Raw genomic sequence first — 68,660 nt, forward strand, 5'->3', positions numbered from 1 at the left:
TTTAAACCTTTTAAAATTTTTAAAATTAATAAAGATAAAATTATACATTGACTTCCAAAATTAATAAATTTTTTATTTAATCATTTAAAAATAAAAAAATATTATTCAAATGGTAAAATTACATTTTTACTATCATAAAATAACAATTTGATTTCGGCCCCCTAAAGAATTTTTTTTTAACTTTGCCTGTAGTTGTACGAGCAAAGAACTACAATGGCTTTTAATTGACCCTTTCAATTTTTCTGAATTTTCTTAATTTTTTAAAATTAGGACTAAATTAATTATTTTTTGTAATTAAGGGTTAATTTTTTTTTGAACTTTTAGATTTGAGACTAAATTGGTAGGACGTGTAACTGGTGATTTAATTAATTATAAAATCTTTTGCAAAATCTAAATAATAATTTTACTTATATCATTAATATCACCTATTAATTTATAAAAAATTAAATTATTATCTTTAAAATTATCATCCTAATATATATTAAATTACCTCTAATATACATATTAACAACAAAATATAAAAAAAATCTCATAAGTATCAAAATTAAGTTAAAAACTCTAATAATCCTAAAAATGTCTAATTTAATCAAAAAATTATTAATTATATTTTAAAAAGCAATTAAAACTTCCTCCCGTCACTTCTCTTGGATTTTCTTCTTTGCAATTTTCCCTTTATTTTGCCATTAATTCTATGATAAATCTTTTTACCAAATAAATCTAATTAGCCAAATATTTTTTTTAATTTTTTTATAATTGTATTAAATCTTTATCAATAATAAAAAATATATTTAAAATTAAAAAAAACTAATAAGATAATAAATAGTAAGGAGAAATTATTTTATGGACCCTTCTCATCATATTATCTATGATTATTTTTTATTTATTTAATGATATTTTAGTAATTATTTTCATGTCATTAACATATAATTTTGACAATTTTTTAACTCTCCACCTCAAACTCCAATTCTAAGAGATTCGGGTTCGAGATAAAAAAATTATCAAAATTATGTGTCAATAATATGGATAAAATTGTTAAAATGTCATTAAATAATTTAAAATAGATCATAAACAATATGATGAAAAGAGTACATAAAATAATTTCGGATAATAATAATGATATATTAATTCATTCAAAAGTTTATTTAAACTCTACTTATATATATATAGATTATAAATAGAATTATTTGGTAATAGAACTCTTAAATTTTTATTACTCGGAATCCAGACCATTCACCTGGGATGCGAAGAATCTGGTGAGAAACTTTCCTTCTTATCGATTTCAATTCATTGCGCGAGAAGGGAATAGGGCACCGCATGTAATGGCCGTTAAAGGTTTGCGAACTAATGAAGATTCGTTATGGGTTGAAGATGTGCCATTGAAAGTCTTGGAAGTGGCTGATTCTGATCGATGGTTCAGTCGACCATCATAATTACTCCTCTGTGATGTCAATTGGGTTGAGAAACTTAGAAATATGGTTGTCTGTCTCAACTTGCTTCTTTTTCTGAGTAAATCACTTACAGAATTTGGAAGATTTAGCCGTTTATTTTGGGGTTTTCAGATATGCTAAGAGCTTGGAAGACGATGCCTTTTTTTGATTTTTTTTCTATTTTTTGTTTTTCTTTTTTTTTCTCCTTTCGATCTATCTTTTGGGGATTGTTGTGAACTTCTCTAATTTGGTCTTTCAGGCCCAAGTAATAAACGGAATTAATTTAAAAATTAAAGGCTTATTGTTTTCTTATTTAAATGAAAGATTTACTACTTCTACTCAAATTATACGAGGTGTGTTTAGCTAATACTATCCTGCCCCGCCCGTATATAAATTACAAAGCGGCGCCACGATTTCCCCCACTCTGTGAATTGACACTCTCAAAAGAGAATCAAACAAAAGAACCCCAAAGTTTCTCCCTCTTCTCGAACAAGATGAGTACCATGAAATTTTGCCGTGAATGGTCAGCTCTCACCCCTCTTCAATTTTCATGCATCCATGCATTCATTTTTTTCTGTTTCTTTTAATCCCTTTTAGTATTCTTTCCCTTCAGTTACCTTTTTCATCTCTGTTCTTAAATTTTTGAATTTTTGTTTGTTTGATTGATGAAGCAACAACATTCTCTACCCAAAAGAAGACAGGGAACAGAAGATTCTCCTCTATGCCTGCCGTAACTGCGATCATCAGGTTCTTTTTCGGTTTTTTTTCTGTGATTTAGAATTAAGATTAAGATTAGGGTGTTCTTTTTTTCCCTCTTTTTCATTTAGGGCATGATTTGCTTTTAAGTTGTTTTTTGATTCAATGTTAAACCCACTTAAAACCCTAGCCCCCTTTTTTTGCTGTTTCTCTCCTATTTTTCCAATAGAAAATGGGTTTCTTTTGTTTTTTTGAATTGTTGACTCAATACCAAAATTTTGAAAGTTTAAATCGGTATCCATATTTGTTAAGGTTTAGGCAGTGAAACAATGAGGATTTATTTAATTTCACATAAAAGAGTTTCTGGGCATTTGAGTTTAAACACTTGCTTGCATCTATTGTTATTATTTAACTGTAATTCATTGGAAACAAAGATTATCGTCTTCTTATCAATTTATCTATTTGTTCTCGCGACATTACAGTCTTTATTGCTGTTGTTTATGTAGGAGGTGGCTGAAAACAACTGTGTGTATAGAAACGAAGTGCATCACTCTGCTGGTGAACGCACTCAAATATTGCAGGATGTGGCTGCCGATCCAACTCTTCCTCGGACTAAAGCTGTAATTTGCGCAAATTGCAAACATGGAGAAGCTGTCTTCTTCCAGGTGAACTTCCTACATTTTTTGTCTATGTATATACTTTTTGTTGGAGAAATCCCCATTGTATGGAATGGAAGAATTTTGATCCATTGCTTGACAATTCTGCATGTTTTAGAAAATTCGAAGAAAAAATTTCAGTATATATGCTTAATGCAAGAGAAGTTCATTCGGTATTAACCGGACATGACCAATAAAGTCAGGATTGTGTGTGCATTCTAATCACTTATAATGTTGCACCTGTTTTCAAGTTTTTTCAACTTTAGCATTGGACCTTATCCTGGTCAGTTCCAATTTGAGTGTCATTTAAAATTAATGCTTAGCAGGAGCTCTGTAAATTTCCTTAATTCTTCTTTTTTCTGCTTCTCTTATGACCTATTTTTCTATTTGTTCTCGTTCTCATAGCATCAAGGGTTAGCCATATAAATATGATGAATTGTTGATCTATGTTGCCTTAACTCTTCAAATATGTGCACGGTGGTATTAACATCCAAATATATGAAAAAACATGAAAAAAAATCCTGTACCTGTATCTAAAACTCACTCCCTAATCGGGCAAACATAGATGCGGACAACTTATCGGATTTATCCTTCCCTTCGTTCATGAAATTTATTGTTAACTGATTGCTTTTTCCTCCCCCACCCCACCCCCCCCCCCCAAAAAAAAAAAAAGATTTTGCAGCAAGCTAGAGTTTTGTTTGCTGATGTCTTATTGCATGATGAGTAGTGATTATGCCTCTGCTAATGCAACAAAATTTGTTTTGTTTTCTAGGCAACTGCTAGAGGGGAGGAAGGTATGACACTGTTTTTTGTTTGCTGTAATCCTAACTGCGGACATCGGTGGAGAGATTGAGATCCGAGATATCAAAGCTTGCTTGATTTAATGTCTCCTTTTTTCTTTTTTTTGACAAACTAATTTCAGTAAGACGGTTGTGTTGGATCCTTTTTTAAGGATTCCTAGTGTTTATTTACTAAGTTTTCACTTACTATGATTTAGAGCCACTTTCACCATTATATTATCATGAGATTGTTAACATTCGGATCCGTTTTTGACAACCCGAAATCCGAAATCCGAAATCCGAAATTCTAAACTCTAAACTTTAAACCCTAAATTCAAATTTTCAAATTTATTTTTATTGAGGAATTTTCTTTGTTTTTATGTTTTCCTTGCCTAGAAATATTCCAATGGCCAAGATTTTTGTGTTTCTTCCAATAATTATGGATTGTCACGAAAATTTATTAGGAGTGAGTTTAATATAAATTTATTTGTTTTTACTACTAACCAAAAAAAAAAAACAATTTAGATATATTTTAGTTTGCAATTAATTATTTTTAATGTAGTTTAAATACCATGCAATCATAATTCATAATGTGGTTTTCCTTTAACCTTGTTGAAACGTATAAAAAAATAAATAAAAATATGCTCAATTGTACCAAAAGTTCTTAAACTAAGTTTTAAATTTTAATTTAATTGAAAATTTTAAAATAAGTAGTAAAATATTAAAATATTAATATTGTATCAATTAGGTCCTTTTGTCGCTTTAACCGAGTGTTAAATATTAGTTCAAATCTTGAATTTGAAATAAGTATATAAAATTATAAATATGCCTGCAACTATTGCAAGGATAACTTAGTTTTGAAGTATTAAAAATAAGATTAAATGTTTTAAATATGCTTCACCTCAAACTCAAATTAATAATTAATGCCTAAATTGATAAACTAATATATAATACCTAAATCGAGAAATTAACCCATGGAAGAACATGATCGGTATAATACTCATAGTTTGAGGATAGGGACTAATTTAAAATATGAGTGATAGTTTGAGGATATTTTGTGGCATTAACCCTTACTTTTTATATCGTCATTTACTTTAAAAGAGTTAATGTCCCTGAATTATGAACCTTATTTTAAATTGGTCCTAAACTTTAAAACATTTTAATTACACCCCAAGCTATCGATGTTATATCAATCAGGCCATTTTGTTATTAAAATCATTAATTTGACCCTTAAATGACATGTCAAACCTTATGTAACTAAATATAAATGAAAAAATTAAAGAAAAATAGAATATTTTCACAACTTTTAAAAAGAAAAACAATTAAAAATAAAGTAAAATTGCAAATAAAAAAGTTAACCTTAAAACTTTTGTAAAAGCTTTGACAACCTCAAAACTATAATTTTTAAAACATCCATTTTTATAATATTTATTTTTTCCTAAAATTTTCATTTTAAATTATATTACTTAAGATTTGATGTGTCATTTAACAGTTAAATTACCGATTTTTTAGTAATATGAGGACCTAATTAATATACACTCAATAGTTTTGGGATGTAATTAAAATAACTTAAAGTTTAGGGACTAATTTAGATTGAGGCTCATAGTTGAGGGATGTTTGGTGGAAATAACTCGTGTTAAAAAAAATCATAGGTATATTTGCCTAAAGGCCCAAAACTGATCGCAGGACCCAAAAAGCTAGCAAAGAAAAACATCTATATAATAGCCTTACCGCGAAAAAAAAAGTTTATCGATTTAATGGTTGCTCCACCATGGCTATGAGCTTCTACTGCAGTTCTGCAATTCACCCTCAACACCAGGGTCCGTTTTTCTTCTCTTTTCTGCCTTTATTTTTCACAATTCAATCATTTGTTCAATTTTTTTTTGAAAATTTGAATTTGATAATTCTCTTTTGCTGCAGTGAACGTGTCATTTGGAAGCAAAAACCCTCTTCAGAACGTGAAAAACCTAATAAAATCATTTGGGATTCCTTCAAAATCATGTTCTCCTCATGTATCTCTGCAACAGGGAAATTGGGTCAAGCTCATATGTGGTGCTAGCTTCGAGGTATATATCTAAGATTCTAAAACCTTTGATTTAAAACCCTCTCAAATGGATGTTAATTTCACCGCTTCGTTGAAACTCAAGCGTTCATTTTTGTATATTTTCTAGGATGTAGTTGATATCAGGAATCTCTCTCTTGTTTACACTCTAGCTGGAGGTAAAGATGCCAAGTTAATTATAGGTCAAATATCGCTATTAGTCCCTGCACTATGTGTAAGTCGTATATTTAGTCTTTGTAAATCTCTAAATCAAATTCTTTTATTACTCTCGTACTATGCCTAAGTTGTGGATTTAATCTATATTCTGTAACTTGATCATTTTTAGTCTTATATGTTAAATCTATTCACTAAAATGGCATAACTTTTTTGTGAGTATTATGTGGAAATAATAAATTAATATGACATTACATATGTGATAATATATTTGGTATCAAGGACAAAACCCAAATTTTTTAATGGGGGCCGGAATTGAATTATGAAATTTTTGAGAGATAAAAGTGTTTATATTGAATTAACTTGTGATTTCATCATTTCCGACGGAACTAAATAAAAATCTTTTTTATTTTTGGGGGGTCAGTGTGCAATTTTACAATATAATCTTTTAATCTCATCATTTATAAATTGACTAAAAAGGAAATTTATTTTTAGGGTGGCCAAGGCCCCTGCCTGCCTGCCCCCTTGTATTCATCTTTGTTTGCTGCTTAAGATTTTGAAAATAGTATAATTTTACTTAATAAATTTAAGGTTCACCATTTGGGTCAAAATTACAGTTTCAAAATTCGTAATTACAGGGATAAAAAATAATCAAAATAGAGTACAAGAATTAAATCTGTAATTTAAGCATAATATAGAGACTGATGGTGGAATTTGACCTTAATCATTTACCTTTTCACTTAATCTTATATGTTGTGGATGTTCTAAAAGTATATTGTTAATGAATGATTTATTTTATTTATTTATTTTTACAGTTGATTGCATTGATTGTGCTGCTGATCCATCTGTAATCAACGCTGTAAATGAGGGAATTGAAACAGCTAGGGAGATTGTATCTATTAGAAGACCTTGGGTGATGATAAGTATTAATGATGATGAGGATCTTCATTTTCGTAAAGCTGGTATATATATATATCCATTTCTATTTCCCGAATATTTGATCATCATTCCTTTGAATTTTGATGCTGCTTTCAATGGTTCAATATTCAGCATATATGCAGTAATGCGTGTATGGTATAATCTTCAAAATATATGAGATAACTTAAAAAGGAAGTGGGCATACTCGTGTTGAGCATATACAAATACCCAAGTCCGAGCAACATATACTGGATCATGTTTTTGAACTACATGCTGATTTGATCAATTGATTTGTAAGTACTTGTTGAATGCATGGGGCTGATCTTAGTACTCTTTTTATCTTAGAATTTGATCCAGAAGACTGTCCTTCTGATTGCTCGAGGCCTTGTGAGAATGTTTGTCCTGCAAATGCTATATCATTTGAGAGGGAAAATTCAACAATGGAAGTTCCCTTCAGTTCCGATCAAAAGGAAAAACCAAAGGTTTCTTTTTTCCACATGATTCGGTTTTCAGTTTCAATATCATCGTGAATCCGAATTTAACCGTTATGATTTAGGTTCGTTTTGAGATGCAGGGTGGAGTGATAACAGAACGCTGCTATGGCTGCGGCCGTTGTTTTCCAGTTTGCCCTTATGATAAAATCAGTAAGCGTTGCTACTCTCTTGCTTGCATTAGCCTTTATTCCTCTGAAACTCAAACTCTTTACAATCTACAGCCATTCTTGGACCCTGGCACATGTTTTTCTTCATGTTTTTATCAATTTCTTAAGCCTAATCTTTACTTTAAACTGATTCAGGAGAGATTACGTATGTAAGAGATGCTATGGCTACAGCTGAACTCCTTAAAACAAACGATGTTGATGCTGTAGAGATACATACAAGTGGAAGGTACTATATAATTTCATCACAAATAAACACAGTTCGGATTGCAGTTGTGTGACTTTAAATTTGCAGGCAGACTAATCTCTTTAAGGAACTTTGGGACGATTTGGCGAATTCAGTTAAATACCTGAGATTAGTAGCAGTAAGCGGAGAACCATTTCTTACCTGTGATTGATAATATGTCATCGCTTAAATCCTGGATTTTGTTTTAGTTTCCCGATCATCGGTTTCATTACTACCTGCAGGTCAGCTTACCTGATACCGGGGACGCAACTATTTCCACAATGAATCAAATGTACGCCATCATGGAACCTCATCTATCTTGCTTCAATTTATGGCAGGTGCAACCTAGTTCTAAAACCTGATTTAATATATTTCCAAAATTTGAATGACATTATTGGAAATAATATAACTTATGAATTTACAGTTGGATGGTCGTCCAATGAGCGGAGATATCGGACGAGGTGCCACGAGAGAATCGATTGCTTTCGCTGTTCGCGTTGCTGCTTCTAGTGAAAGACCTCCTGGTAAGTATACGTTTATGTATATGTGCGCGTGATTTATGTATATATTAAGGTTCATCTTTACTCATTGCTGAGTTCACCTGTTTATCTAGGCTTTCTTCAGCTGGCTGGTGGAACCAATGTACATACAGTTGATGGTCTGAAGAAAAGGGGACTTTTTCGAACACACATCACATGTAAATTCTATGTTATTCTGATACTTTTTTTTTTGAAGTATCCACGTCTTATGAATATACGAATACGGGTTTCAGGGTTATACCCTTTAAAGATTTCCAAAATACACAGAAAAACTTTTAAAAATTTGAACTTACACGTGTTGGACATATATTTATATGCGATACTCGTATTCAAGCTCGAGGGAACTAATGGGATGAACTCATTCAACAGGTGCAGAACCTAATCATCTACAATCTTTAATCGGTGGAATTGCATACGGTGGCTATGCTCGAAAGGTAGGTTGTCCTTCTACTTCTGTGTTCGGCACATAGATATAGAGATCTTACCATGCACGGATTGAACATGTACCAGTGTCCAACACTTACACTATAGTCAAATAATCAGGCTTTTATTTTTCCTTTTTCACGTTCATTTACTAAAATTTTTAGATACGATCATCAGATTGTTGGAAGAGTGTTGAGCTCCATGGGGTCTGAGAATGGTGTTACAGGTATTGAGTATCATGCTGAGCATCTTTTGAAGGCGCTCAAAGAAGCCCTTCACTTGGTTGGATCTGTCAAGTCATATAATCATCCCGATGGCATGCAACGGTAACTCGCTAAGGACTCAGGTTTTGAATATCGAATACGGGTATGTTCAACTATTCGAAAGTTTTTTTTCTCATATATTCAAAAAATCATATTTTTATATTTGCATCCAAACATATATTAAAGTAGATATTCAATGTAGGTAGCTAATTTTTCATTTTCAAGGTATCCATAAGTTTAAGAGCGTTCAAATTCATGTTTTTTAAATTGTTGTAATAATAACAGTATCAATTAAACTAAAATTTAATTAACAATTTTAGCTTTTTAAATGTTATACACACAAATGATATAAGTTCTACATTTTTATGATTAATGTATCTTTTATGTTCGTTTTACAACTCATGAAAATTAATTTTTTTTAGGTTTGTGGCGCGATTGCTCCTCTCAATAATATCATCTTCAATATTCGAATCTAAATTCTCTCTAAAAATATAATATATTTAATATTGCATCCAACACTTATCGATAATTATACATTGTTCTACTAGTAAAAAGTGATGGCTTTTCTTTTTTTAATCGAGAGTTAAAAGTTTGGAGGAGAAATACAACCACCAAAATATTCTCTGGATTGCCCAATAGATTTATGGGCAAATTACATCCAAGATTATTAAACTATTAATAAACTTATGTTTTGATTACTCAATTTCATAAAATTATAAAATGGTTCACGAACTATTCAAATATTATTTAAGCCACTTGACTGTTAAGTTTTGTTTTTTTAAAGTCCGGTTAGTGAGTTCTAAGTGAAGATTCGATGATCGGTATGATGAATCAGTACCCATTAATAAGTAGAAAAATATACCTTAGATAAGTTGATCTTACAATGAGTGTTAGAGATCAGAGAAGAAAACTATTTTGATATTAGTTCACAGCTTGGTAATGTTCAAAGCTATTTCATAAAATAAAATAAAATAAAAATTGAACTGTAAAAATGTAAAAATGTAAATGAATGAGAAATTTTTACTGGTACAGATGGTGCGAACAAAAATAGTCATAAAATACTAATTTTAAAGATTTACTGACTTAAATAAAATTTTGAAACAGTTTAATAATTATTTTATAATTATTTTAAAGTTAGATAGAATAAAACATAAAATTAATTAATAAAATAATAATACAATTAATTTGAGATCCAATTTTTAATACATTTCCACCTAACATTATAAAATGGCGGCAACGTGCAACTGCCAACACCGAACAACTTTAGCTATATTAGTTCAAAAAAGAAAAATACCAACGTTAGCTATATAAAATTATAAATCAACATTGGATTCAGATGTTTATAAATATTTAATCATTATTTATTTAAATATTATGAATTTAAATAATATTTATATCAGCATATTTGTGAAGAATATTTTATTTGATTGATGAGTATTTTATATATATTTAATATTATAAATTTATATACGTGAGATTTAAACTTATAATACCAATAATTTTAAAATTTTATTTAGATTATTTCAACCAAAATTTTAATTTTATGAGAATTTTATATTTAAGATTTATTTAGTCTTGCTATATGATATTTGTAAATATTTTTATACATATATCAATTTTTTTTAAAATAACGATAAATTTGAAACTATATACTAAAATAAATTGATATCAGTACATATCAATATTAGTAAAAACGATACGTGCATCTGTATTAGCTATCTTAGTTAATACTCATTTTTTTAATAGTATCAAATATTTATTATTTAGATTTGATTATTTTTGTTTAAGATTTTCAAAAGATTTTTAGTATCTTAGAAATGTATCATGTGAATTTTTATTTTATTTCAAAAATTATTGCATACTTCTTATAGGATACTTTACAACCAAAAATTCGACCCTCCTCGTGAGATGAATCTTCCCATTGCTTCTCGCCACCTCGCGATGTGGAGCACAAAGGAGATGTGTGAGCCGCAAGATGGATCGCCCCATCGTGTGTCACATCTCATCAACATGATGACCTCGCTAGGTGGAGCACAAGAGAGATATGTGAGTTGCGAGATGGATCACCTCATTGTGTCTCACACTCCATCAACATGGCAACCTCGTGAAGTGGAGAGTAAAGAACATGCAAGCACTGCTTGCTCCCTATGACGATACTGAAGTGCGAGTTCTATCAAAAAAACACGTCCAATGGTACGTGTTGAGTCTAAGAGGAGAACATATCATATGCATGACACTTAACGATCTCCTAACACATCAGAAAATCATACTTTATAAATATGAAAAAATTACTCCAAAAACGAGAAAAGACAAAAATAACTTCAACTACACTCAATCAATGTCACATTGTCTTCAATGATACTCCTTTTTTTCTTTGTCTATTATTTTTGTTAATTTCACTTTTAAATGCTGCAGAAATCGATCAATACGAGCATGTGGTCAATTTTTTTCAATTTATTATAAATAAATCGACAAAAAAATTTAATGTTTTTATTACATTTAATTCATTTTGACTAGACCTCGAAGATCAAATTAGTTAAAATAATAATAATAAAGCTAAAACATTTTTAAGTTAATAAATTTATATTTATTCACAATGTTAAAAAGAGTAAGATATGTTTCAAATTTATATATGAATTTTGATTTAATGTGTAATATAATATATTAATTTTAATTTGATGTAATTATATATACGAAATTTAGATTTAATGTAATTATACATAAAAAAATTAATTTTAATTTAATTGTATAATTTAAAAAACAAATAAATCAAATTATTTTCATGTTCGGTAAATAAACTTGTTTATACATACAATACATAAATATAAAATAGTGTCATGCCAGCAATGATTTAATAGTATAGTAAAATTAATTGAAATTAAAATTTAATATATATATATAATTATACAAAAAAATCATGTATGATGTATGTAGACATAAGGTTGGGATCATGATGATTGACAATGATTCGCCTAAGAGACAAAGAGCTGTAGGATGTAGTTAAGGTGTTGGAAGAGAAGGAAAGATGGAGAGTGCGAGAGAAATCATCTTAATTTCATTAACAAGAAAAATCTTATAAAGGCATCATCAGTCATTCGTGAGGCATCGCATATCGTTTTTTCATTAGATCTAAATTTTTTTAAAACTTAATTGATTTATTGATGTTTCTTCTTTTTATGTATGAGTTGAAATGTCAATATAACAGATAAATGTAATGTATCTTATTCTTGCAGGAAATCTTGCGAGGTCAATACCTCATAAGATGTAAGTATAACAATATTACATATTGCATTATTGTTATGGTCAATAAAAAGATAATTTTTTTCCTTATTCAAATTGGATACTTTTAAAAATCATTGCAAAAAGAATAAATTTTAAATGCATTAAATTAATAGATTCTGATCATATCTGTTTTTTCTAGCACAATGCCTAAAACTATACATAATTCCTTTCAACCCATAAATGGGAGAATAATTATCTTCTGCACACTCGAACTCACGTCCTCGTACATTGATAACAACTCATGACAATCGAGTTAAGACTCAATAATTGACAAAATTGTCTATGTTTTTAAAATGATTGAAATGTAATATTAAATATAAGAAAATTTAAACATCTCTGACCACATAAAAAATTTCTCTAGTTGATGGCAAATAACAAGGTCTTTTATTATTAGTAGTAGTATAAAAACTGAGCCATTTGTCGACCTTTCTATACTGTCAGCAGCCTAATAGGAAAAATTAGAATCAGTAATTTGTGTGTACCTCGTGTTAGCCTGTTAGGTATAATATAAATAGTAGGATATAATGATCGATAGGATAAAAGATTAAAAAAGTACTTCAATTTTCTCATTTTATAATTTTTTATACTATCAATATTTTAATAGTTTAGTCGTTATATTTTATAATCCATTCATGTAGTTTGTGCTAGACCTGATCGTGGATTAGGTCATCCGCAGTCCGCTCAAGCTTAAAGGTCCACTTGAAAAATGGGACAGTTTGGATAAAAATATAAGGTTGAAAAATAGGCTTGGATGAAAAAAATTCCGTTTAGAAAACGAGCTCGGCCCACATTTGACAAAAAAATTCTACTGTTGTTTAATGTTGTTTTGTTACTGTTATGTTATTATTTTACTACCATTTCACTTTTATATTGCTATTATTTTGTTGTTATTGTTTGAATATTGTATAATTCTTATTTTATTGTTTATTTTACTACTATTTTAGATGCATTTGCTTGTTAAGTTGCAACTATGTTAGTGTTAGTTAAGTATAAAGACTTTTTTTTATATGTATTTTCAATTTATTAGGAAATATTTATTTTAATATTTCTAGTCTATTTGATATATTATTTTTTTAAAAAATATATATAAAAAAATAATCTTAAAAAATTAATACGGCCAAGTCGGTCTAGGCTAGGCTCGGGTTTAGTTTTTTTTTTTATTCAAGCCGAGTTTGGACAAATTTTTAAGCCATTTTTTTTATATATTACTATGGACAGTATTGTATATCAATATGATACAAATATCAAATCATTTCAAAAAGTTATACGCACAACAAGTACAAATATTTTAATAAATTCTACAATTAAATTATTAAAATATTAATAGTATAAAAATTATGGAATGATGTAAAACTAAGATTCTCACATGTTTTATACTGATGGAAGTAGATCTGTCTTCGATATTTAAATATGCATTACTTGTAAATTTTAATAAAAGTTACACGAATATATATACTTAAATGAAATTTTTAAATATAATTGAATATAGGGATATTCTCAAAGCTAAGGATTGGTATTATATATAACATTTCCAAACGTGTTTAAATGTATTATATATAAATTTTTTCATATTATTTTCATGTTTATTAAATAAAATAAATGGCATCATGTTGAAGATTGTTGAATATAGGAAAATTATTATTTTTTAGCCAACCAGTGAAAATACTCTTAATATATTAACTACGTACATGTTTATTCATTTATTTATTTTGCCAAAAATGTATGCTTTATTTGAATTAGGATAAACAGATTTCTTTATTTTGACCATTTAGAGATATTTATGCCACTTTTGAATTTCGGCATGAAATCTTTTACTTGCATAAAAAAAGAAAAAGAAAAAAAGAATGAGACAAATAGTCTTTGACTACATCAGTCATAGTCCAATATGCTTTACTTTATTTTTTTTTCCCTACATTAAAGAATTATTATTTTTACAAACAATTACATTATTAAAAAAAATTGAATTATAGTTGATTGAGTCTTAGCTCGATTGATATCGTTATTATTGTTAGTACAGGAGGATGTGAGTTTGAGTGCGCTGAAATGTATTATCTTCCTATTTATGGGGTGAGAATGAGATATGAGTAATTTTAAACATTGTGTCAGAAAGAACAGATACTGTTAGAACCTATAATAAAATTATTAAAAAATGCTTAAATCCACCTATCAACTTAAATTCACGCGAATTTTGTTAATAAATTAATGTTGTAATTAGTAATAAAAATATGTCTAATATTACATAAATAAATCAATGCATTTTCTATGCATTTTTTAGGGTAAAGTATAAAAATGGTCACTAAACTATTGTTTATATTCTATTTTTAATTTTTAATTTTTTCAATTTAATCATTAAACTATTTGAAATCAAATTTTTTGGTCATTGAACGTTAACAACCGTTTGAAATTTGACAAAAGTGTTGATGTGGGCTTTTTTAATGTCTAATAATAAATTTAGCCCTATAATGTTTACATATTCTATCAGTTTGATCTTATAAATATAAAAAATAAACAAATTTAGTCCTTGATGTTTACAAAATAATTTTTTTTTAAATTTAAAAAAACAACACCACCCAAACCTCCATTTCTCCATCGTGCTCACCTCCATCAACTTATACTCCTAATGGTACCCATCAGTAAAAAAATTATGTCTTCACTACAGCGAAACTCCGATGACTCTCATTAGATCTGCCACCAGCCATGCCTCCTCCATCTTTTTCTTTGTCAACACATTCACGATCAGATGAAAGGTGGTGGCGTTCAACCTACCATTTCCCATCATAACCTAAACCACATGCAGCGACTCCTTGATCCTTTGAGTTTTGCAGAGAAGTGCAATGAGCAAATCAAATGCGTGCTTGCATGTAAGGCCTTTTGCCTACAGGGGCGAAGCCAGAAAATTTTTTTAGGGGGCCGGATGAAATTTTAATTTTTTATAGTTTATATTTTTATAATTTGTAAATGATTAAATTGAATTTTTATAATTTTAGGGGGGGCAAAGTGCAATTTTACCTTTACTAATTTAAAATTTTTTAAAAAATTCAAATGCCTAAAATGAAATTTTTCATTTTAAGGGGGCCGGGGCCCACGCCAGCCCCCCTGGCTACGCCCCTGTTTGCCTAAATGAGATAAGGTTTGGACTAAAGGGTTGAGGGTCGAGGATCGAGGGAGAGGATTTCATATTGGTGATGAAGTGGAAAGTTTTAATGGTGTTGAAGCATTCGTCTTTCACGAAAGGTAGCCTATCGTCACTATATAATTGTTTTGACCGACTCTGTGAACTTGCCTATCATAGTCGACTAATGTGGGCTTGATGGATTGAATGGGTCGGGACAAAAGATAAGTGCATGAATAAGAAGCGAATGATAGATTGGGGATAAGGGGATTGGATGTTGAGTTTTTAGAGAATCAACATGTTATTACAGATGAAGATTAGAGAAATAGAGCTGTGGGTTTTGGGTTTTTTTTTTAAAATTACAAAACTTTTAAAAATTTAAAAATTTCATTTTGTAAATGTTGAGGGCTAAATTTGTTTTTTATTTTATTTTATTTTTATATTTAGGATTAAATTGATAGAATGTGTAAACATTCGAGGGCTAAATTTGTTATTAGACTAATAAAATAATCCATTTCAACACGTTTGTCAAATTTCAAACGGTTGTTAACCTTCGGTGACAAAAAAAACTTAGATTTTGAATAGTTTAGTGAATAAATTGAAAAAATTAAAAGTTCAGTGACCAAAATAAAACACGAGCAACAGTTTAGTAACCATTTCTATACGTTACCTTTTTTTATAGATACTGATATTGCTTGGTATCTTATTATTGAGATTGCAAATTGAATCTAAAATAGGTAAGAATGTCATTGAGGTCATTGTATTAAGAGTTGGGTTATCTCTCTACTCAGAAAATAGGTAAATTAATCATTGTATGTTACATCAAAGAGCAAATTGATCATTTTGCTAAAAATTTTATCCACTTTTATTGTTAAAAACTAATCTTTGTACATCAACATGAGGTACTATCTAATTATTTCATTAGCCACATCAATTTTTAACAGTGGAAATGAATGAAAAAGTTAACAGAAATTATCAGTTTACTCTTTTATCTAGCACATAGGGACTAATTTACTTGATTATTGAGTAAAAGGGGCAAAATGTAATAGGACTCATAGTATGAGTGCCTCCATAATACTTTTACTTTTTTTAAATATAAAAAATAGTATAACTCGATAAATTTAAAGTGTAAATGAATTGTATTTTGCTCATTGAACTTGATAACTTGTACTTAGGTGATATTTTTTTCTTTTTTTGGACTTCAATTTACTAAAAGAAGTATGTCCCGAATGAATTGGGATAAAATAACATCTAAATTCATCTAAATTTGGATATTCTTTTGTCCCAATTAATTCTAAACATGAAGTGATCTTTTATAATTTTTAATAAGTTTATATATTTTTATTTTTTTAGATTTTTTATAGTTTATTAATGCTTGTCACATATTGCAATTCAAGTCTGCCATATGACATTATTTTATTGGTTGCCAATGCCACTTCATAATGTTCTACCAACGTTACATGTAAGTTATCGAAATGTGTGATAGATTCTAAGTTAAAGAATTAGTTAGATCCCAAACTCACTTGAAAAATATTTAAAAGTGTTAATATACTATTTGATATTTGAGTTTGACTTTAATGTTCAATTTGGTACTCGAGTTTAGATTTATTGTTCAATTTGGTACCAAATTAAAACATTGAATTCAAAATCATATGCTTAATTGGGACAAAAAAAAATTCGAGTATCAAATTGAAAAAAACTCAAATATTAAATTACATATTAAAACCAAATTCATAGACCAAATAGTATATTAACCCATAGAAAAATCCAAATTCAAACCTTATAATGAACCACGAATGTACATGTGTGTGTGTTGTGCGGGTACAATTAAAATATTTCGAAGCCATTAACGAGACAATGACTGCCGATGTTATTCCTTAATTGCAATATGTTGAGTTTGCAAGTTTCATTTAGTGTCCTTCACAATTTCAATTTCAATTTAAACTCAATACTTAATTCTTTAATAATTTCGATCGAGTATTAATTCGATTGACCTCGATATTATTATTAATGTAAGAAGATATGAGTTCGAATATACTGAAATACATTATCCTCCTATTTATAGGTTGAGTAAGAATTATAAGTAATTTTAAACATTATATAAAAAAACAAAAATGATTAGAACCTATAATAAAATTGATAAAAAAAATTAATAATTTTTTATTAAATGTAACACAATTACCCTTAAAATCCATACTGCATTATTAATATATATCTAAATTTCTAAGTCAACTCAAGCCAACTATTTAGCTTCACTTTACCTAACCCCAGCCAGCCAACTAACCACCAAACCGCAGTTCTTATTAATATATATTTATTTATTTATTTATTTCTTAAGGAGGCCTAGATTTTAGATCATTAAAATCAGTTTTTAAGTCGAATAAACGAATCAATCAAATTAATTTTTTTTATATTTAAACATTGATTTAATATATAATAAATATTAAATATGTATTTTGGTTAATAATAAACTTTTAATAAAAATTTAAAGGTGTTTCAAATCTTATTAAAATTAAATAAATTTTGTTATGTACTAAAAAAAATCCTCATCTTCAGCTTACCTCATAGGAGGCATACCATCACGCGTATCTCGTCATACTAACTGTACATTATTTAAGAATTACGTTTTGCCAATACACTTTTTAATTTCATGACATGTGGGATTCAATTACTTCTCATTCAAGTAAAATTACGATATGCGACTTTTAAGGGTGGAGGGAGGAGGGCAAGTAGTGTGGCTTTGGATCCCAAGAAAAAGAAAAAATGACTCTCTTTTAGTTAGTATAATAATAAAATTGCATTTTGACTTCCCAAAAAAATTATTAATTGTTTTGTCCTATAAAACAATTTCTTAACTGTTACATTTGGTGACTTTTCGTATAACCCAGCACGTGTTTAAGAATCATGACTCATCAAAGCCTACAAGCTAAAAGAATGTTCAAAAGGTAATTCATACAAAAACAACTGTGAGAAAGCTGCACAGGGCACATGACCAGAGCTCTTAATCAAACTTTTCTCACACATCCTATCTTTCACTCCTTTTGATCTATCTAATATTCTAGCAGCTCTCGAAATATTTTATTGTGAAGGGACTTTAATATTCATTTTAAATTTTGGTGAATAATAGAATTTTAACATAATATGTATAATAATTTTTTTATTTCATTTAATACTTATACACTTATAAAATTAACTACCTATTCTCAATTTGATTGGATCCATGCCTATTTTTTTCCTTAAATATAAGTATATATTACAAAATTTAAGAGCTTAAAAAACAAAAAAAAATCCAAAAATTAAATCATAAAAAAATAAAACAAAATATATAGAAAAAGAAAATTAATGTTGTTCAGTGTGCTAACTACCAAACGCCACGTGACCTACAATGGTCAGTTCAGCTGGCCTCTCTCTAACTAGCAGCTACCTTACTTTTTTTTTTTCAATAAAAATTTCCCTCTCTGTTATTCATATAAATTCCGTATCTACCAATCCCCATTTCCATCATAAATTTTCTCTCCGTTTCTCTCCATTTCCTTCCAACTGTCTCTCTTCAGGTAAAAAGGATTACATTTACTCTCAGGTCTGCTTCTTTTTTTTCTATCTCAATTCCATTGTCCGTTACTTTCCTGGTGCTTCTTTTACTTTTGATCCCGATTCTTTTAATGGAAAGTTTCTTAAACTTTGATTTGTTGTTTTTTTGTTTGTTTGGCTGAAGAATTAAATTATGTAAACGCTAGAGATCTTGCGTTTTCTTCTTATTATTACTACTGTTTTTTAGCTGCATTGCGGTGATTTGATTTCCTTTGCTCTCGTCTTTTTTTTTCGGTTGAGATCTGGTTTGTTTTAGGTTCAAGTTAGGTGTAATTTTGGACCCGGATTGTTTTTTAATTGCTTGAATCGATGCAAATGAGTTATTCTGTTTTTGTTTAACAGGTCCCTTTGAGCCGAAGCCATGGCCACTGGACAGTTATTTTCTCGGACTACTCAAGCGTTGTTCTACAACTACAAACAACTTCCTATTCAACGCATGCTTGATTTTGATTTCCTTTGCGGTACGGTTCTCTTGCTGATTTCATTTTTTTGTTGATCAAAGTTTACAGTTCATATTTTTCTTTAAGAACTTAAGTGGAATTGTTCGAATTAAGTTGTTTATTGCTTGATTCTTTATAAGTACTGAATTTTCTTTTTGAATTTGTAGGGAGGGAAACACCATCTGTTGCTGGTATTATTAATCCCGGTGCTGAGGGATTTCAGAAACTCTTCTTTGGTCAAGAGGAAATTGCGATCCCAGTACATTCTACGTAATAAGCTCTTCTATTCTGTTTCTATTTTTAGATCAGTCTTTACTTTTCTTTGATTATTAATTAGTGTCTTCAAAGTTCTTTATGGTAAATGAACTTTATGGCATGTTACCTTTATGCATTATTATCCTACACACTGCCTGCTAAGTTTAGAAATCTCCATAAAAGGTGCTTCTACGACCCATCTTGTGTAAAATTGGAAAGATACACTTGCTTCTATAGATTTTAAATTCTGCTGTTATAGGATGGTCATCTGTTATATTATAAATTTTCTTCGAGAAGATTCACTTCTTTTACTGTTAACAATTATATATTAATTGGCCTATGATACTATAGATTGGTCTAGCTTTTCATGAGCACAAGGATTTTTTTTTGGTTATTCGGTTAACTTTTTCTCAAATATGGAAACCAATGTGTATTGTGCTTGTAAGTTGTAATCAATTAGTTCCTACCAATTAATAATCTAGTTGTGTCATAATAAAGCACATTAAGTAAATACATTTGCTTTTACATCCTTTACAGAGTACGACAATGCTGAACAGCTTACTCTATTGTTTAGTTGGTTACTTGCTTTCTCCAAGCTTTATGTTCTCTGACCTTTGATTTGATATGTTTTGCAGCATTGAAGCAGCATGTACTGCACACCCAACTGCTGATGTTTTTATCAACTTTGCATCATTCCGAAGGTTAGTCCTCATGTTTTATGCTGTTTCTTAGCGCAGGAGTTCTTGAATGCACAAGTTAATTATTATATTTTATTTCACTTGCAGTGCTGCTGCTTCATCCATGGCTGCTCTGAAACAGCCAACCATTCGAGTTGTTGCTATAATTGCTGAAGGTGTTCCTATGTCGGACACCAAGCAGTTGATTGCATATGCACGTTCCAACAAGAAGGTGAGGAAGATGATTTAAACCAAACTAGGCAATGATTATGATCATCAAATAAATACATGTCATATTGGGTTCTTGCATAAGCAAAGTATCTGTTTTAGAGTTAACTGTTTGATCTTCTTTCACCTTTATTTGATTTTATTACTTCTGAATTTGCAGGTTGTTATCGGCCCAGCTACTGTCGGAGGAATTCAGGCTGGAGCTTTTAAGATTGGTGACACTGCTGGAACAATTGACAATATTGTTCAATGCAAGCTGTACAGGCCAGGATCTGTTGGCTTTGTCTCCAAATCTGTACGTGATAATGATACTTTTTCTTTATGTATGGGTGCGCATGTCTGTCAATTATGCCTCTTTCTCTTCTGCTTAAGCAAATTCTACTTTGCACTTTGTGGGGGCAATCTCCTATCCTCAATTTGACATTTACTTTATGTCTTTGGCAAGAATGTGAATCCATGCTCTTTCATCAGTTGTGACATGTTCTTTTATAAAATAATTGCAGGGTGGTATGTCAAATGAAATGTACAACACAATTGCCCGTGTTACAGATGGAATCTATGAAGGTAACAAATAAGCTTTAACATTTTGCTCTATATTCATACCTGCTAAACTGAATGAAAATTTATATTAAATATTAAATTCGGGTGCAAATTGAAAACTTGTGTAGGTATTGCAATTGGAGGAGATGTCTTCCCTGGCTCCACTTTATCTGACCATATTTTGCGATTTAACAATATTCCACAGGTAAATAAATTTTTTCATTCAATTCCTTGTGGTTTCCTGTCTATTATTAGTTGCTACACATGCAAAGAACGCATGGTTAGAAAAATGAGAAACTTACACTCCCAATTCTCCATCTTAACTTTTAACAGGATTAAGAATTCAAAATTCATAATTGATTTTGAAACATCTTCTGCATTGGAAAAGAGGGTTTCTGATTTGTTTTCCATATTCACCTCAGGTAAAGATGATGGTTGTGCTCGGAGAGCTTGGTGGACGAGATGAGTATTCCTTGGTTGAAGCCCTGAAACAGGGAAAAGTGAACAAGCCAGTGGTTGCTTGGGTCTGTGGAACTTGTGCACGACTCTTCAAGTCAGAAGTACAGTTTGGTCATGCTGTAAGCTACAAACTTAATCTTCCTGGAATTCATTCAACTACAGTGTTACTGCAATTAGTGAGACATAACCTTTACCTTATTACTCATTCAGGGAGCTAAGAGTGGTGGTGAGATGGAGTCTGCCCAGGGAAAGAATCAGGCACTAAGGGATGCTGGAGCTATAGTTCCCACTTCATATGAAGCTTTTGAAGCTATGATCAAGGAAACATTTGACAAACTGGTATGTTTCCATCTTGTCCAAAGTTTGACCAGTTCTATGCTTTAGTTATATTCATGTACTCGACTTGTGTCTTTAGGTTGAACAAGGGAAGATTACACCCTTGAAGGAAGTTATGCCTCCACAAATCCCAGAAGATCTTAACAGTGCAATTAAGAGCGGGAAAGTTCGTGCTCCAACTCACATTATTTCAACCATCTCTGATGACAGGGGTACCTTGCCGTAACCCATATACATTGAAAATTGAAAGAGATGTTTGATACATTGAGATGAGCAGCACTAATTTCTTTCTTCTAACCTAATTTGCAGGTGAGGAACCATGCTATGCTGGTGTGCCCATGTCTTCCATTGTCGAGCGAGGTTATGGTGTTGGTGATGTCATTTCTCTCTTGTGGTTCAAACGTAGCCTTCCCAGATACTGTACTCATTTTATCGAGGTAGGCTACTGAAATTAGATTAACTTCTTAAGGGTTATGTGTCATTTTATGACTATCTCCATCTTTAGAAAGCAAATTCCTGTGTTGTTTTCACTAATAAGTATGATCTGTTCAGATATGCATCATGCTCTGCGCCGACCATGGTCCATGTGTCTCTGGTGCTCACAACACCATAGTGACTGCAAGAGCTGGAAAGGACCTAGTTTCCAGCCTTGTTTCAGGTTTGCTGACTATCGGTCCTCGATTTGGTGGTGCCATTGATGATGCTGCTCGATACTTTAAAGATGCTTATGACCGGGTAAGTTTCAATGGTGATTACCTGTAAAGGTTTGGGATGACTTGGTTTTTTATAACTGTTTTCTGCTAACATTCTAAGATGCTTTTTTCCATGCTGTGTTTTCACAGGGCCTTACACCTTATGAATTTGTTGAAGGCATGAAAAAGAAGGGTATTCGGGTGCCAGGAATTGGCCACAGGTACAGATGGTTTTTAATGGTTACAAATACCTTATGAATTTATTATTTCTTATGGATCTTATTACATGTCTGATGGTTGCAAATACTTGCTTTGCTTCGTGTTAAAAGGATTAAGAGAGGGGACAACAGAGATAAGAGAGTAGAGCTCCTCCAACGGTTTGCTCGCACACATTTCCCGTCTGTAAAGTACATGGAATATGCCATTCAAGTTGAAACATATACGCTTTCCAAGGCTAACAACCTTGTCCTCAACGTTGATGGTGCCATTGGGTCTCTTTTCTTGGATCTTCTTGCTGGCAGTGGAATGTTCTCCAAGCAAGAGATTGATGAGATAGTTGAGATCGGCTACCTTAATGGACTCTTCGTGTTAGCAAGATCCATTGGTTTGATTGGGTAAGATTGCTTACACTTCGGAATTTCCATATATAACTCGAGTTTTTGTATATAAGCGTGATATCTGATACCTGATACGAACTTAGATGGTCCAATGATGGTGAAAGGTTCATTGATTGATGGAATGTTTTATTGCATTTGCTTAAATACTTGTAATGTATTTACTAGCTTCTTACATTTAATCGTTCGATATCTCAGGCACACATTTGACCAAAAGAGATTGAAGCAGCCACTATACCGTCACCCATGGGAGGATGTTCTCTACACCAAGTGAGAGAGAGCCATTCACGGCAGGTGCGTGCAACGGCGACCTGCTTTTCTTTTTTACTCGAGCATTCTTGTTTTCAAAGTCATTGGTGTCTGCATTTTGGAGGGAGGGGGGTTATTGGTTGTTTTGTTCTTCCATTAGTGTTTGTAATGCTAATTGGTGTTGTATTCAAAGATTACGAGATGAATATCATTTTTTTAAACCAAAATTGTATCAGTTTCATGGAAAAATAAGAGATGCCTGTCAGGTTTTGTATGTGTAAAAGAAATATGCATTGTATGAGAAATTAGGAATCCTCCCTTCTGAATTATTAAATATTACAGTGTAGGCAGTTGAAATAAATTTTTTACCAAAGGGTTAATGTAATTTTTCGCTCTTAAACTTGGTAATTAGATCCATTTTGATATTTATATTTTTTCTGTTCACTTTGATACCTAAATTTAGCAACTAGTTACTAAAGTGGATAAAAAAAATGTAAAAATACGAAAATGAATCTAGTTGTTAAGTTTAGGACAAAAAATTACATTAACCTTTTTCAAAATCTTAATGTTGGATAACTAAGGTTAAATGAGGTGCTTATGCTTACTAATTATTTGATGAGAAAAAGAAAAAGCTAAGTTTGATTTGTTCATTCTTAAGCCAAGCTAAAGCTCTAGTAAGCTTGAGATAGTCAATTGAACAGTTTGTATGCCTAATCTTACATTTAATTTATAAATACAATTTGTAACATTTTATTTAAATAAGTTTAAACTCGAACTCAAATATTAACATATAAATATTTAAAAATGAGCTTACTTAAACTCAAACAATATTATTCTATTTTGAGATAAACTTGAGCTTTAACAACTCAAATTATATGTTAATAATTGTTGCTGAGTTTTTTATTTTTTTCAATTTTTGATACAATGTTTGATTCTATTTTGAGTGTAATTCAATCTTAGATCATCATACGCAATCAAGTTTGAATTGATTTCGAATAAAATTGGGCATTTTACTGTTGTCACGGCTCAATCACATCCCAAATGATGCAAATGGCTTAATTTTTTATGGGTCGGGGCCTAGCAAGATAGATCCATTGGGCCTAACCGGTTATGTAAGACTAGATCGAGTCGGATGAACTAGTCTATCCCATTTTTTCCACAACGTTTATTTTTTGTATATTTAAAATTAAATCCTTTTATTTTTATCTCCGACATTTTGAAATTAAAAAATTATAACCATATATAACAGAAAAAACAATGTTGTAATGAACCAAAATTTTACAGAAGAATTTTAGCGATTTTAACAAGCATTTTTAAATATGAATATGAAAAGTACTAGGATCTAATGCATATTCCAAATTGGAAAATATAAACAAAGAAAAGCGGTTTTCCCACTCTTTCCCCCGCTATGCATTATTTCACACATCTACAAAGGCCACAACTGCCTTTTACATCTTTTGAATGAAACCAATAAGCATAACTGCCACCGCCTTTAAAACCGAATTCAATGATTCTAAATAGTTTAGAGTGATATCATTTGTCGCCGGCTCGGTCTAGTGAAGCAATGATCGAATGGCAGCAATGGCATCGCCCTTGTGCTCACGGAGTGTTCTCTCAGCCACCTTTTTGTCCAACTAATTTTTCCAGCGAAAAAGATTTTAAAAAAGAAAAGAAAGGAAAAGATATTAGAACCTTTGGCACATTACATCGATGAGAAGAACAAATAAACAAATAAGAATCCAACCTCTAATTCGTTTGCAATGATGTCAACTTCAGCCGCGTTGATTTTAACAGCAGCTAATTCTTTCTCTCTGTATGGAAACAAAAATGTACTTGAGGTTAAGGATAAACCATGGATGACCAATTTGAGTAATTACGGAGCAGTCAAAAACTACAACATTGAATCTTTAGTTTCGAAAGGTCTACAAGCTATGATCTAACAATGGGGATTTCGGGATCCCATAATAATATTGGCAAAGAAAGAACATAAGGATTATGATGTCAAAAAAAGAAACCTTGTATTGCAAACTGAAATCAAAGACTATTATACATTGACACTGATTAAAATTACAGGATATCGATCTCATTAGCATTCAATTTAATGTCAAACTAGTAGTATAATAGATGGCAAGCTTTCAATCTATGTTATTTGGTCTCGGGTTTGTGTAGGATAAGTATACATCCAATACAAATATGTTATAACATTTAAGTTTTTCCATGTATCTGGAAGGTCCTTGAAGGGTTATAAACTTATATGAAGGTACCCATATCCGAATATGGGCCAGATGAAGAACCTGAGCAACATAGCTTTTAGCAGGCTAACGATGTTGCTTATTGGGTAATGCATATACTCAAGCCTCAACAATAAGAATATCAATGTGGCAATCAATCTAGAAAAACCTAAACAATTATTAAACATAATTTTCTTTTGACATCGTTTATGTCCATTTTATGGTCAATGTTTAGGGTTCATGGCTGCCTCTCCCAATAACGTCGTGTTCGAACTTGCATCTCCTTGTTCGAACTTGCATCTCCTTGAGAGTGCAATGTGGCTTAACATTGCAGCCAACTTATTGTTAATTATTAAACAAGATGGCAAAGTAAAATTCAACATATTCCAATGCAAACACAAAACAATCTTCTTCTCTGCCTTAACAAAATCTCAAAATGAACCTAATTGGACTAAAATTCAAATTGAATAGTCAAAGATTCAAAGCCAATTTTCAGTCAAAAATCGATTATTTTCTCGCAAGAAAACAACAGAAAAAGAAATTCATAAAACAAAACCAAAAAAAAAAAATCAAACCTCAATCTCATAGCATTCTTTTCTGCTTCAGCCGAGGCTGCAATCGATGCCATGGCCTGACACGGTCGAAAGCAAAACTCATAAGAAACAATAAAATAAAATAAAAATTATACCCAAAAAACCATGAATTTATACAGAAAGAGTACCGATTGGGCACGAGAAGAATCAAGCTGTCGATCTTCGACACGGTCAGTGAGTTTATCGAAGGCTTTGCTTTGTTGTTGTAAATCCTTTGAGTCAACGACTCGGTCAGCGCCTCCATCTCCAGCCTCCATATTCGCTTGTTTTTTGCTTTAGTGTTCCAAGGTATAAGCGAGATGAGACAGAAGAAGAAGCTTTGCGAAGCTAAAACCCTAAACTCGTTGATCGATCAGAGTTTCAGTTCTCCACTTTCGAAATAGAAAATCCTTCGTGAATAGGAAACTATCTCCTAGGTTTTTAAGGCCCATTGTTGAAATTATGAATTGGGCTTTAATTTAGCAGAAGATTGGTCCAAACTTTGGAAGGCCGATTAATTTAGGCAGGAATTAGCAAAACTCGATGTAAATCGAATTAATTAATATATTTAAGGTTTCATTTAAGTTTATTATTTTGATTAAATTGATTTTTTTAAATAATTAAATCGATCGATTTTTTATTAATAAAATATATTTAACCTATTTAATCAATTTAACCGAATTTAATATATATTATTTATTTAATTTAAATATATTTATAATATAATTTAAATTAATCTAATCTAAATCGATTATAATATATATTTTATATATTTTATATTTTTAATTTAAATATATTTATAATATAATTTAAATGAATATTATTTTAGTAACCGAACTCAATTTGAAAAATTTTCAAATCAAGTCGAATTGAGTCAAAAAATTTTGAGTTGAGTTAACAAATCCTATTATTTGTATTCAATGTTACGTTTACATGGACTGATTATTTAACTAGTAGGTGAAATACAAGATTATTTAACTTAATGATTTCGACTTTTAACTTTAAAAAAGGTAAATATTTATCAAAATGATGTAGTTTTACCTTTTCTTATCCAGATTTTCAGATAACTTTAGTTGTATAATTTATATTCGGATTAAATCGAAAAAATTTAATTTTTTTATTCGAGTTATTGATCTAAATAACTCGAATTATTTAATTCAAAATTTAATTGTTTATCGAGTTTTTTGAATCTAATCAAATTTTACTCACCCTATATTTCATCACCAATCCAGTTTTTTATTTACGAGATATAAAATTATCATTACACACATATTAAAAGGGAAATATCGAAACTATAAATATTTGTATTATATTATATATATTTTTTGAAATGGTATTATTCATTTTCATTAGATCTTATGAAACTCTACATTGAATGCATCCAAAGTTCTCCTCTCATACAATACAAATCAATTTTTTTTTAAATAAACTAATTCCATAAATTTTCCCCTCATTGCAAAGTATATATCTTCTGTTCAAAGCCATGCAGGAAGCCAAACGTTGCCATTGATGAACTCAATGGAAGTCCAGTACTTAGCTTCCTCGTCCGTCAATTGTTTCGCCCAATGAACTCTCCCGAATGTATCGGCACCCGGTCCGTGACACTTGTATTCGGCATGGAACAGATGACTGCCATATAAAAGGTTGGTATTTATATTAGACAAAAAAGAGAATAACAAACGTGGAATTTAGAACACAGATGGTAAATCTTGCTTACTCAGGGCCACCCTGGTAGCTCCAGTCGGTCCATCCTGCGGGGACGATTGTCCTGGACAAGTATGTTTGTGCGAAGACCACGGTCGAATATTTTCCTTTAGCCCTTCCTAAATAAACACCTCCGATGCCATAAACCTTGCCTTTGACGAACACGAATCCACTGTGGTCCTCTTGGTTTTCCCTGTTTTGAGCGGTAATCGATCCGTGGATCGCAATCCTCTTGTCTTGCAAGACGAAGATCTCGCAATTCTGCATGTAATGTACATGATCATTAAAAAGGGATAAAACACCTGAAGCTGTTTCGTGTTCGAAAAATCTCGGATTTCGATTTGAAACTTACGTGGAACAACGACCTTCCGCGGCCAAAAATGAAATCAATCGAGCCTTGGATGTAGCAATTATGGTAGTAATGTCGGCCTTTGTAATCGAACAATGTGTTGTGGGTGCTAAAGAAAGCACAATGGTAAAATGCAACCCTATCTGCACCCACAAATGCTGCCACTGACTGATTTTGAGATGTATACGCAACACCAGTAGGTGCCTCATTCTGCCATTGAATTGGAGCAAGTTGATGTTAAATTTTGGGCTTTAAAAATTGAAGATTGTTCTTTGTTCATTACCTTGAAGCTAATTCCGAAGGCGACGAAATGCTTGGCTTCGACGGTAAATGTGGCGGAGGCCTTATTATCGACGGAACTCAAGGACCATATAATAGCGGTCCTTCCCCTCCCATTGCCTCTCATGAAGATATACCGTTTATCTTTTGGTATATGAACCTTTTCCCTGCGACATTTCAGAAAAACCATTCGATAATATTCAAGTCGGTCAAGTAATGATGGCAGGAGCAAAGTTTAAAAAAAATAAAATTAAAGGGTTAAAATTAAATTGTAATTTTTACGATAGTAAAAATGTAATTTCATCATTTTAATAGTTTATATCTTTATAATTTTTAAAAGATTAAATCAAACATTTTATCATATTTTATCATATTTAGGGAGGCTAAAGTTATACATTTATTAATTTAGGATTTAAATAGAAAATTGTTAATTTTAAGAACAAGTCAGTACCTAGCTACGCTCTTGAACCACAGTAAATGAATGATGCAAAGAAATGAATTTACCTATAAATCCCTTTCTTGACATGGATAATAACCCATTTAGAATTCCCTTTCGGGACGGCATTGATTGCTTCTTGGATCGACGTGTAGTCCCCTTTGCCATTGATATCAACCTTGATCGTCACATTACTGTTGATTTTCTTCGTCAACAAAGGGGCATCGAGGACGGTCACGGGGCCCTTATCATCGCCGTTGGCGAAACACGGGAAATAGATCGCGAACATCAATAAAGAAGCAAATGCAAGGTTTATTGGAGACATATTTTGGAATGCTTTGAGGGGAAGAGGAGATTGCATGAGCCTTTTATTAGAGGTTTCTCAAGATTTATATAACAGGAAGGTTGTTTTTTTTTAGGGTAGAAATTGGATGGTGAAAACAATAATTAAAAAAATTGTCTATTTTAGAGAAGTTTTTACAACAAATCCTTGTATTTGTGGTTTATAATGTGTGGGTTTTTGGTTAAAAATTGTGGTTTATAATGCATGATTTCCGCTTCCTCAAATATTCGAATTTCTTAAGAGTCGAAAAATAACTTAGGTTGAGAATAATACTGAACATGTTAAAAGATTTGTTAACATTAAATAGACAATATTCATTAAATTTAGGTTAATCTAAACTATTAGCACTTAAACTATGGGTAAATTTTTGTTTTGGTAACTTAACAAAAAAAGTTACAATTCGGTCACTAAACTATTTAGAAGTTTTCATTTAAATCATTGGGCTGTTAAAATCAATATTTTATGGGTTTTTTTGTTCGCATTGCTTGTACCAATCAAAAAGCTTTTTTCTCCCTTCTCTTCTATAGTTCAGTTTTATTCTCATAAAATAACTTTTAACACCACGAATCTACTAACCAAAATTCAAACAACTTTTTTCTCCAACCTCCGACACTGACCGTTAAATTGACTTGGATCTAAGTTATGTTCTTCTACTCATCGATGGGTATTAATCGATCAATCGTACCAATTATCAAATTATTACTTAGAGCTCACTAGCGAAACCTTAAAAAATATTTACCAGCCCAATGACTTAAATAAAACTTTTGAATAGTTTAATCACTTAAATAAAATCTTTCAAATAGTTCAACGACTAAAACAAAAAATTATTCATAATTTAGTAACTAACAGTGAAATTAACCCTTAAATTTACTAGAGCTCCCCTTTCATGCTTTACTATTGACTACAAAAACACCAATGGGCTATAATCAGAATCATACATGGTTGCAATTTTCTTTGCTTTTCTTTTTTAGATTTTTAGGATTAAATTTTGCATCAAAATCAAACCATTTTCCATATTTGTTTTTTATATTTGATTTTATCTGTAGGAAAGCATTTCGATACCTCCAATCCATAATCGATGGAATCGATGTTTTGTGTTTCTTCAAAAACCAAATTAAACTTTTAAAAGGAATCACACAAAATAAACCAGAAAAAAAAAATGAGCGACTCATCGTCGGAGAATCTGATTCTCGTGAGCCGCGAGCCGGACGGAATCGCGACCGTCACCATCAACCGACCGGCGTCCCTCAACTCGCTGAGTCAGCTTATGATAACTGACTTGGCTCGGGCCTTCAAGGACCTTGGAAGAGACGAGTCCGTTCGGGTCATTATCCTGTCCGGATCAGGACGGGCTTTCTGTTCGGGACTGGATTTGACAGCGGCGGAACAAGTTTTCAAGGGTGGCATGAAGGACAAAGAGTACGATCCCGTTTTTCAGATGGAACAGTGTCCGAAACCGATCATCGGAGCTATCAACGGAGTGGCGGTGACGGCCGGATTTGAGATCGCCCTCGCTTGTGATATTCTCGTCGCAGCTAAAGGAACCAACTTCATGGATACCCATACGAGGTTTTGTATTTTTTCCTAGAATTAGAAATAATTTTTAAAATATTCTATATAATATTTGAAAGTTATTTTTATTAATTTAAACATAAAATATGTATTTTTTTTTAAAAAGGTTAAATTATGGGGTTTTTTTACAATATTATAGTTAAATTCAAGATTTAATTTTTTAATATATTAATTAAGTCCTAAAACTATTTAGATTAAAAATATTAATATGAATTAAAAAAATCATGTGAATAGCCACAACTCGGTTGTCATTAATATTATTGTAAGTGCAAAAAACATGTAGTTGAATCTGCTGAAACGCATTATTCTATTATTTAAGGATTGTGGAGGAGTTATGAGTAATTTTAAATATTGTATAAAAAAATCATGTGAGTAAAATGAATATCAAGATTAAATCCTCAATCTGAACTTAATAAAAAAACTAGAATCATAATTTAACCTAAAAATTATAAACTAAATAAAATATAATTATATTTTATTCCAATAATTATTATTTTTTAACATTAATCAAAAACATTTAAGTGATAACATAATAAAATCATACTAAAATGATGAACTAAAAATTATAGACTAAATAAAAATATAATTTAATTCAAATAATTATTTTTTACATCCAATATAATATAATATAAATAATAATTAAATTATAATCCATTCGAATCGGGGCGAATTTAAGGAGATGACAAGAGTTTAATTTATTTAAAATGACAATTTTTCATTTAATTTTTTTTATAATTTATAAAATTTTAAATTAATAAGGATAAAATTATATTTCGCTTTAAAAATAATAAAATTTATATTTATATTTTTAAAATTATTAAAATATAAATTATTAATTAAAATAATAAAATTATATTTTTACTATTATATAAATTATAATATAATTTTGGCCCTAAAAAAATCGTTATCACTTCACCATTGGTGGATGCTAATTTTATATGTGTATATGTAGATTCGGGATAGTTCCATCATGGGGATTATCCCAAAAGCTGCCACGTATTATAGGACCAAACAAAGCTCGTGAAGTATCGTTGACAGCCATGCCTTTCACTTCTGAAGAAGCTCAAAAATTAGGGTTTGTGAATTACGTTGTTGAAGGAACTGAATTGTTGAAGAAAGCTCGAGAAATTGCACGAGTTGTTGCCCACAACAATCACGACATTGTTATTAGGTACAAATCTCTGATCAATGACGGATTCAAGTTGGATCTCCATCAAGCTCTCGCACTGGAGAAGGTATATTTTCTTCATTCGTTCGAGAAGAATAATAATATGATACATTATTATTAAGTTAAATATTAAATATAATTATAGTAAATAAATATTAATAACTCCCAATGATTTTGGCTTTAAATTTTGTCTCGGGTTTAAGTTTAATTAATTATTATTGAATAATGTTTAAATAAAGTTATTAGTATTTATTTATAAGTTCTCTGCTATTTTTTATTTTATTTAATGATGGAGTGTCATGCTATTATTCATAGATGATGCATGAAATTTATGCACCGACGCTGCATCAAATAAGTTATAGCAATACGATTAAATTAGTTACTCTACTATTAATAGATCAATTTAGTCGATTTACTATTAAAAATAAGTAAATAATGTCAAATTTTAATAAAAATAACATTTATTGTTTAACATTTTAGAGTTTTTATAGTTTTGTAAATAATCCTTTAAATATTAATTTTATTACATTTTGGATTTTTTATTCTTTCTAATAATATATATAAATATTAAATTAATTCATTTAATAATAACTGTTAATTTAATTTAGTCCTTATAAATACATTACCAATAATTTTATATATTTAACGATACATATTATCAGTTAATCAAATAATAAAAAAATTAAATTGTGTATATAATATATTTTTTTCATTCTTCTACAGGAGAGGGCGTACAAATATTATGATAAAATGACAACAGAACAGTTTAAGAAGATGCAAGAATTCGTAGCTGTTCGTAGTTCAAAGAAATCTTCCAAATTGTAATTCATTCATGTTCTGTGTTTTCGTTTTCTTTCTTCACCGTTTCAAAAATCCAATCTAATCAAATAAATTTAAGTCAACTGTGTCTTAATTTGATTGGTATGAGCATTGTTGCCAATGTAAAAGGACGTGAGTTCGCATGTGTTGAAGCGCAGTATCCTCCTATTTATAGGTTAGAGAGGGACTATGGGTAGTTTTAAGCATTGTATCAAAAAAAGTAAATATAATCGGAATCTATAATGAGATTGTTCAAAAAATATTAATCAAATTTAAAACAAATTAAGTAAAACTAAAAAATATGAGTAAAAGTATTATGAAAGTATTTGTACTAAAAGTATAATTGAATTGATTGAGTCTTAACACAATTGGCATCGATATTGTTATTAGTACAGGAAGACGTGGGTTCGAGTGCGTTGAAGCGCATTATCTTCATATTTAAGGTCGGGGATGGGATATGAATAGTTTTAGATATTATATCAAAAATAGCAGTATGATAATAACCTATAATGAAATTATTTTTTTTAAAAAAGTTTGATTGAATTTTTTCTCTTATTCAAAAAATAAAAAAATTAATCCATGTATATTAAATCAAAAGGAAAATTAATATATATGTTAAAATTTTCATCCATTCTACCACTGAAAATTGACCTTTGTACATCACTACGAGATCTAGTTGCTTTATCAATCACATTAATTTTTAATAATAGAAATGATTAATATTCTAAGATACAAATGTTAGTTTACAAAAAAGAACAATTTATTCATTTTTTAAATAAAGGGAGCAAAATACAATATAACTTGATATAATTCCTCATTCAATGCTTCTATAGTATTTCTACCTTACACTAAAAGTCTTATTACATACGCGCATGTGTATATATACGTGAAAACCAAAAATCTAAAATACAAAAATATATTTAAAAATAATATATAATAAATAATGAAACATACTATATACAAATTTTAGATTAAATAGTGAGGAAAATAAATTTAAACACATAAATATGAAAAAAAGCTAAGTGCATAAATTGAAAAAATGAGATATTTTTCATTTAAGCCTTTTTTAGTAGGATGAAATTCTCTAAGATTTACCCAAATTATATCATTTTTTAAAATAAAATTTCTCTCATTTTCTTGCTTAACAGACACCAGTCATTGAAGTTTAACATAAACAAACTTGATGAAAGATTAAAAAAAAACGCCGTTGCCGGGGATCGAACCCGGGTCACCCGCGTGACAGGCGGGAATACTCACCACTATACTACAACGACTTGTTTGATTAACTGAAGGAAAGACTCTATGTATTAAAAACTAAAGGAAACTTCCTCTTATCTAACGAATACAACTCATCAGTTTTTAATTTTTTATACTACAACGACTTGTTTAATTATAATAGAATTTGGCTGCAAAAGAACTAAAGGAAAGACTCTATGCTTGCTGTTCAACAAAGAGATTTGATTGGTAGAAAACCATACATAGATTAATCGGCAGTTTTAGTTTGTTTAAAGTTTTACCCCAACATTTGTATATTCTCCTTTGTTGTTCTCCCTTCTAATTTTACAAAATACGAAGAAAAGTGATCTCCGTCTATGGTCATGATAGCTTGACTTCAAACTCTCATTTATATTGTAAGAAATTAATATTAAAAATATATTATTAATAGAAAAAAATTCAACCTTTCCCTTAAAAAATTATTTTACTTACTTCCAAGCCTTACACCCTAAAATCTTTTATTTTACTGCATGATTTCACTCTACAAAAACATCGAATCATTCTCATGAAGCTTTAACATTTTCGTCATAAATAATTCTACTTGCCTCAAAATGACCCAATCCAATAGAAAAATCCCAAATCTTGATAAAAAAACTAGAGACCATTATCTTAAAAGCCCAAATTATGTGATTAAATAAACTTCCTCTATCTATTGAATTTGAGGGTCAAGTACTCCTCCTCCTCCCCTTAAAATAAATTAATTTTCAATCATTTAATGTTTGTATGTTCTATTTCTTTGTTTAATTTTTTTTTTTTGAATTACTTAATTTGAGATCCTCAGCAATCAGAGATAAGAATACCACATTAATAGACAAAATAAGAAAAAATCATAAGACATAAAAAAAGTTTCAAATAGACAAATTGAAAATAAATATTGAACACCACTTTGATGAAGTACAGAAATTTGTCATTATCCACAATATCAATACAATTTTCAAAATTTTCTTTAATATTATTTAAATAAATTACCCAAGTTTAACAGAGATAAAAATTAAAGTATCAGACTAGCTTTCTAGGCTGCAATTTCCATCAAATTAAGTGTATTTCATTTGAAATCACCTTAGAGCCCAGTGCATACTTCATCATCTACATATAAATTTTTATAAAAAACAAATTAAATTTTTTATTAATTATAAAAAAAACACCCATAGGGATTTTTTAAGGGGATTTTACAGGATCTTATAATCGTTGAAATTTTGAAATAAATTGATGGGTTATATTCCCTAAAACTATACTTAAAGCTTAACTTCACAGAACAAACTAATAATTCTGCAATTTTCTCTTCCTTAAAAATTAGGGATTTTTTAAGAATGGGATTTTACAGGATCTCATAACCCTTGAAATTTTGAAATAAATTGATGGGTTAAATTCCCTAAAACTATAATTAGAGCTTAACTTCACAGAACAAGATACTAATGCTGCAATTCTCTTCCTTGAACTGGCAAATATACACCCATAGAGCTGCCGAGTGATGCTACAGTCATGGGCACGGTATAATTTGCTGTTAATGAAAGCAACAAATCATCAAAAACAGCAATCCATACCATGCCCATAACGTAACTTCGCTTAACAAGCTTAATTTCCGAACATAAAAGGAACTTCAAAATATCAGACTAGCTTTCTAGGCTGCAATTTCCATCAAATTAAGCAGAGTTCATTTGAAACTGCTCAGAGCCCAGTGCATATTTCATCATATAATAAAAACAATGGGTTTCTTGAAAATTACAAAAAAAAAAAGAGAATGAAGCATTAAAAAGAAAGGGTCCTCAGTGGATTTGCTTATAGTTGTCATCAAACAAAAAATTTGATCAGGTCTCAAAGATTTCATGCCATCATTGGAAACCCTAATGATTTTTTTAAAAATAATAATAAATATTGGGGGAATTTTTTTAAAAAAGGGGATTTTGCAGGATCTTATTCACTGAACCTGGGAAAATAACGAAGGAGAAGTGACTCAACTTCTGCAAATAATCTATGCCTCTTGAAATTTTAAAAATTTGATGGTGAAATTCCCTGAAACTATGAATATTAGATTAAAGGGAAACCATCAAGAGACAATTTCTACAGAAAATTTCGAAGAGAAAATTTCGAAGAAAAGAGAAAAGTTGATTGACGTTAGTGGAGGCGGAGGCAGAGCGGAGGATGGGTATATATACTGGGGAACTGGAATTAGGGTTTTGAGTAAGGGAAGGACTTGAGTTGCCGAAAAAGTCCTCAAAATATTTATAAAATGACTGTTTTACCCTAATGGTGAGCCCTTTTAGGAAGGGTAGCTCAAGTTTGAGCCCATAGGGTCAGACCTTGGAAAAAAAAATAAATGGGCCAAAAACCCAAAGCTCTCTATCCAAAAATAAATGGATCATATGTAACCCGGGACTTTTCCAAAGTACGGTCAGAAAAAATTTTTTAAGCAATAAAAATTGAGTTATATATTTTTATTAGATTTGATATACAAACTTACAATATATTATTGTATTGGTATATATTTTCATAGTGCATGAGTATTTGAATCGTGGCATGACTCTCCTTATCCTCTTGCATTAGAGGTTGTTCTATGGTTAATTTAGTCAGAATGATATGTGATCGTATTCTTTTTTAATGAAGTTTGACTTGTCACTTCTATCTTAACATATATATATTGAATCACTTGATTCAAAACATTGACAGATGGTCTCTCGATACCTCCCCTTAACGTTCAAATCGTTTTTAAACTATTCGCGTCAATAAATAACCATTAATGCCCCCATTGAGTATTGACTACGTCATGTTGAGTCCAAATAAATGCCCCAAAACCAAAATAAAGTCACAAAGTATATAACTTTAAACTAAAATGTATTTCAAAGTCAAGTAATTCTATTTCAAAATTTTAAAACCAAAACCAAATCGAAATTTTGAGTTAAAAAAAACAAAAATCGATTAGTTGGATCAATTTAATTAAATTGATCCAAATTTTTCACCCTATTCCTATTTTTCATTTTTTATTTACTCATAGTATCACAATACTTAATCTTTGTTTTTTTTATTTAATGCTTAGAACTCTCGTAGCTCCTCCCTAACCCTTAAATAAAAATTAATGTGCTGAAGCACATTTGAATTCACATATTTCTGCACTGACAATAATACCGATACTAACTGTATTAAGGGTTAGTTTGACAATACTTTTGAAAAGTGTTGTGAAAAAGTGCTTTTGAAAAATTTGGTTTAAAATTTGAGTGTTTAGTATTGCTGTCAAAAAGTACTTTTGAGAAATAAAATGTCCATTTTAGACATTTTATTATCAAGTAACAAATATACATTTAAATAATATTTAAATTAGTTAATATTATTATATTTTAGTAAGAATATAAAAAAATTATAACTTCTTGTTAATATTTTAATATATAAAATATAAATTTTAAATATTTTTAAGCAATTAATATTAATTATTTATAAAATTTAATTAGAATGTATAAACTATATTTTAAATATTTAAATATAACTATTAAATATTTGTAATTAGTATTTTAAAAAATATTTTTTATTTTTAATTAATGATTTTAACACATTTTTAATTAAGTACCAAGAAAAAAAAAGGAAGTACTATGTTATTGGATGGGTGAAAAAGTAATTAAACACTAAAAATACTTTTAGGAGAGAAAAAGCTAAAAATTTCAACCAAAAACAGCTTGTTCTGCACAGTTTTTCTTCCAGAAGTGCTTTTGGAGCCAGAAGTGCTTTTAAAAAGCAATGCAGAACTGGTCCTAAGACTCAATCGACTTAATCCCATTTTTTTAAACAGTAAGACATAATGATGGTAACTAAAAGAAAGGGTTTTTTTTTTCTTTCTAATATAACATGCATCAATCCGTTTCAATTACAAAACACAATAATTCTCACCTCAACACTTATCATGTACATTAAATTAAATTATAACAATTAACAACTAAATTCGAATTATATAAATACAAACCAGAAATTTTAGCAATTCTTCGTCAACTTTATCTTTCTCCTTTTTAGTCGAGGGTTCCGGTACGACGTTAGCTATAGAATTAAAACAATTAAATTTTATCAATACAATACAATTTAAATTTCATATTGAACACTTCAACATTTTACTCAACATTTGTCTAAATTTCAATTTAGTCCCTAAATTGAGACTAATTTTATTTCTTCACAATCAATTTTATATTTTTATTTAATTTTCACTTTAAACTAGATTTAACTCTCTAATTTTACTTATATCCCTAAATTTTTAAATTTTCATAATTTAATCTATCAATTTACAATTTATTTTACAATTCAATCTTTTTTCACTTCTAACTTAAAAATCTATCAATTTAATCTCTAATACTAAAATTATTCAACATTAGCAACATTTAAGAACTCAATAATTTCTAAAATTTTGACATGAGTCGGGTAGTATTTAATACCGAAATTCTAAAAATATAAAAAAGTACAAAAAAAAGATTAAATTAACTAATCAATTGAATTTGAAACTTTTGAAACCCTAAGGCCCTTGGACTGCTTCTTTCTCCTTTTATTTTATTTTTTTGGTTTTGCTTTTTTGTTTCGTTTCTACCTTTCTATTTCTTTTTCTTTCTTTCTTTATTTTGTTTGTTTTATTATTATTATGATATATAATATATATACTTATATATTAAGTAAACTTATTTTAATATAATTTATACCACACCTAAAGAACAACGGCGTAATTCCTTATTTAGTCCCTTTTAGCTTTTCTTCAATCTATAATTCAACTTTCACCCTATATGCAATTTAGTCTTTATACCTAATTATTCTTAATTTATACAAATTCACCTATCCATAACCTAATTAACTACACAATAATATTTACGAAGTCCGATTTATGGGAATGAACTCCTGGGAATGCACTTTTTTAATTTGGTTATTATTAATTAATTAACTACCGAAACGTTAAAATTTCTTAATGAAACTTTAATACCACCTTAATGACACTCCGTAAATATTTATAAAAATATTTATTATTCAGTTTATAAAAACAAGATCTTGAAACCATTGTTTTCGACAGCACTAAAAAATGAACTGTTACAACTTTTCACAGTTGAGTTAAAAAAAAAACAACAACTCATAATTAGGTGACTACTAACGTTCTTTATGTGGTCTATATGGAGCATGAAAAATCATCAGAATAGAAGAATTTAAGCTTGTAAGAATTAGAAGCACAAAATAAATGTACAAAAATCAAATAAACGTACAAAGGTGAAACATATGATAAAATAAAAAATTAACAAATAACATCGATATGAAATAACTATAATCAGAATTAACTATTATCATCGATAATTAAAATATATTCGGATCTAAATTAGAATAAATAGAAACAACATCTATACATGATAGAATTTAAACACACAAACAAACAAGCAAAGAATTTATACATAATTCACAAGGTGGAATTACTTGTAAAAAGAATAAAAAATTCAACAGATTTAACATTTAATGTTTAAAAAATAACATAAAAATTATTATTATTTCATTTGTAGTTTGATTTTAAACGAAATATTTTCATTTTTAGAGTCATAAAAGCTTTTAAAATATTAATTTTGTCAAAAAATAAATAATATTTTTTAACCGTAAATGTTAAATCAGTTAAAATTTGGTCTTATTTAATTCTTTTTACTAATGCAAGGACTAAATCGATCGATCTAATAATATAGGGACTAATTTAAACCAATCCCTACAATAGAGGGGCATGACAGGTACTTTCACCCTTTTTTTCCTTGTATGATGTTATCAAATGGGCTGAAAATAATAGATAGGCCCAAACATGTAGCCCATCTTGTACTGTTCGTTTCCACCATCCAAACGACGTCGGTCAGTTCGAATAATCTAATCTCACGATCTCACTCACGATCTCACTCACTGACCTTTTTTTTTCCTTTTCTTCAGTGTATCCACCTTCAAAATCCAAAGCTCCGATCCCTAGCTCAGCCGCCCACAGCAGTCACCAGCGACGACCAGAAAAAGCCCCTTTGAGGCTCGCCGTGCGGATCTTCCGTTGAACACCTTCCTACGATCTCATTTCTCATTTCGTGAAACAATCAAATATGGCGGCTGCATCTTCGTCTTCGACGGAATCGCCCAAAACGACGACGGAGAGAAGAGGAATACCGGGAGCTCAATTCGTAGAAGATGTCGAGACTTATCTCACTCAAACCGGGTTCGATGTCAACTCCGCCCTCGCTTTTCTCCAAGAAAGGTCCGTCCTTTTCTTCTCAATGTTACTTAATTTCATTTTTTTAGGGTTTCCTTTTGTTTTCATGTTTAGTTGGGATTGAATTGCTTTATTATTTTATTTGGTTGATGCTATTGAATTTTCAGGCTTCAGCAGTATAAATTGGTTGAGATGAAACTTCTTGCTCAGCAACGGGATCTTCAGGTATTATACTGAGATCTTTTTCTTTCACTTACTATTGTTTTTTTAGTGTAGTATAAGATGTTTGATAGTGTTTTTGCTATTTTTGTAGTTTATATTTATGTTAATGTGTTTTATTAAAAAAATGGTGGACCATTTTTCATGAAGATTGATAAAAATAAATTCATTAGTGAACCAATCATGGGGGAAATGCTGTTGATTTATTTGATTGTTAATTGGTTTTTAATCCTTGAAATCAAAGATATTACAACAAAATGGTTCTCCATCTATGGGGTCCATGGTAAATTACTATGAATTTGATTATTTGGGGAAATGCTTGTTAGATCATAGCGAGAGAGAATGGTAGCGAGGCAAAATCAAATTTCGCATGTAATTTTCCCTTTTTTAACGGTGTTATCATGTTAGAATCTGCCTTTCTAATTCAAGCTTTTTGTATAGGCTTTGGGTGAATGCAATTAAGCTTTTTATGCATACCATGTTATGTTCCGATGATGTTTAGTTACATGATAGTTTATGTTGGGTTAATCTATGTTAATTCCCTCCCAAAGTTCAACCAGGCTACACTTTCTCATTCATGCTCAATATATTTTGCTTAAAGATATTGACATGTCATGGGTTTTTTTTTTGGATAATATGAGTTTTTATTGTGGTCATCAGGCAAAAATTCCTGATATCGAGAAATGCTTGGATGTGGTTGCCACTCTAGAAGCTAAGAAGGGTACCGGTGAGGTTTGTATTTCTCTGATATCTTGACTTTTATGTTGTGTTTCTTCTGTTTAAAGAAGATTTTCATTCTTCATTTCTTTTTGGAACTTGAGGTGTTATGGATCACTAAAACACGATGAAACTCGTTAGTTTTGTTCATTTCTCATGTGACTAAACCTGGTGAATTTGTAATCTGCTATATATGGGCCAATATTGCATGAAATTCAATAGGTTCAGGCATGATTATTATTTTGGAATCTGGGTTTGAATTGTATAAGACATTCATACTGTGCTTGGTTAGGTGTTAAGTTCTCAAATCCTACAGTTTGCATGCTTGTTGTTCAAACAAGCTTGAAAAATGGATTTGGACTTCTTTATCTCTTAAATGTGTTGCATATATGCTAATGACTTGTAATGGTACTTTTGGCTTATATAGGCTCTTATTGCTGATTTCGAAGTCTCTGAAGGCATATACTCACGAGCTCGCATTGAGGATAACGATTCAGTTTGTTTATGGCTGGGAGCAAATGTCATGTTGGAATATTCATGTGAAGAGGTGCAATAGTTGCAACTGGATGCTTACTGTTTGTGCGTTTTAACAGCAGAAAAGACTAATTCCGTAACTTTCCATGTGCAGGCCACTTCGCTACTGAAAAAGAACTTGGAAAACGCAAAAGCAAGTTTAGAAGTTCTTATAGCTGATTTGCAGTTCTTGAGGGATCAAGTGACTGTAACCCAGGTAGTATCGTTGTTCTATATTATATTACATCCTAGTGTCTAGTGATGTTTTAAAGCATACTAGCTCCTTATGCAGCTCATATTGATTAGCGATGTTAGAAAATTGGTCAAATTTATAAAAAGTCCCTGTACTATGTTTTTTCGGTGGATTTAGTACCCCTACTATAATTTGATCTTTTCTAGTTTGTCTACTTCACAGAATGTGTGTTTTAAGTCCCGATGTTAACCTTTCAGCATTAGTTCTGTCAAATAAATTGACTTGTCTTTCATTTTTGTTAAAGTACATGGTGATGGGGATATACACCTTCACATTTTTTTGCACAGTTGGACGAATACAATATCTTTTCTTTTTGTCTTTTTTAAATGTGCAAAAAAAATTGTCCAACCATACAAAAAATGCCACAGCATATATGTTCCATCGTCACATGTTCATGAAAAATAAACCACATGGGAAGAAAGGGTTCATCTCGGGATTGAAACACACATTTTGAATAGTAAAGGAACTAAAAATGATCAAATTATAGTAAAAGGATTAAATCCACCAAAAGCACATGGCAGAAGGACTTTCTTGCAATAGATGCCTTGTGCTTAATGCCTGCTCGGTATATATATATATATGATATGTACATATCATCAGCATCTGTGTGTTTTTTGTTCCCGATTGTTTTGGTACCATTTCGCAGGTAACCATCGCTCGTGTGTATAATTGGGATGTTCACCAACGAAGAATTCGTCAAATCGCCGCTTCTAGCACATCTAAGGATTCATGAACCTAGAATACCATTCCATTACATAGATGTGGAGAGTATGCACCTATTCCCTGTTTTTCGTTATTTCATTGAACTTTTCATCCCGGTCAATCTGGAATTTCACTCCATGGTCTCCCCATATCTACACTTTCCACCATTCTAGGTTCAATGAAGTGAGAAAACACATGCTGATGTTGCTGGGAGCAGTTTTTGAAATATGATAGTTAAATAGTAAAACGTTTGGACATCATATGGAACACTTGTTTTCACTGTGATCGTTAGGGGTGCTTTTTTTTTTACCTGTAATTCCATGGCCTTTTATCCAACTTTTTTTAAGTTTAACCGTTTGATTATTATTATTTGATGAATCCAACTATTTGCAGTCGAAATTTGAAACTTTTTAGGGGGATAAGAGTTTTTATTAAATGTTTAGAGAATTTGTGGGCAAAACTTAACTGGTTTGATGATAAGTATGTCCAGATTATTTGGTCTCAAATGATGTCAGCAACACAATAATACTCGAAAGTCTCGCGTGGATTCGAAGATTTATTCATAGGTTGACTTATTTGTTTAAGTTTAAAAGCTTGTTTAAAATTCGTAAAAAATATTAAGTCAAAAAAATAAGTTTAAATAAAATAGTTAGGGTCATTTAAAATGGGGGTTGGGATTGGGCTATTCAGGGCCTCAGTCTTTACCTAACTTTGCCTGTTTTTTATATTTATATTATATTATATTATGTCATTTTTATATGTCATTTAATTTACAACATATAAAAATTAAATTTATAATAATATATATAATATAAGGGGTAAATATTAAAATTATACATTAAATTTAATTTGATGTAATTACACACAGGAAACTCTAATTGTAGTTTAAATGTATACTTAAAATTTTAATTTTGATTTAATCATATACATTTAAAGAAATAAATGCATTAATTTATTTTTATATTTGATAAATATGATTGTGTATATATGCAATATATGAACATAAAATGATGTTATATCAATAATTGTATTAATAATTTACAAGAATTGAATCAAATCAAAATTTTATGTATAAAATTGCATAAAATCAAAGTTCATGTATAATTTTGAGATTTATTCCTATAATATTATAATGTAAATATTTTAGAAATTGTTTAAATGATTATATGTGCAATTGTAATAAATGAAAAAAATCATTAAATATTAAATTAAAGACAACATAATTTAAAAAAAAAACATGGGTATAGATAAAATGAGTTTGGATTAGTCACTCATAAATATTAGTCAAAATTTATTTTTCATTTTAAATTGAGCCAAGTTTAAATACGTATAAAGTGTATTAATATCATACTTAAGTTTGAAGTGATCTGATCTATGAACACTTAAGGTTTTTTTTTTTTCATATTTGTTCTCGTTTCTTAACTAAATAGTTTTTTTTTTGGTGAAAAACTGCATAAACTAAATACACATACTTATACTTTAACTACTTAATTGTCCTAATATTTCTCCTAAAGAATGATTGGAATCTTCATGAAATCTTCTGGTCGGATCCCACTTATGAGTAGCATTGTATTAATTTGCCTATCACCCAGAAATCTTAATAGTTTCCCCTAAACTCCATGATAATCTTTGGAAAACAAATAAATACCTATTTTTTCATAAAAGTCAAAGAGATGCTAAAGGAATTGAGAAACCTGGATCCCAGTTATGATTTCTCAAATTTGACTCAACTCAATCCATGAGATTCTCTGGAAAAAATTGTGAATGATAATTTGTAGGCACAAAATTTAATCACACCTCTTTAGCATACGAACAAACATTGATAACGTGCAATATATCTTCAGTATTATGCTGACATATTAAACATGCTGAATTTATTCAATTTAGTGTTTATGTTGATTATTATTTTTTTTAATTATTGTAACTTTAAAAGAAATTTACTTTAAACTTGAAAATTCGATTTTATTTCAACATAAAAAAAGTTTAATAATTTTGATCCAAATTTTAAGTTTTAGGCACTATTTTTAAGGCATTCACATGAAAATGTTGAACCATGAATTGGCGCTTTCACATGTGGACCTAAGCATGTCGGTGGCATTTATAATTAATGTTAAAAGTTTGTTATTGGTCATTGTATTGTGTGGAAATTATGAATTTAATCTCTGTATTTTAATTTAATTAATTTTAATTTTTTAATTTTTTATTTAATTAATATTAATTTTTATATTTTTAAAATTTGAAATTTTAGTTCTAATTTAATTTGTGGTAATTAAATTTGTTTAGTTATGTTCAATTATTAGTCTCGTATTATGCGTACAATTGTAAATTTAGTCCACATTCTCCAATCGAATCATTTCAAGTCTCTATGCTTTTCGAATTTTGAAATTTTAGCCCTAACGCAAATGGTAGCTGTTAATCCATTAACTGCATTTTTAGTGAGTAATATATGGGAATAACAAGTTGACTTAATATGTATGCCGCTTCAGATTATGGAAATAGCAGAACTTGGCTTAATGAGTTTAACAATTTAAATTTGGTGAGGACTTGAATTTTAAAATTCAAAAAGTACAAAGACTAAAAATGACCAAATTAAAGTATAGGGACTAAATTCACAACATTCATAAAGTAGAGAGACTAATAGCAAAATTTAACTTATAATTAATCATCTAAATGTAGTATAAACATGGAAAAATTATTTGATACATTGTCAGTGAAGTTACTTCACAAACATGATTAGGAGGTTGACAAGAATTACTTTTCAACACGTTGAATTTAAACCATTCATGAAATAAGAAAATACATGTTTACAATTTAATCCATATATTCGAATACATTCCATATTAAAGTTTTTCCGGCATTTAACATTTAAGCTAATGGCTAGGCTAATAAAAGGAATTGGTTAATGTAATACTGATAATTGTAGCGACGTAAAAATTGGTTTCGGGGTCGCTAATTGTGGCGATCTAATGAAAAAGTTTGGAAACTGAAGTTCGTTTTGAAATAAAAGGGGAGTCGCCACCGATCCTTTTTATAGGTGTGATCGGACACCTTATAAATTTATTTTGAAATGAAAAGAAATGAATTTAAGTCCACGTTAAAATCCAGAGAAAAAATAGGGTTCGGGAGTCAGTTACGCGCGAGGAAGGTATTAGCACCCTCGCGACGCCCAAAATTGGTATCTCATAAACACGTGTTGTCTTGATTTTTAAAAATACGAGTTCAATATTAAAATTTAGTCGTGATCCAATTAAAAGAAGACGAGAGATTTTAGTTTATTCCGGTTTTTTGAGAAGGGTATATCGCTTTAACACGAGTCAATTGACGTTCACCCAACATAACGATGAACTCGATGACTTAATGTTAAGTCGGTATATTGCCTAGATTGTTGAAATTAATTAGAAGGACATGGATAAGATTCTTGAAGTAATGCAAAATAAAATTGAGATGAAATAAAAATAAATAAATGGAAAAATTAAAAATATGCTGAAGTAAATAACATATAGGGCAATAATGCAAAAATATTGAAAATATATAATCTATATAACACATAGATGATATATGCATATACATTAGAAATAACAACAATATAAAAATGGACCTACTAATATACTACGTAGACATATACATTCATAGATATAAATAATAAGGATATTAGAAATACTAAGTATATAATGCTGGACTAAATACATAATATAAAAATTTGTAGAATGTAGTATTAAAATATGTGCACGATATATATACTTATTTAAAAATAATAATAAAACTGTTGATAATATTTCTCAAATATATATATACTAAAAATATACATAACGATATATAAAGTACAATATATTAAAAACGTATGTAAAGCATATAAAACGAAAATACATATGTTAAATAATATTAAAATATTTACATAATGCATACATATAGGGAACAAACAGCTAATAATACATGGATATGTACATAGGCATATTAAATATATACATATAATCGATATAGAAATATTAGAATAAAGTAATTAAAAAGTAATGCTATGCACAAATAGATATATACATATATAACAAAATATATACTATGGTTAATGATAATAACAATGACGATATAAAGATGTATACATACAACAACACATTCACTACATTAACAACCATAATAATAGTGGCATTAAAATACGAAGAACAACAATGTAACACAAAAATACTATATATATAAATCTATACACATAAATAGAAGATATACACTATTGTAATAAAGATAATAATAATATGTTATTAAAATATATAGAAGCAAGCATAACATTTAAATATTAAAATAAGGTAGCTAAAATACTAAACATAAATACGTATATGTATATACATATAATAATAATGATGATAATAATAATAATAATAATAATAATAATATGAAAATACAAGAAAATCTAAATAAGAATTAAAGATAAACGGAAAAAGGACCAAAATTGGACTAAAATCGAAGTTTTGGGGCCAAATCTAAAATAAAAATAAGTCACGGGGTCGTATTGCAACACGCGCGAAACATGGGGGACTGAATCAGTAATATTCCCGTTCTATCAAAACGCAGCGCATCAACAGGGAGTAGATTGCAAGTCAGATTAAATTTGAGGGCCAGATTATAAACAAAAATAAACCTGATTTAAAACACTGAAAATGCGGAAGGATCTAATGCGCAAATATACCATTGAGTTAAAAACACGCGGATCTGACCTGGTGCGGGTCGGGTCGACCCGACCCACGTCCAAAACGGCGTCGTTTTTAGTCTAAATGGAGGGGGTCCAAAACGGTGCGTTTTGGACCCCTATATAAGTCAATTTTTTTTTTAAAATTTCATTTTGTACCGTGGAGAGAAAAAAAAGGAGAGAAGGGGAGAGGGAAAGAAGAAGAGGGAAGAGCACCGGCCATGGGGGCCGGTCACCGGACGGCCACCGGAGGCTCGCCGGCGCCGGCGCCGGCCACCGCGTGCCGGAAAAGGTAAAAAATATTTTTTTTTTATTTTTTTATGATAACTGAGATCTATTGCTCAATATCGTTGAATGTCTTGTTTTTTTACTTTGAAAAAAAAATCCCCTTCTTTTTACAACCATTCATTCGGGTTTTATAACCCTTTACATTTTATTTTTATATGATTTCTGTCTTGTCCGATTGCAGGAGATGGGCAAACGGTGGAGGTGACTTCAGACGGCATGGGCAATGGCTAAGTTGTCAGAGGCGTGCGTAGCAGAGTATGGGGCTAGGGTTTTTTTATTTTTTTGTTTCTTTTGATGTTGGGTTACTTTAGTTATTGGGCTGGTGGTATTTTGGGTTTGACGGGCTTTAGTGTATATGGGTCATGTTGGGTTTGTGGGTTTTGGGCTATGAATGTAATGTATCTGGGTTTAATTTGTAATGGGTTCAGGTTAGTTGGGTTGACGGGTTATTGGGTTGTTTGGTTTAGGGCCCAAAATTGGCCTGTACAATAATATAAGAGCTTAATTAGAACGTTTTAACGTTTAGAGATTAATTTAAAATTAAAACTATAATTCGAGGACCTCTAATGTAATAGCCCTTCTTTACGTTACACTGATTTTATTATTATATAATAATTATCGTTTTTGTTGGGATTGGAGTATTGAAACGTTATCCAAATTCCTACACAGAAACGTGTAGTATATATTCTCTATTAGATGCTAGAATTTTCGAGTTTAACTATTTAATATGAATTAATATTCAATAAATTATTTAAAAAAATTTAAAATAAATTACAATTTTTTAAGTGAAAATTAAATTTTAATAAAGTAAAATGACTAAATTTTTGAAAATTTTATAATTAGTTTTATATTTCAAATTAGGTAAACTATAAAAATAATCACTTTTGCTTGCTTCAAATTATATTTTAGTCACTTATATTTGAAATGTTACGTTTTAATTACGTAAGACCGCCGTTAGGAAGATAACGGAACTTAACAGTAGAGTGACTACATCGTAATAAAACGATAACGAAAGTAATTAAAACGTAACATTTCAACTATAAATAATTAAAATGTAATGTGAGACAAAAAAGAATGCTATTTTTATAATTTTTCCATTTAAACATAAACATTAATTCGTGATTTACGTATTATTTAATACTTTTAATTGCAAATTGATATATTTATCCTTATGGACATAATACCTCAGAAAATGCCATAAAAATTGTAAATGAAAAAGATTGATTTTAATATTTAAAGCATTATTATAAAACGAATAACGATCAAATTATTCCTTAAGATAAACAGAGTAATTATTGAAAGGAAAAAAAAGAGTAGCGGTGGTCATCAGAGAGAGCAATGGCGAACCACGGTGAGCTTCCGATTCCAATATACTCTTCGCTTGAACCGGTGTACGGAGAAGGATCACAGCTTGAAGAAGCTAAGCTTCGATTCGGTAAACTGAAGTCCAAGTTTCTCGAAGTATTCGGTCACCCTCCCGAAGTCTTCGCTCGATCTCCAGGTCTGTTTTTCTCTGTTCGAATTAGCTAAACAGTAAACACTAAGCGAGATTCTTTTTTTGTTGCGTGGTTAAGAAAATGTTTGGCTTGAAATCGCACTAGAATTTTCTGTTTGTTTGCTGAGAAACACTGTTTGAATTCTTTTTATTTTCGTTGCGTGGTTCAGAAACTGTTTAAATTGAATTCGCACTAGAATTTTTTGTTTGCTTGCTGAGAAACACTGTGAGAAAAACTGGTTGAATTCTTTTTTTTGGTCGCGTGATAAGAAAATGTTTGATTCGAATTCGCATTAGAGTTTTCTGATTGTTTGCTGAGAAACACTGTGAGAAAAACTGTTTGAATTCTTTTTTTTCGTTGCATGGTTAAGAAAATGTTAATTTGAATTCGCACTAGAATTCTCTGACTGGTAGCTGAGAAACACTGAGAAAAAATCGTTTGAATTTTTTTTATTTTGTTGCATGGTTAAGAAATTGTTTAATTTGAACTCGCACTAGAATTTTCTGTTTTTGGTTGCGTGGTTAATAAAATGTTTAATTTGAATTCGCATTAGAGTTTTCTCATTGTTTCCTGAGAAACACTGAGAAAAATTGTTTGAATTCCTTTTTTTTTCGTTGCATGGTTAAGAAAATATTTTATTCAAATTCGGATCAGAATTTTGTGATTGTTTTCTGAGAAAATGGGCTGGAAAAAAAATATTTCAAATTCCTTGATCATTAATGGCTATTTACCTACAGGGAGAGTGAACTTGATTGGAGAACATATTGACTATGAAGGATACTCGGTCTTGCCGATGGCAATCCGGCAAGACACCATTGTTGCAATTCGAAAGTGCAACAAAGGAGAGGCTGAAAAGCTTATCCGAATAGCTAACGTCAATGATAAGTACACTACTTGTATTTATCCTGCTGATCCTAACCAGGTTTGGTTTGAGTTTTCATTCTTCATCAATTTTTAGCCTTAAGGTTTTTCTTTCGTTTATGGCTATTGAATTGGTTAAGTAACTTGCTAAACGTTTCTTTGATAGTTTATATATATTTGATTTCCATCCACTGATTGCATTAGTTCTTGCATGTTCTATGGATCTATTTTCTTAAGAATTATTCTGGATTTGGGGTCGAATTAACTGACATTGTTGATTTTCAGGCAATTGACTTGAAAAACCATAGATGGAGTCATTATTTTATTTGTGGGTGAGATATCGAATTCTTTTGGTCCATATATCTTGTTTCTAATTCTAATTCGAAGTTGATATACAAGTTATATTTAAAATGGCATAGGTTTTTTACAGTTAAATATCTGGGAGGTCCCTGTATTATAGGAAATGAATCAAACTAGTCCCTTTATTATTAAATGGATCTTTTTAGTCCCTCTACTATTAAAAAGAATCAAATAAGTTCAAGTTGTAACAGAGTAAACATTTTCTAAATAAAAAATGCCTTTCTCAATTGCAGTTGAATTCCAAATTTAAATCTATTCGAATTTGGCTTTTCTTATCTTTTTTAATAGCACAAGGACTAAATTGATCCATTTAATAGTAGAGGGACTAATTTGATGAGATCACTATAATATAGGGACCTCTCAGGTATATTCTTCAATTTTTTACTGTTATTATGGTTCCATAGTCTTCTCAAATGGTGATTTTAGTATTGCTTACATTCTCCAGGTATAAAGGTTATTATGAATATGCCAAGTCAAAAGGAGTAGATGTCGGTGTGCCTGTTGGTCTTGATGTTCTTATTGATGGAACAGTTCCTACTGGTATTCTTTTACATCAGTTACAAGTAGACTGAGATTCTGATTCTAAATGAATAAAAGTTTACCTTTGTATGCTCCTACAGAAAACTTGACTGTTATCTTACGTTTTTTACATAGGTTCTGGTCTATCAAGCTCTGCCGCTTTTGTTTGTTCATCTACAATTGCTATTATGGCTGCTTTTGGTGTTAACTTTCTAAAGGTATGCTATCTTCACTTTGGTAATCACAATTCAATGTCTGAAAATTTAATATCTGTTCTTTAAACAGAAAGAAATTGCCCAAGTTACATGTGATTGTGAACAGAACATTGGAACGCAGTCCGGTGGGATGGACCAGGTTATACTTTTTCCGGAATCATCATGATGTTTAACAAGCTACCAAATTTGATTTACTTTGTTATCACTGAAAATGTTCACACCTGTTCCATTGTGACAGGCAATCTCCGTGATGGCTAAAAACGGGTTTGCTGAACTAATAGATTTCAATCCTATTCGTGCAACTGATGTGCAACTCCCTCCTGGTGGTACCTTTGTAATAGCCCATTCATTGGCTGAATCTAAAAAGGCTGTTACAGCCGCTACAAATTATAATAACAGAGTTGTTGAATGTCGATTGGCTGCTGTAAGTTATATTGCAACTTTGAGGGATTCGTATCTATTGTCTTTGTTATGGAAATTCTTATAATCTGCATGTTTTTGTCTTTTTTGAAATTTCAGATCGTGCTTGGTATAAAGCTGGGAATGAAGTCACAGGAGGCAATAGCAAAAGTCAAAACTCTTTCTGATGTTGAAGGGTTATGTGTTAAATTTGCCAAGGGTCACGGTTCAAATGATCCTGTACTTGCTGTCAAGGTTTCTATCATTTATTTTCCTGCCTCTGCAATATTATGGTCTATGTTATAATCTCAGTTGCCAATATTTAAATTTTCATGGAATTTCTTTATCTTCTAGTATTTGAAACTATATATATATATTACCTTTTGCTGCAGGAATATTTGAAGGAGAAGCCATATACTGCCGAAGAAATTGAGAAAATCACTGAGAAACATCTTCCATCAATCTTGGGCGATAACCCAACTTCGTTGGATGTGCTAAAAGCAGCCAAGCACTTCAAGTTGCAGCAGGTACTTCTCTTAGGCTGAAGTTGAATAGAATTGTTTTTCAAATCAATATTATAATTAGCTATGATGTAGATTTTATATATATACACTTGGCACTTATATTTCATTTTTATATTTTTCTTCTGTTACATCTGCATGTTTAAATACTAGCAAGATCTTTGAACTGCTTTGGGAAATTCACAAAGAAAATCGCCTCTTTAATTCTTGTTTTTTTAATTCTTGTTTCCATTTATCGCACTTATATTTCATTTATCGCTTGATTCTAATTTCCAGAGAGCTGCTCACGTGTTCTCTGAAGCCAACCGTGTTCATGCTTTCAAGGAAACCGTGGAGTCGAACTTAAGGTGACCTTTTATGGCTATAGTTCTTTATATGTCCCTATCCTGATTTTTGACTGTGCAATGGAGCTATAGTCCTCTGCCTGGATATTGAACCTTGCCTATTAATGTTCGATTCCTTTTTATATTCTTAATGAAAACTAAACCCATTTTGTAGTGAGGAGGAAAAACTGAAGAAGCTTGGCGATCTTATGAATGATAGCCACGACAGCTGTAGTGTTCTCTATGAATGCAGGTACAACTATCACACATATGCTTACAGTGTATTGGAGTTTTTTTTTTTTTGATAAAAGGGTAGAAATAGCATCCTTTAGTCCAAACTAGGATATAATCAAAACCAAAACAAAAAAGATAATACAATCCCCGTGCCCGTTGTAACTAAATGGTGCGCACCTAGATTACCAAGTCTACCAGCACGAACAAAAGAAATAGACTGAAAATCCCAAAATGAGTCCACGAGCTTCGACAAGGTGTAGGCCGAAGCATAGACATGTCATGATCCGCACTCTTGTGCATGTTCACTACCATGAATGAATCTCCTTAGCTAGTTTGAAAGCCAAAGTGAAGGCCCTCACCTCAACTAAGGCCGGCACCGGTAATTGCACTTTGTTTCAATTGACAAGTCCGCATATTGTCGTAGTCACCAGTAACCATCACTTATTATCTTTTCTTGTTTCATCTAAATCAGCTGCCCGGAGTTGGAGGAACTAGTAAAAGTATGCCGAAACAATGGTGCTCTAGGAGCAAGGCTGACCGGAGCCGGATGGGGTGGTTGCACAGTTGCGTTAGTAAAAGAAAGTATCGTACCCCAGTTCATTGCCAATTTGACGGTATAACGTTATCACCCCTAATTTTTTCGCTCATATTTTTACGGATACAGGAAACAAAGAATATTAACATTTTTTATTGTATACCAGGAACAATTCTACAAATCTAGGATTGACAAAGGTATGATCAACAAAAATGACCTTGGTCTCTATGTTTTTGCCTCAAAACCATCAAGTGGTGCAGCTATTATTAAATTCTAGTATGCTTTTAACTTAATGTGTACTCTTCCACTATATATTTTTTAGCTTTTTATGTGAAGATACCATATAAAAGATAATAGAATATAACTTATTTTGAGATAGATTAACATTATTAAATTTCAATAAGATTTGATTGTTTATTTATATAAGATATTTGTGATTTTCGCAAAATTGGAATATACAGATCTTCCTTGAAATTCGAATACGTTTATTATTCATATTAAATTATCCTTTGAATATTTGAAACATGTTAAATATTTGTATATAGTAAGTATAAAATATTCTTAAAAAATTACAATGTAAAGCATATAATTGGATATTCAGCCAATTGAGTTTGAGCTTAATTGGTATTGGCATTGTTATCAGTGTAAGAAGAAGTGGGTCCGAATGTATTGAAACGTATTATCTTCTTATTTAAGGGTTAGAGAGGAGTTACGGGTAGTTTAGGTTTTATATCAAAAAATAAAGATTAATAATCGTGACATTATATTCATATGAAACGAAGTAAATAAAAACTCATTATTCACAAAAATAAAATGAATTCAAATATCTTTTATTTAAATTTCTGTCCATTATTCTTAAAACGAAAATAACTTTAAATAATAAATATTTGAGAGTTAATATCTATATTTGTTTTAAATTTGTTATAAATATAGATTAAAATATTTGAGAATTCAAATCCAAATATTATCACATCCATTATTTACGAATGAATCCATAATCTAAATATGCAAAATGTGAATCAGATATTTGTAGACATCATACCCCTCCCTAATTAAAGCTTGATATGGGTCCATTCAAATCTTATAAATATATAAATGAATGAATGTAACAATGCACCCACCCCAATTGGGGTAACAAAAAGGAGGATCCCACATGGTAGGGCACATATGTAAAGCAAAACATGTATATTTTCATATTTTATCTTTTGGAAATGTGATAATTTATTTGAAATTTTTATGTACCCTTTGCTTTTACTAAACAAAATGGTGTCAGCATATAATTATATACCCATATTTATCCAGCTAGACTGCTGTGGAGCTGAATTTTGAACCCTATTAAGGCATGAATATGAGTTACATTTTTAGTAAGACTCTAAATTTGAACTTTGTGGTGAGAAAAAAAATAAAAATAAAAATAATTTAGGGTTTACCTGGATTTAATTTTATATATTATCAAAATTTAATATGATTATAAGATATAAGAAAATTTAAAAAAGAAAAAGAGAATGGAGATAGAGATAGAGATAAATCTAATTAAGTTATTTTTTAGGTATCGAAAAAAAATTGAGTTTTGGTTTGATTGGCATGGACATTGATGCCAATACAGGGGGACGTGAGTTTAAGTGTGTTGAAGCTCATTATTTTCCTATTTACGGGTATATAATCAAAATCTATAATAAGATTATTTAAAAAAAATGCTACAACTACAAAAATTGGGGATTGGGTTGTTCTATTTGTTTGATAAAATGAAAAATTAAGTGTTGAAATTTTTGTATTAAATTTTATAAGTATAATAAATTATTGTTTGATAAAATTAGTAAAACTAAGTAATTAATATAATTACATTGTTTGATAAAAATGAATAGGTTAAAATATGCCATAAGTCCATGTATTCTTCGTAAATTTACAATTTAGTCATTATACTTTTATTTTTAGAAATTTAGTTGTTTTATTTTTTAGCATCCAAAATTTAAGTTACATTGCTAGCAAGTGAGTATTTTCTTTTTTTAAAAAAAAAATTAACAGTATTACTAATTGGACCTGAGTTTTGAAATTGAAAAAGAAAATACTAAATTCCTGAAAATAAAAGTACAAAAGCTAATTTCAATTTTATGAAGAGTGCAACGACCTATGTCATATTTTAACCAAATAAATTTTATTTTTAATATTTATTCCTTAATTTCAATATTTTACATAATTTTGAGTAAAAGTTAATGTGATAATTTGAATATCTCATCTATTTCTAACATAATATATTTTACTTCTAATTGCTTTTCATATTTATTATAACTGATTTAAAAGTTAGAGATGATTATATAATGAAATATGGTCCATCTATTTGCTATTTTCTTAGTGTTAAATCATAAAATTATTGTTGAAAACCTCATGATGGGTTCAAAAGTTTTTTAAACAATGATTGATAGATTTTACTTCTAATTGGTTTTCATATTTTTATTAGAAAAATGTCTTTTTTTTGAATAATTTTATTATAAGTTTTGATTATATTTGTTCTTTTTAAAACAATGCCTAGAACTACCTATAGCCCATTCTCAACCCATAAATAAGAGGATAATGCACTTCAACACACTTAAACCCGCATTCTCCTACATTAGCAACAATACCTATGCCGATTGAGCTAAGACTCAATCAACTAATTACTACTTATTCATACGTGAAAATTATATCAATTTAATTGAATAGGGATATATAAAATAAATAAGAAAAAAACAAAATGATTTATTAATTTATTTTTTTATGAAATTGTATAAAATAAGTAGTAGTACGATTAAGTTGGTAAGTAAGATTGGTTTGAAAATGAGTTGAAATCTACCATGTAAATGATAAATTGATGATGAATAGTGAATAATGTAATGTGAATTGAACATTAAAACCCTAGTAACTAGTTGGGTTGAGTTAGATATAATCGACATGCCAAATATGCGCTTATGCGTCAGTATGCACTTCATGTGCCAGATATGCGTTTGGTACGCCAGAATGCACTTCAGTGCCAGTTTGGTGTGTTGGTTGGACTATTCGAGTATTTGTCTGAATCCAACTCAAGTTAATAGGGGTTATGAACGATAAGCATGATGAATAATACCAAAACAATTTTATTCGATGCTATAGAAATGGAATATGTTTGTATGTGTTTTGTTGTAAGAATGCATGTAATCTATTGTGCCACTCAGATGAAAACAAGCACTGAGAGGACCAAAATGAATACGCACGAGTGATAGACTCCAAGAAAGGATAGATAGGTAAGTGAAGTGATATAATTGTGAAAGCTGAATGAATTTATGTCAATGTTGTAAATGTCTAAATGTTGAATTCTTAGTTGAAAATAGACACTAAATGGCTATTGGAAAAGTAATTAACAAATGAATAGAATTCATTTAATAGGATGAATGGCTTAGTTGGTTGATTGGCCATTTGGTATGTACATGTTCTAGTGTGAAGATGAATATGCAATGTTTGGTATTAATCATATATAGATAAATTACATGTTGTATGCCTAATGGTATATTGAAAATGTTATGCTTTACTATTTTAAATTATGAAAGTACCACTGAGCTTATTGTTCAGCGTATGGTTTGTTTTCTCCGTAAGCAAGTTTAGGTATCTCTTGAAACCCTGGGACTTGAAGCCAACAACCAAACTATCGTTTCCGACCCTACAAAATTTGTTTAAAGTAACTTATTTTGGTCATTTTGGGCATCTACATAGGAGACTCATGTTAAAAGTCTTAAATATTAAGTTACATATATGGTATAATTCTTGTTAATGTTTTGGTTTTGTGTTGAAAAGCGTTTTAGTTTATGTGGAATCTGTGAAATGGTTTTATGAAATTTTAGGTTCATTTTTAACTTGTACTAGGTAGATTTTTCTGAGAACAGTGAGTCACGTTGTAAAGTGGAACCTCTAACGTCGCGACAAGAAATAAAGTAAAATTCTAGGTGACGACACCATTGCTCAAGGTCATGACGAGCACCAAACAAGGAGTTGTGTCGCGAAGAGAAACCCTCGACGTCGCGACGTGAACCTAATGTTTTAAAGTTTTACAATTAGGTCTTTTTTCTTTTTTTTTTTTACTTCGGGTTAGCAAAAGAACTTTCATAAGCTTATATAAGACCTGAAAATGGTTGTGTATCATTTTATACACTTACTTTAGTTAAATATGAATGTTTATATGATTTGTAAATAAATGTATTTGATCGTAGTTGCTTCGGCAACGAATGTGGCACCTTATAACTCGGACCCGACGATCGAGTCAGGTAATAGGGTGTTACATTTTTTACATGTTCGGTTGATGAGAAAATGAGCATGTTTGATAAGAAAAAGCAAATACAAATTAAAAAAAATGTAAAAAGTAAATATAAAAACATTTTAAAGTTTTTTCAAATATATTTTATAATTTCTAGAATAGGAACTAAAATTACATATTTTGTAAACATTAAACGTTAAATTGATTGATTTTTTTAGATTTAAGATCAAATTTATATAATGTGTAAACATCGGACTAAATTTGTTATTAGGCTAATAAAAAACCCCATGTTAGACTTCTATTACTAAGTTAACGGCAACAGTAACTAAAATATATAATTTTAAAAAGCTAAGCGACAAAAAAAAAATCACAGTTAAGTGACCAAGATAGAACAAACTGAATAAGGTGACTATTTTTGTAATTTAACTACAAATTAAATTTTGAATAAAAAATCATTTATTTCAATTAACAACTAAAAAAGTGTCATAATCTTATATATTGTATTAAAAACATCACAAGAATGTGCATGTTAGGAAACATCAAAGCATTGATGGTGGTAACGTAAGAGAAAGGGATAAAGTAAATTTTAGTCTCTTAATTTGATATTTTTTTAATTTGATCCTTAAACTTTTTTTGTTCGCATTAGTTTTAGAAATTTTTAATTTTTTTTAATTTAATCCCTAAACTTAATTCTTAAACTCTCTTTTGAGTGTCATGTCATCACTTAAAAAATTTTAAATTATTGTATAAAATCTGAAAGATACAAGAAAAAAGTTATTAAAAAATTATATATATATTTCAATTTTCATAAAGTTTTCAAGGGAATGTTATGGTATAATTTTAAAGCTTCATGTCCTTCAATGGAATCTACATTTTGTAGAATAAATTGAAAAATCTACCAATTTATAGGATTGATGTGGACCGAAAAATAGGGACTAAAATGAACAAAATCGTCAAATTCAGGGGCTAAATGTTGATTTATCCTAACAGAAATAATGAGAAAAACGGAAAGGGACGCCCGCCGATGGGGACTGCATCGTGTCGGTGCAGTTTATATTTAAAAACACAATGAATATCCCAAAAATATGGTACCTTTTTTTCTCTCTGTTTGGTTACAGAGAAAGTGAAGTTTCCATTTGTTCTAGCAGTTTCAAATTTCCCTCATTTCTGTAGTTTTTGAATCCAAATCTCTTAAAATCTCTGCACTGCTTTCATTTCCACCTTGTTCTGTATACTCTTTTTTCCCCTTAAAATCGGATCTGGGATCTTTCTACTTTCTTTCCAAGGTATTTTCTTTTTTATTTTCTGATATGATTTTTTTTTGATAAATGAAGCATTTTTCTTTACTGGGTATTGATGAATATTGGGTTTTGATTGCTATATTTTCTGGGTTTGTGTTGCTATTATTTGTAACAAAGCATTGTTGATCCTTTTTGGACATTTTGGAATTATCTATTGAAATTTTTATATGATGGATGCAGGGTCTGATATTAAGGGCTTCATTGGGCAAAACTTATAAGGCTTGTATATTAAGTTAAATTTAAGCTGCTATTGTGATTTTAAAGCTTGAAAGTTGCTAAATATATCTTCGTGGGAGGCCATTTATTGTATAGGGGCTGATTCTTAAGGTTGTGCTTTGGATTTGTCCATGGATGAGATGGTTTCTAAGTTTAAAGATTTAGAACTTGGCCTTGAAAATGGAGTAGCTCTTAGTGTAGGTGAAGATTCTAGGTTTTCTAAGGTTGAAGTCAGTTCCGTCGAGGGGTCTTTCTCCAGTGATGCTTCGAATTCCGGTAGGGTTTGTGTCGAGAATTTGCTGTCGGTGAATGTAGAGGGACAAGAGGATAAAAGTGGTAAGGAGAATAAGTTAGTGAAGGAGAAACGTAAAAGCTTGGGTAACAAGAAACCTCCTAAACCTCCTAGGCCACCTAGAGCTCCGTCGTTGGGGGCGGCTGATCAGAAACTAATCAAGGAAATCGCAGAACTTGCACGGTTGAAGCGTGCGAGAATCGAACGGATGAAAGCATTGAAGAAATTGAAAGCTACTAAGCCGGCAACATCTTCTAGTAGCAACATGTTTGCAATGGTGTTCACTATCATTTTTTGTCTTGTCATAATGTTTCAAGGTAATGTTTACTTGTAAAAAGATGTCTCGGTTTCCAAGCTATCGAATACGGGCTAAATGTTTCTCTTTTTTCGCTCGTTTTTCACAGGAATGTCTCCTGGAAGCACACCGTCGACTTACCAAGGCTCTCCTTCCCCAGCAGAAAGTGGTTTAACCTCACTTCAATCCTCCGGAAATCCATCAGCAAGCGTTCGAAATCAACCCGATTCTCAATCTCCCTAGTACGTAGCACTCAACTCAATACGTTCGTTACCGTAACTTAGTGATCAAGGAACTAATTCCCGATAACCCTTTTCTGTTCTTCAGTTTAGTGGAACAGGGTGCAGGTTTAGAATCCCATGGAAAGCTATCAAAATCTTCTGGATGAAAGTACAATTGTGTGTTTCACTGCAAAAGCCATATATATTTTTTCATGGTAATTTATATCCCTTGTATATATGATGTTATGGAGTTAAATTACCATGTAAAAAATCTTTGGTCATGGTTCTCAATAATCTTATGTAATTTTTTTCCATAAAAGACATCCCATTAATTTAGGGTATTTCTTGTTTTTTTTTAATCATATTATTTAGGGTGAATTTGAATGAGCGGTGTATTTATTTATAATTAGTATAAAAATAGCGGTGATAGTAGTGATAGTGAGATTACGCGAATCACTTATCTAAACTCAACCATAAATGAAATGTTTGAGCTTTTTATTTTTATTTGATTTTAGATGTGTAAATCAAACAATAAATAAATAATATTATTTTTGTCGAATTTTGAAGAAGAATTGAATGATGTGATGTGGGATTGTCAATGCCAGCTTTTGGATCCTGCATTTGGGTGTTACAGTGTTGATGTCATGTGGATTCACGTGGCCTCTTTTCTTTGTGTGTGTGTGTCTTTAATATTGTGATCTGGACTGGTCAACAATATCCCACTTAATTGGACAGGCCTGAATATTGCTTTAATTTTATTAAGGTATATTTGGGTTGTAATTTTTTTATTCTAGTTTTGATTGTTTCGGATTTATTATTATTTTTAAAAATATTTTATATACTTATATAAAAGATATGTAAAAATATTAAAATTAAAAAATTCATCAATTATATAAAAGATTAAATGTTGAAGTGTCATCGGGTTTATAACTCGAGTTATAAAATGATCATTAAATTATTCGAAAGTTTTAATTTAAGTATTAGGCTGTTAAAAATTGTTGTAGTATGGCCTTTACTGTTCACACTGTTTGTACCAATTGAAAACTCTTATTTCTTTGCTTTTTTTTATTTTTGTTTTTTTCCATAAAATTGTTTTGAGCATTATGAATTTGTGAAGTAAAATCTAAATAAATTTCTTCTCCAATATTCAATATTGCTCATTAGATCGATTTGGATTTAATAAATGTTTTTCTACTTATTGATGGGTATTGATCTATTGTATCAATCGTCGAATTGTCGCTCGAAGCTCGCTAGTCGGACTTTTTGAAAAAAATGTTTAGAAACCATTTTTGTAACTTTTTGAAGTTGAGTGACCAAAACATGAACTTGCTAATAGTTCAGTTACATCAAGTGTAGTTTACCCAAAAAGAAAAGAATTTTGATATAATGCTTAGAGTGAGTCATAATCAACAACAACAACAAAAAAATTAATTGTTAGTGTTTATTTTTAATTTGTTTAAAATATAATAGATTTATTGTTTTTCTATATATAATTTTTCATGCATAAATAATTCATATATATTTTTATCATTTTTGTTTTATATATATATAATTTTCAAGAAAAAATATAAAAAATATTAAATATTAAAATTATATAAACTTATTAAATTATAAATATTGTAAATAATGGGATTGTATCCAAGTATACATTACACATGATCTCAATGAAGTGTAAAAACAATCGAATAGTTAAAAACAAAGACATTGGTTGATTTCAAGATTTGTAACTTAAATAATTCTGAAAAAACTTTGAAACTCTTTAAGGGATTCTCTTCGACAAATATGAGAGAAACCCGTAACTTAAATTGAGAACTACAAGAGGACCATTAGGTGTTTGTTTGAAAATTTGAATGGTGAAATGAGAGACCTCGACAAGAGAAAACCCATACTGAAAATCAATGATGATTTGACAGCCAAAAAAAGAGATCAGGGCTTAAGTAGTTCGAGAATTTGGTTTTGTTTTCATGGATTTATAGTGATTATTGAAGCGATCTAATTATATATTTGGAAAGGGAAGAGAGAATGAAGTCTAATAGTACTGCTAGTTGAGGATGTGGCATATATGTGAAATGCCACCTCATCATATAGTTATCCATGTCAACAAAGTTAATGATCTGTTAACTTTTTCATTCAATCTAGCCAATTTGACAAAAACTAAATGTGTAAAATAAAAATTTAAAATTAAAATGTTGATAGAATGAAATGACAACAAAAGAACAAAATAGGAATCAATAAAGACAAAAGCTATGGATTTCATCCCATTATTATTTAAAAATTAAATTTTTTGTTCCACTAATTTATCATAAATTGGATAGTATTTTTTGAAAATTAAAAAGGTAGTCCAATTGGATAACACTATTTATTTATATATAAAAGTGTTTTGCCGAATTGATGTCACTCACTAATTGGATCTTAACTCAATTGTGAAATTACTTAAAACTATTTATTTTCATAACACAAAAAATATTATTTTGACAGCATTATTGTGTTTTCTATATTTTGACCTATTGTATTTATAATTTTAACTTTAACATTTCAACGAAAATCGTATTTTATTTTTATTTCAACTTTTTTTTTATAAAATTTGTTATATAAATTTATATTTGACCCACATAGTACGTTTTTCATAAATTGGGATCACAGTTTAATTAGGTACCGATTTAATTGGAAAAAGATAAAAATATCCTCAATTTACAAAATAAATTGTATTATTTCGAGGTATTTCATTATTTTATATCTTTTATTTATATAAATATATATATATAAGAAAATTTGAACTTATGTATTTTTAATTTTCCTCATTTTATATTTTACCATTAAACTAAACCCTATTTTTTTATTACCATTAATTTTTGTTATTAACGTATATGCAACAAATTAATACAAATTTACAAACAAATAAATTAAAAAGAAAAGCCAAATTTTCCACCTAGGTAAAGTGAAAGGACCAAACTCAAAATTAAACCAAAAAGGAAAAATAAAAGATGCTAAATCTACGGTTGAATTTTTTTCTCAACACGTAAATGACAACAACACTCCCAAACCCCAGACAGAATATAAAAAAATTCACAGCCAGAAAACTAAATTACACACAAGCAACTCGTCACCAAAATCCCCCACAGTTTCAAATTCCATCAACCTTTAAGCAAAATCTTAACAATGGCGACGGCCACATCAGATAAGTTATGAATCAACTTATTCCGATCACTCAACGCCGCCAATTCCTGCGACCACGAAATCATCTTCTCACAAGAATCTGCTTCTTTAGCCGCATCCGATATCCCATCGGCGGCGAACTCGAACTGCCCTTTACTCAAAGCATCAATGGCTTGTGGAAGATTATACTTCACCACCGGTATATAAAGCTCGGCACAATAAGCTAATGCCCTCTCAATTTTAGGATCTGGGGTTCGGTTTATTTCGGCTCGGATGTAGCTCAATGTGTCGGTGGCGTTAGACAACATGGTGTCAGCCATTACACTGGCTAAACCTTTCACGTCTCTGCCATTGGAATTGGATTTTAAAGTGGAGATACATAGGTCATAGAAGGGTGTTTTTTTGCATATTTGGTCTACAAGATCATCATCACATTGGGTTGACGGGAAAGTGATTGTGAGGAGAATAAGGAGAAGTTTGAGAGAATGGGTGTTCATTTTGTGTGCGTTTATGTGTGGTGATGATGAGAAAAATGGCTATATGGATGGAAGGGGATGATTGATTGGCTTTGTTTGGAGTTTTTGTTTTTAAGATGGTGATTGGATTCATCTTGTTTTTATAGGAGGGTTAGAACATGAAAAGGGGTGCTTTTTTGGATTTGGATTTTGGTTTTTTATTTGGGGGGTTAAAGTTCTTTTTCTGTGTTCTCACATGAATCAATGCTAGGATGAGATGTTTTTTCTTTGTGTTCCCACATGAATCAATGCTAAGGTGAGCAATGCGTATGTTAGATTATCGGTTTTTAGTTCAATTGGTTGGTAGGTTTATTGGTCTAATTTTTATTTTGAATCGATATTTCAATTGATTCTTAATCTAATCGATTAAGTTTAATTCTAAGAATAGTAATTAAATTACTTTGACAGGTATCAACTAGATTTGTCCATAGGTCGAACCTTTAAGCCTATTTGATTGGCCTGGACCTATCTCAACTAAAAAAATGAGCTTAAAATTTTACCCAAATCCAGCTCGACTCATTCGTATTAATTTTTTATATTATATATATTTAAAAATGTTTCCCAACAAATTCGGGCTAGGCTTAGGCTAAAAGAGCCTTACCCAAGGCCTAACCAATTTTCTAATTGAGCTTTATTTTCTTTAGCTTAAGTCTATTTTTCGAATTTATATTTTTTTCAAAACCTTCATTATTTTTTGAGCAGGACTTTTAGTCGAGTCATGGACAAGTTTAGTATCAACACGTCAAATTGTACTTTTAGGAAGAGAATTTAGGTTCAAACTTTCGAGACAAAATTGATGATAAGAACAAACATTAACTCCGAAAAAATTATCTTCATGAATAGTAAAACGGACATAAAAAAATACAAAAAAAAATAGTTGATAGGACTGTGTGTAATTAGGAGTGGACCTAGAAATTTTATATTAGGGGAGTTTGAGTTGAATTATAAATTTTGTTAGGATAAAATCATGATTTTACCGTTATATTAACTTACAACTTCACAAAATTTGAAAAGGTTAAATTAAAATTTTACTAATTTAATATGCAAAATTTAAAATTTTTTGGTTTTATAATAGAGAGAACCTATAATACAAGGACCCATCAAATAATTTAACCACAAACAATCTTGCGAAAGCCAATACACTATTATTCGGTTAAAATATACCACGAGACTTATACTTTTAACAAATTGATAATTTAGTCCTTATACTTTTAGAGCATCTTCCAGTCAAATTAGACTTGTGATTAATTTCTAACGGTTTTCAAGATTTAAATTTATAATCGTCTTTTTCTATAAAGAAAAAACTGTTACCACTTCAATCAATCACTTATTCCTAACTACAAAAATTAAGAAATTTTAAGTAATTTGGGGTTTCATAAAATAAAGCATCCATTTAACCCATTTACAATATCCCCTTTTTTGGTGGTTCACGAGTCAAAATTGGGAACCCTGAATTTTTAACTTATTTGTCACTTAATGCTTTTATGTCCTTTTAGGTACACGTGTTTGGCTCTTGAATTTCTAGAATTAAAAATTTATATCTAGAATGTTCTTTTTTAATAAATATAAATTTGAATAATGTTTCGTATAAACTCGTAATTTCATGTAACATCAATAAATAATACCTTAAAAAATTAATGAATGCAGATTAAGTTTTAATTCGATTGGTATAAGTATTGTTGTTAATGTAAAATGATGTGGGTTCGAATGTACTGAAGTGCATTATCCACTATTTATGTATTAAGAAGAGATTATAGATAATTTTAGGCATTATAAAAAAAAAATTAGATATCATCATTTATAAACAATAACATGTTCTTTTGCCACCCAGTCTCTTGTTGCAGTCACTGTTGATACACATAGTTTGAACAGTGGATTTTTGGGCTCTTATATTCTTCTGACAGTGGCCTGCTTGAAATAGTCGCGGTGACGGCTTGAAGTTTGTGGTATTTTCGGAACTGTAATCTTTGGCAAGGGGAGTACGTGGCTGGGGCATCTTTGTGGCCTTTGCTGCACGTTTTATCCACGATTGGGCAGCTTCACGTGCCGCGTACCAACGGCTGTTACCCACTGTTGTGATGTAGCCTAGTTCCGCTACTGCTGTGTGGAGTTTGGCATGCTGCCTGACTGGAGGGCGAGCTTCGGGGCTGTTCTTCGTGATGAGAATGGGGCGTTCCTTGGGGGACTGTCGGGGCCACAGCTAATAGCATTAAGGTGATAACTGCTTTACAATCAAATAAGTCTCGTAGAACTGAGGTTGGTTTGATATTTGATGACTATTGCTGGCTTGTGTCTGTTCTTGGGCACATTTTCTTTCGTTGGATCCGTCGAAGTCGTAATAGAGCTGCTCATCATTTAGCGTGGGAGGCTTTATTCCAAGCACACTGTATTGTTTATGATACTTTGGGATCTTTTTCTGAGTTGTGTTCCTTTGTCTCATGTCAATGGCATCAATGGGGAAGTGGGGCGGTAGGCATGGGTGTATTACGAGAACTTATTGGCTCGAGTTTTAGCGATGCTCTCTCTACCTCAATTATTTATTTATTTCTTCTTTGGTTATTTTGTCCAATATCATTAATTTATTCCTTAAATAATACAAATAATTTTATTTAAAATTTAAATTATAGAAATCTAAAGTTATATGATATTAAATTTAAGTTTATAATTATTATAATTAAATATTAATAATTAACTATGCATTAAATATTCTCTCATATAAATCATCTTCAAAATATTGATAATTATTCTCTATCAATTATTTTATATACTTAAGTCTTTGGAATAATTTTCCTTAAAAATTACGTCTTTTAAAGTTTATATTTTTTTGTTAATTTAGTTTTTATTCTTTTTTTAGAGTTAAATTTAACTTTCAATCTTTTAAAAAAATTTTAAAATAATTTTTAATGAAAATACTAACTAAAATATTAACTTTTAACGATACTGAGTATTATAGACCAATTCACATGTATTTTATGATGACATGACACTAATTAAAAATTATAAATATATTTTAAAAAATCTAAAATTAAAAAAAAATATAAGAAAGATAATGAAAATTTAATAAAAAATATAAAATACATGTGGATTGTTATATGAGCTTCATGTTTACAAATTTAACATTTTAGTCATTATTTCTATTAAAAAAATAACAGTTCAACTCTTTTTGAAAATTTGATAGACAAATACAATTTTTTTAAAAAAGTTGAACGTCGAATTTTATTAAAATAAATAAATACAAAATTGACAAAAAAGTTAAACGTTGAGGACTAAATTTGATATTATATTTTTTAATTAATAAAACGAATTGACTTGCAATTTTCTTTTTGCTGAGCTGCTTTATATCACGGATTTCTTCATCTGTGAACTCCTTTTTAAGCTTTAGTTTCTTGAAGTTCAAAAAAAAAAAGAAAATTGTCCTTAGGGATGAACACGTTCGCAATTAATTTTAAATTTTTTTTCTTAAATTATAAGATGAGCGTAAAGGGCATAACAGTAATGCGATTAGCATGACTTAGATTTAAGTTATACTTAGAACGATAAACACCCTAATTATCGGGCTAATACGCAGGTTCTCTTTTAAATTTTAAACCAACAAAAGAATCTAACAACTATCGATATATGAAAACAATTTTAACTTCGTAAGTCAGTTTCGTCAAACATTTGGTCTTTTATACAATATAGGGTTTTCATCATTTTCATCATTCTTAATAGAGAGCTAAGATTCAATTCAAATAAATTCTAGCCCGACTCAACAAGTTTAAAAGATTTATTTTACTATTTAAAAATAATTATTGATAACTTTTAAAATATTACATCCATTAAATTATCGAAAAGATCGAGCCCCTAACCTATTCAAATAATTTATTTCATAATTTAAATTTTTTGGTTTAATGCATAATTTGGTACCTAAGTTCAATACTATTTTTTTAATATGATACTTGTGTTATTTCTATTTGACAGAAGTTATACATTTTAGTACTCGAAGATAACATTGCTAACTTTTTAGTGTTTAACTTGGGTTTTGGAGTTGATTTGATAAAAAAAATCATACTTTTTTTGGTTTAATATTAGCAATTAACTTTCATCAAATCAATCTTAAAACCCGAATTAAACATTAAAAAGTTAACACTGTTACTTTTGGGTACCAAAACATATAACTTTTGTCAAATACAAGTACCAGATTAAACAAAAAAATAACACAGATACCACATTAGAAAAAGTGTCAAACTCAGGTATCAAATGATATATTACGCCAAAAATTAAAAATATATATATTATATTAAATGCATACATTTTTAACTGAATAAAATATTTTTAAAAAAATATTTAATTTGAGTCCTATTTGTTTGAACCAGATCAAATGGTCGATCAAACTAATTGGATCAAGAATCGATCGAAGTATTGATCTAGAGAGAAGAATCAAATTGATAGACACACGAATCAGTACAAATCAAAGGAACCAAACTAAAAACCCAATTGGACAGACTATTGACTCAGCTGAACAATCTTTTAATTTTAACATTTTTATAACTTTTTAATAATTTATTTAATCAAATCATATAAAATGATGGTTTAATCGATTCGATAATAATTTGAATTTGAATTGATCCAATATTAAAGAAAATACTTGGGAACTATTCCGTGGGCTTAGCTAACTAAGCCAGGTGGGCCACCGGCCCGTAGTCTGCTAACTTTTTATCATGAGAAAAGTTGTTTTTCTTATGTTAAAAATATTTATAGTACAAATTTATAAGTAAAAAGGGTAAATATTTTTTTAAAAAATTGAATTAGAAATAATTGATAATCCTTGATTTTTGACCATGATTTTCTCTATCACCATAAATTGAAATTTTAATGGAATATTTTATTAAAATAAATAAATAATCTCGATCGAGTTTTAGCTCGAATGGTATCGATATTAGTGTCATTGCAAAAGAACATGAATTCTAGTGCGCAAAAATGTATTATCATCTTATTAAAAGATTGAGAATAGATTATGAGTAATTCTAAATATTATAATGAAATGACACTCTAAGATTGTACCATGTTATCACCTAAATTTTTAATTTTTTATTTATTTTTAGATTGTGCATGTTTTAAATTTTCAAGTAATGAAGCGATGAAATCTCAAAATAGCATGTTGCCATATTTTAACGGGATCCAAGTTTAAAAAGCCAAATTTGAAAGGCATAATAACTTATTTGGCCTTCCAATTTTACAAAAAAAAAATTATTTTACCCTTCCATTTAATTTTTCGTCTCTTTTATCATTAAACATGCATTTTTTTGTCAAATCACCCCAGAATAGATGGAAAAGTTAACTTTTTTAACTTTGTTGATATAGCATACACATGTATTACATGTAAGCATTTAATT

At 30.0% G+C, this 68,660-nt stretch overlaps 10 protein-coding genes and 4 non-coding genes across 20 annotated transcripts; 7 read left to right on the plus strand and 7 right to left on the minus strand.

The window, feature by feature from the left end:
- Positions 1–1,186: 1,186 nt before the first annotated feature.
- LOC121232352 (DNA-directed RNA polymerases II, IV and V subunit 9A) lies at positions 1,187–3,818 on the plus strand. The gene is made up of 4 exons (XM_041118155.1): positions 1,187–1,950; positions 2,099–2,174; positions 2,630–2,788; positions 3,552–3,818. The coding sequence occupies exons 1-4, from the start codon at positions 1,745–1,747 to the stop codon at positions 3,630–3,632; spliced, it is 522 nt and encodes a 173-aa protein (XP_040974089.1). The 5' UTR covers positions 1,187–1,744; the 3' UTR covers positions 3,633–3,818.
- A 1,406-nt stretch (positions 3,819–5,224) lies between these two features.
- On the plus strand, positions 5,225–11,208 carry LOC121203439 (uncharacterized). Of its 4 annotated transcripts, XM_041118162.1 has the most exons (14): positions 5,225–5,378; positions 5,479–5,624; positions 5,730–5,778; positions 6,589–6,735; positions 7,037–7,173; positions 7,248–7,335; positions 7,488–7,578; positions 7,645–7,714; positions 7,818–7,913; positions 8,000–8,099; positions 8,189–8,272; positions 8,484–8,548; positions 8,715–8,903; positions 10,672–11,208. In XM_041118162.1, the coding sequence occupies exons 1-13, from the start codon at positions 5,330–5,332 to the stop codon at positions 8,865–8,867; spliced, it is 1,275 nt and encodes a 424-aa protein (XP_040974096.1). In that variant the 5' UTR covers positions 5,225–5,329; the 3' UTR covers positions 8,868–8,903; positions 10,672–11,208. The 4 variants fall into 4 exon arrangements, with proteins under 4 accessions (XP_040974096.1, XP_040974092.1, XP_040974097.1 ...); XM_041118158.1 differs by lacking the exon at positions 10,672–11,208 and having other exon boundaries at positions 8,715–9,269; XM_041118163.1 differs by lacking the exon at positions 10,672–11,208 and having other exon boundaries at positions 7,266–7,335; positions 8,715–9,269.
- Positions 11,209–18,580: 7,372 nt separating this feature from the next.
- Positions 18,581–23,636, plus strand: LOC107936129 (ATP-citrate synthase beta chain protein 2). Of its 2 annotated transcripts, none has more exons than XM_016868799.2 (16): positions 18,581–18,748; positions 19,128–19,246; positions 19,393–19,495; positions 20,116–20,181; positions 20,266–20,389; positions 20,546–20,680; positions 20,889–20,949; positions 21,054–21,130; positions 21,348–21,503; positions 21,595–21,723; positions 21,800–21,932; positions 22,030–22,157; positions 22,273–22,455; positions 22,563–22,633; positions 22,742–23,026; positions 23,225–23,636. In XM_016868799.2, the coding sequence occupies exons 2-16, from the start codon at positions 19,147–19,149 to the stop codon at positions 23,298–23,300; spliced, it is 1,827 nt and encodes a 608-aa protein (XP_016724288.2). In that variant the 5' UTR covers positions 18,581–18,748; positions 19,128–19,146; the 3' UTR covers positions 23,301–23,636. The 2 variants fall into 2 exon arrangements, with proteins under 2 accessions (XP_016724288.2, XP_040974101.1); XM_041118167.1 differs by having other exon boundaries at positions 18,622–18,774.
- Positions 23,637–24,518: 882 nt separating this feature from the next.
- Positions 24,519–26,620, minus strand: LOC121232359 (huntingtin-interacting protein K). Its single transcript, XM_041118169.1, has 4 exons — positions 26,228–26,620; positions 26,082–26,137; positions 25,020–25,086; positions 24,519–24,909 (listed from the first exon to the last, which is right to left on the minus strand). The coding sequence occupies exons 1-4, from the start codon at positions 26,354–26,356 to the stop codon at positions 24,829–24,831; spliced, it is 333 nt and encodes a 110-aa protein (XP_040974103.1). The 5' UTR covers positions 26,357–26,620; the 3' UTR covers positions 24,519–24,828.
- A 786-nt stretch (positions 26,621–27,406) lies between these two features.
- Positions 27,407–29,236, minus strand: LOC121232362 (probable pectinesterase 67). The gene is made up of 5 exons (XM_041118172.1): positions 28,915–29,236; positions 28,415–28,577; positions 28,135–28,341; positions 27,796–28,043; positions 27,407–27,707 (listed from the first exon to the last, which is right to left on the minus strand). The coding sequence occupies exons 1-5, from the start codon at positions 29,205–29,207 to the stop codon at positions 27,554–27,556; spliced, it is 1,065 nt and encodes a 354-aa protein (XP_040974106.1). The 5' UTR covers positions 29,208–29,236; the 3' UTR covers positions 27,407–27,553.
- Positions 29,237–30,111: 875 nt separating this feature from the next.
- Positions 30,112–32,831, plus strand: LOC107936108 (probable enoyl-CoA hydratase 1, peroxisomal). The gene is made up of 3 exons (XM_016868769.2): positions 30,112–30,758; positions 31,714–31,996; positions 32,653–32,831. The coding sequence occupies exons 1-3, from the start codon at positions 30,349–30,351 to the stop codon at positions 32,752–32,754; spliced, it is 795 nt and encodes a 264-aa protein (XP_016724258.2). The 5' UTR covers positions 30,112–30,348; the 3' UTR covers positions 32,755–32,831.
- Positions 32,832–33,950: 1,119 nt separating this feature from the next.
- TRNAD-GUC (transfer RNA aspartic acid (anticodon GUC)) lies at positions 33,951–34,022 on the minus strand. Its single transcript has one exon. It is a non-coding gene; the product is annotated as a tRNA-Asp (tRNA).
- A 997-nt stretch (positions 34,023–35,019) lies between these two features.
- Positions 35,020–35,113, minus strand: LOC121207263 (small nucleolar RNA snoR118). Its single transcript, XR_005902360.1, has one exon. It is a non-coding gene; the product is annotated as a small nucleolar RNA snoR118 (small nucleolar RNA).
- Positions 35,114–35,628: 515 nt separating this feature from the next.
- LOC121207252 (small nucleolar RNA snoR118) lies at positions 35,629–35,721 on the minus strand. Its single transcript, XR_005902349.1, has one exon. It is a non-coding gene; the product is annotated as a small nucleolar RNA snoR118 (small nucleolar RNA).
- A 64-nt stretch (positions 35,722–35,785) lies between these two features.
- LOC121207055 (small nucleolar RNA R66) lies at positions 35,786–35,863 on the minus strand. The gene has a single exon (XR_005902217.1). It is a non-coding gene; the product is annotated as a small nucleolar RNA R66 (small nucleolar RNA).
- Positions 35,864–39,854: 3,991 nt separating this feature from the next.
- Positions 39,855–43,001, plus strand: LOC121232365 (probable prefoldin subunit 3). Of its 2 annotated transcripts, XM_041118176.1 has the most exons (7): positions 39,872–40,243; positions 40,366–40,423; positions 41,078–41,149; positions 41,562–41,681; positions 41,763–41,864; positions 42,547–42,668; positions 42,776–43,001. In XM_041118176.1, the coding sequence occupies exons 1-6, from the start codon at positions 40,092–40,094 to the stop codon at positions 42,631–42,633; spliced, it is 591 nt and encodes a 196-aa protein (XP_040974110.1). In that variant the 5' UTR covers positions 39,872–40,091; the 3' UTR covers positions 42,634–42,668; positions 42,776–43,001. The 2 variants fall into 2 exon arrangements, with proteins under 2 accessions (XP_040974113.1, XP_040974110.1); XM_041118179.1 differs by having other exon boundaries at positions 39,855–40,243; positions 42,547–43,001.
- A 5,807-nt stretch (positions 43,002–48,808) lies between these two features.
- On the plus strand, positions 48,809–53,449 carry LOC107936088 (galactokinase). Of its 2 annotated transcripts, none has more exons than XR_005898714.1 (13): positions 48,809–49,066; positions 49,799–49,983; positions 50,208–50,254; positions 50,728–50,822; positions 50,937–51,019; positions 51,087–51,155; positions 51,255–51,440; positions 51,536–51,670; positions 51,808–51,942; positions 52,213–52,283; positions 52,435–52,512; positions 52,675–52,872; positions 52,966–53,107. XR_005898714.1 is itself a non-coding variant. In XM_016868739.2 (13 exons), exons 1-13 carry the CDS (start codon positions 48,904–48,906, stop codon positions 53,303–53,305), a joined length of 1,500 nt encoding a protein of 499 aa, XP_016724228.2. In that variant the 5' UTR covers positions 48,809–48,903; the 3' UTR covers positions 53,306–53,449. The 2 variants fall into 2 exon arrangements, 1 of the variants encoding a protein (XP_016724228.2); XM_016868739.2 differs by lacking the exon at positions 52,675–52,872 and adding an exon at positions 53,195–53,449.
- Positions 53,450–58,346: 4,897 nt separating this feature from the next.
- On the plus strand, positions 58,347–60,118 carry LOC121203661 (uncharacterized). The gene is made up of 4 exons (XM_041074093.1): positions 58,347–58,575; positions 58,771–59,415; positions 59,503–59,635; positions 59,721–60,118. The coding sequence occupies exons 2-4, from the start codon at positions 58,938–58,940 to the stop codon at positions 59,779–59,781; spliced, it is 672 nt and encodes a 223-aa protein (XP_040930027.1). The 5' UTR covers positions 58,347–58,575; positions 58,771–58,937; the 3' UTR covers positions 59,782–60,118.
- A 2,430-nt stretch (positions 60,119–62,548) lies between these two features.
- LOC121203663 (cell wall / vacuolar inhibitor of fructosidase 1) lies at positions 62,549–63,574 on the minus strand. Its single transcript, XM_041074096.1, has one exon. The coding sequence runs from the start codon at positions 63,265–63,267 to the stop codon at positions 62,749–62,751; it is 519 nt and encodes a 172-aa protein (XP_040930030.1). The 5' UTR covers positions 63,268–63,574; the 3' UTR covers positions 62,549–62,748.
- Positions 63,575–68,660: the final 5,086 nt, after the last annotated feature.

The sequence above is a fragment of the Gossypium hirsutum genome, chromosome A01, assembly GCF_007990345.1.
Source record: "Gossypium hirsutum isolate 1008001.06 chromosome A01, Gossypium_hirsutum_v2.1, whole genome shotgun sequence".
Lineage (NCBI taxonomy): Eukaryota > Viridiplantae > Streptophyta > Magnoliopsida > Malvales > Malvaceae > Gossypium > Gossypium hirsutum.

Coding starts and splice junctions, on each gene's coding strand:
- LOC121232352 (XM_041118155.1), top strand. CDS start 1,745: ATGAAAGATTTACTACTTCTACTCAAATTATACGAGGTGTGTTTAGCT. Junction 2,175..2,629: donor GCCGTAACTGCGATCATCAG/GTTCTTTTTCGG, acceptor TTGTTTATGTAG/GAGGTGGCTGAAAACAACTG. Junction 2,789..3,551: donor GAGAAGCTGTCTTCTTCCAG/GTGAACTTCCTA, acceptor TTTGTTTTCTAG/GCAACTGCTAGAGGGGAGGA.
- LOC121203439 (XM_041118162.1), top strand. CDS start 5,330: ATGGCTATGAGCTTCTACTGCAGTTCTGCAATTCACCCTCAACACCAG. Junction 5,379..5,478: donor AATTCACCCTCAACACCAGG/GTCCGTTTTTCT, acceptor CTTTTGCTGCAG/TGAACGTGTCATTTGGAAGC. Junction 8,100..8,188: donor TTCTAGTGAAAGACCTCCTG/GTAAGTATACGT, acceptor CTGTTTATCTAG/GCTTTCTTCAGCTGGCTGGT.
- LOC107936129 (XM_016868799.2), top strand. CDS start 19,147: ATGGCCACTGGACAGTTATTTTCTCGGACTACTCAAGCGTTGTTCTAC. Junction 20,182..20,265: donor AACTTTGCATCATTCCGAAG/GTTAGTCCTCAT, acceptor TTTCACTTGCAG/TGCTGCTGCTTCATCCATGG. Junction 20,390..20,545: donor ATGCACGTTCCAACAAGAAG/GTGAGGAAGATG, acceptor CTGAATTTGCAG/GTTGTTATCGGCCCAGCTAC.
- LOC121232359 (XM_041118169.1), bottom strand. CDS start 26,356: ATGGAGGCTGGAGATGGAGGCGCTGACCGAGTCGTTGACTCAAAGGAT. Junction 26,138..26,227: donor ATTCTTCTCGTGCCCAATCG/GTACTCTTTCTG, acceptor CGACCGTGTCAG/GCCATGGCATCGATTGCAGC. Junction 24,910..25,019: donor TCATTGCAAACGAATTAGAG/GTTGGATTCTTA, acceptor TGGAAAAATTAG/TTGGACAAAAAGGTGGCTGA.
- LOC121232362 (XM_041118172.1), bottom strand. CDS start 29,207: ATGCAATCTCCTCTTCCCCTCAAAGCATTCCAAAATATGTCTCCAATA. Junction 28,578..28,914: donor GTCAAGAAAGGGATTTATAG/GTAAATTCATTT, acceptor GAAATGTCGCAG/GGAAAAGGTTCATATACCAA. Junction 27,708..27,795: donor AGCTACCAGGGTGGCCCTGA/GTAAGCAAGATT, acceptor TTTATATGGCAG/TCATCTGTTCCATGCCGAAT.
- LOC107936108 (XM_016868769.2), top strand. CDS start 30,349: ATGAGCGACTCATCGTCGGAGAATCTGATTCTCGTGAGCCGCGAGCCG. Junction 30,759..31,713: donor TTCATGGATACCCATACGAG/GTTTTGTATTTT, acceptor GTGTATATGTAG/ATTCGGGATAGTTCCATCAT. Junction 31,997..32,652: donor AAGCTCTCGCACTGGAGAAG/GTATATTTTCTT, acceptor ATTCTTCTACAG/GAGAGGGCGTACAAATATTA.
- LOC121232365 (XM_041118179.1), top strand. CDS start 40,092: ATGGCGGCTGCATCTTCGTCTTCGACGGAATCGCCCAAAACGACGACG. Junction 40,244..40,365: donor CTCGCTTTTCTCCAAGAAAG/GTCCGTCCTTTT, acceptor TTGAATTTTCAG/GCTTCAGCAGTATAAATTGG. Junction 41,865..42,546: donor ATCAAGTGACTGTAACCCAG/GTAGTATCGTTG, acceptor ACCATTTCGCAG/GTAACCATCGCTCGTGTGTA.
- LOC107936088 (XM_016868739.2), top strand. CDS start 48,904: ATGGCGAACCACGGTGAGCTTCCGATTCCAATATACTCTTCGCTTGAA. Junction 50,255..50,727: donor AGTCATTATTTTATTTGTGG/GTGAGATATCGA, acceptor TACATTCTCCAG/GTATAAAGGTTATTATGAAT. Junction 53,108..53,194: donor AGTTCATTGCCAATTTGACG/GTATAACGTTAT, acceptor ATTGTATACCAG/GAACAATTCTACAAATCTAG.
- LOC121203661 (XM_041074093.1), top strand. CDS start 58,938: ATGGATGAGATGGTTTCTAAGTTTAAAGATTTAGAACTTGGCCTTGAA. Junction 59,416..59,502: donor TCTTGTCATAATGTTTCAAG/GTAATGTTTACT, acceptor CGTTTTTCACAG/GAATGTCTCCTGGAAGCACA. Junction 59,636..59,720: donor CCCGATTCTCAATCTCCCTA/GTACGTAGCACT, acceptor TCTGTTCTTCAG/TTTAGTGGAACAGGGTGCAG.
- LOC121203663 (XM_041074096.1), bottom strand. CDS start 63,267: ATGAACACCCATTCTCTCAAACTTCTCCTTATTCTCCTCACAATCACT.